The sequence below is a fragment of the Oncorhynchus masou genome, chromosome 23, assembly GCF_036934945.1.
Source record: "Oncorhynchus masou masou isolate Uvic2021 chromosome 23, UVic_Omas_1.1, whole genome shotgun sequence".
NCBI lineage: Eukaryota > Metazoa > Chordata > Actinopteri > Salmoniformes > Salmonidae > Oncorhynchus > Oncorhynchus masou.
In genome coordinates this window covers 2429866-2489849 of record NC_088234.1, presented here as the reverse complement: position 1 = coordinate 2489849, position 59984 = coordinate 2429866, and the positions used below count along the sequence as shown (strand labels likewise).

The 59984-nt window shown below is 42.0% G+C and overlaps 1 protein-coding gene and 2 long non-coding RNA genes across 3 annotated transcripts; 2 read left to right on the top strand and 1 right to left on the bottom strand.

Annotated features, from left to right (window-relative positions):
- Positions 1-1279: 1279 nt before the first annotated feature.
- LOC135510167 (uncharacterized) lies at positions 1280-6088 on the top strand. The gene is made up of 2 exons (XR_010451075.1): positions 1280-1434; positions 2695-6088. It is a non-coding gene; the product is annotated as an uncharacterized LOC135510167 (long non-coding RNA).
- An 8191-nt stretch (positions 6089-14279) lies between these two features.
- Positions 14280-15041, bottom strand: LOC135511223 (complement C1q-like protein 2). Its single transcript, XM_064932851.1, has 2 exons — positions 14841-15041; positions 14280-14756 (listed from the first exon to the last, which is right to left on the bottom strand). Exons 1-2 carry the CDS (start codon positions 15039-15041, stop codon positions 14280-14282), a joined length of 678 nt encoding a protein of 225 aa, XP_064788923.1.
- A 19651-nt stretch (positions 15042-34692) lies between these two features.
- Positions 34693-49516, top strand: LOC135510166 (uncharacterized). Its single transcript, XR_010451074.1, has 3 exons — positions 34693-35124; positions 40043-40513; positions 49313-49516. It is a non-coding gene; the product is annotated as an uncharacterized LOC135510166 (long non-coding RNA).
- Positions 49517-59984: the final 10468 nt, after the last annotated feature.

The following is a 59984-nucleotide window of genomic DNA, read 5'->3' as shown; positions in this document are numbered from 1 at the left end:
CGGGTACTACCTTTCCTCCGGCAATATTGTTATAAAGGTCACACCTTTCACTGGCAACATAGGGCGTACCCCTACTCTGAATATTCCACTGATTAACTCAGAGTGTACTTTCACAAAGTGCAATGGACAAAACCCATTTCAATACCCTGCACTAACACACTGGAACCACAGTATGTATCGTCAGATAAGGGCAACACATCAGACAATATAAACGACTGCGCCGCACCAGTATCTCTAAGGATTTTAACCGGTCGTTGAGACGCTTCGTCATTCGTTAGGGACACAAACCCCTCGAAAATGGTTCATAACTGCGGTCGGGGACTGAGACTTTCAAACTACAGTTACCAGGAGGCACCTGTTTTGTTGCAGACCTCACAACCGTATTTTAATTAGAGCAACACCTGTTGGTGGCTTGGCACGAAGAGGCATCCCTTGTTTGCGTTTTAGCAGGAAACAATCATTAATCATATGTCCCACTTTATGACAATAGAAACATGGACGCTCATTCTTCTGGCGTGCTTGATATACTACTGCTGGCCGACTAGGGCTAAAAGTAGGCAACTCTGTGGCTCTACTCTCAGTATGAGCCGAAAATACACTCTTGTGCGTCAACACAAACTCGTCTGCCAACACAGACGCTTCTGCCAGGGAGGATACTTTCTGTCCGTTTAGGTAAACTACAATGCGTTCGGGTAAGCAATTTTTAAACTCTTCCAACAAGATGAACTCCCGGAGAGAGTTGAAATCAGTTACCTTACTTGCAGCATGCCATTTATCAAACAGATTTCCCTTGTCTCTAGCAAATTCCACATAAGTCTTACTAGAAGACTTTCTATGAGACCTAAATCTCTGTCGGTATGCCTCAGGCACAAGCTCATAGGCACGAAGAACAGTAGCTTTGACCACTTCATAATTCAAACTGTCCTCCAGAGGTAGCGCTGACAAAACCTCTTGGGCTTTACCAGTTAATTTACACTGAAGCAATAGGCACCATGTGTCTTCAGGCCATTTCAATGCTACGGCTATATGCTCAAATACACAAAAATAGGAGTCAACCTCTGACTCTCTGAACAAAGGTAATCTGCCTACTAATGTCAAACGTGTTTGAGGACACAGCAGGTGAGGCTAGCCTCGCTGTTTCTGCCTCCAGTTCCATCTGGCACATTTTAAAGGTCATCTGCCGCTGTTCTTTTTCTGCCTCAATTTTACACATCTCCAACTGGAGAGTCTCTCGCGTAATTTGGGCTCTCTCTTTCGCCTCCAGCTGGAACTGCTAAAAGGACATCCCTCCAGGCATCACCGTTTGACAGTGGGGATGATAGATAGATACATATATCTGACTCTCTGTTCTTGTCCTCAGAGGAAGCTGAAGAGACCATCCAATCCTCTCCACCTCTCCAGGAGGTCAACAGGAAACACAGACTCCTTCCCAAAGTAATCAGTCTTTATGATTCTAATGTTTCTACAATTACTGGTCAGACTGTCTGTCTGGTCAGTTTATTATCTCTCTCTGTCTGGTCAGTTTATTATCTCTGTCTGTCTGGTCAGTTTATTATCTCTCTCTGTCTGGTCAGTTTATTATATCTCTCTGTCTGGTCAGTTTATTATATCTCTCTGTCTGGTCAGTTTATTATATATCTCTCTGTCTGGTCAGTTTATTATATCTCTCTCTGTCTGGTCAGTTTATTATATCTCTCTCTGTCTGGTCAGTTTATTATATATCTCTCTGTCTGGTCAGTTTATTATCTCTCTCTCTCTCTGTCTGGTCAGTTTATTATATCTCTCTCTGTCTGGTCAGTTTATTATATATCTCTGTCTGGTCAGTTTATTATATATATCTCTGTCTGGTCAGTTTATTATCTCTCTCTCTGTCTGGTCAGTTTATTATATCTCTCTCTGTCTGGTCAGTTTATTATCTCTCTCTCTCTCTGTCTGGTCAGTTTATTATATCTCTCTGTCTGGTCAGTTTATTATATCTCTCTCTCTGTCTGGTCAGTTTATTATATCTCTCTGTCTGGTCAGTTTATTATCTCTCTCTCTCTGTCTGGTCAGTTTATTATATCTCTCTCTGTCTGGTCAGTTTATTATATCTCTCTCTGTCTGGTCAGTTTATTATATCTCTCTGTCTGGTCAGTTTATTATATCTCTCTGTCTGGTCAGTTTATTATATATATCTCTGTCTGGTCAGTTTATTATCTCTCTCTCCCTCTGTCTGGTCAGTTTATTATATCTCTCTCTGTCTGGTCAGGTTATTATATCTCTCTCTGTCTGGTCAGTTTATTATATCTCTCTCTGTCTGGTCAGTTTATTATATCTCTCTCTCTGTCTGGTCAGTTTATTATCTCTCTCTCTCTCTCTCTCTCTCTCTCTCTCTCTCTCTGTCTGGTCAGTTTATTATATATCTCTGCCTGGTCAGTTTATTATATCTCTGTCTCTCTCTGTCTGGTCAGTTTATTATATCTCTCTCTGTCTGGTCAGTTTACAGTTTATTATCTCTCTCTCTGTCTGGTCAGTTTATTATATCTCTCTGTCTGGTCAGTTTATTATATCTCTCTGTCTGGTCAGTTTATTATCTCTCTCTCTCTGTCTGGTCAGTTTATTATCTCTCTCTCTCTGGTCAGTTTATTATCTCTCTCTCTCTCTCTCTCTGTCTGGTCAGGTTATTCTGATGTTGTTCCTTTCTATCTTTAATAGAGTCTGAGAGGATTGAAGGGATTAAGTATTTTCCAGGGAGGAAGTCTGCTCCTGGTTCAGGGAGGAAGTCTGCTCCTGGTTCAGGGATGAAGTCTGCTCCTGGTTCAGGGAGGAAGTCTGCTCCTGGTTCAGGGGGAAGTCTGCTCCTGGTTCAGGGAGGAAGTCTGCTCCTGGTTCAGGGAGGAAGTCTGCTCCTGGTTCAGGGGGAAGTCTGCTCCTGGTTCAGGGGGAAGTCTGTTCTGGAGATGGAGACTTTACTGGCTGCTGGACCACAGAATGATGATCTGGATGAGATGGAGAGGGGAGGAAGAGTTACTATAGACAATAACTCTATGCTATAGGGTTACTATAGAGGGACTATAACTCTCTATAGAGACCTGTCCCACCTAACAAAGCTGAGTTTCTGAGTATATAACTGAGTGATATGAATCTTGGTAAGACAAAGTCATCTGATAAACGTGTCAGTCAGTTCTCTATAATCCACTTTCAGTAGTTCTTTACTTTTTGAAGTTTCACTACCCATGTCTGTTATGGGTTTATATCCATTTCCTGGTTATTCTATATATGTTTTCCCCATAAACAATGTCTTTCTCATCCCCCTCAGGAACTGATAGAGTTGAATTGAATGGAATGATGGACTAATGTCTCCTGGTAGGATCTGTTACAGACTCTCTTATGTCCAGTACCTGATCATCAGGTATATCAACCAGACCACAGGACTAATGTCTCCTGTTACAGACTCTCTTATGTCCAGTACCTGATCATCAGGTATATCAACCAGACCACAGGACTAATGTCTCCTGGTAGGATCTGTTACAGACTCTCTTACACACTGTTTCCATGGTATCAAATACATCATACATGTGGTTTCCATGGTTTCCATGTTTGATGCCGTTCCATTGGCTCCGTTCCAGCCGTTATAATGAGCCGTCCTCCCCTCAACAGCCTCCTGTGAACAAGACTGATAAAACCATTTCTTGACATGTTCAACCTGTCAGCTTCTATTGTAGCTTCAACCTGTCAGCTTCTATTGTAGCTTCAACCTGTCAGCTTCTATTGTAGCTTCAACCTGTCACTTCTATTGTAGCTTCAACCTGTCAGCTTCTAGTGGAGCTTCAACCTGTCAGCTTCAACCTGTCAGCTTCTAGTGGAGCTTCAACCTGTCAGCTTCTAGTGGAGCTTCAACCTGTCAGCTTCTATTGTAGCTTCAACCTGTCAGCTTCTATTGTAGCTTCAACCTGTCACTTCTATTGTAGCTTCAACCTGTCAGCTTCTAGTGGAGCTTCAACCTGTCAGCTTCTAGTGGAGCTTCAACCTGTCAGCTTCTAGTGGAGCTTCAACCTGTCAGCTTCTATTTTAGCTTCAACCTGTCAGCTTCTATTGTAGCTTCAACCTGTCAGCTTCAACCTGTCAGCTTCTAGTGGAGCTTCAACCTGTCAGCTTCAACCTGTCAGCTTCTATTGTGGCTTCAACCTGTCAGCTTCTATTGTAGCTTCAACCTGTCAGCTTATATTGTAGCTTCAACCTGTCAGTTTCTATTGTAGATTCAACCTGTCAGCTTCTATAGTAGATTCAACCTGTCAGCTTCTATTGTAGCTTCAACCTGTCAGCTTCTATTGTGGCTTCAACCTGTCAGCTTCTAGTGGAGCTTCAACCTGTCAGCTTCTATTTTAGCTTCAACCTGTCAGCTTCTATTGTGGCTTCAACCTGTCAGCTTATATTGTAGCTTCAACCTGTCAGCTTCTATTTTAGCTTCAACCTGTCATCTTCTATTGTGGCTTCAACCTGTCAGCTTCTATTGTGGCTTCAACCTGTCAGCTTCTATTGTGGCTTCAACCTGTCAGCTTCTATTGTAGATTCAACCTGTCAGCTTCTATTGTAGATTCAACCTGTCAGCTTCTATTGTAGCTTCAACCTGTCAGCTTCTATTGTAGCTTCAACCTGTCAGCTTCTATTGTAGCTTCAACCTGTCAGCTTCTATTGTAGCTTCAACCTGTCAGCTTCTATTGTAGCTTCAACCTGTCAGCTTCAACCTGTCAGCTTCTATTGTAGCTTCAACCTGTCAGCTTCTATTGTAGCTTCAACCTGTCAGCTTCTATTGTAGCTTCAACCTGTCAACCTGCTTCTATTGTAGCTTCATGTCAATGTGCCAGTTTTTTACTTGACTTTGTGAAGTGTTTATTTTGCTCTACTTGTTTAGTTTTCACCTTGATTATATACAAATAGGTCAGACGTTATTGACATCCTTGCTGAAGATTAGCAATAATGACTACATTAAATAAATACATTCTAAATTATAAAAATTTAAAATAATATAATTGCTCAGAGAAATATATGTTTTTGTAATGTATTTCTGTTGTAAAAAGTTAGGGGTCAAAATGATTGACAGCCAAAATCTACAGGAGTGTGATGATGTCATTGCTATGAATATAGAACCAGATACTGACCTTGTGACTAGTTTATTACTCTTTAGGGGGGTCAATCATTTAGAAAATAAATACTACTTGTTAAACTAAATATTTTAATCAGATCAATCGTATTAGTATAAAATAATATAATTTACATGTTGTTGAGCAGATGATAGAGCTCAGTATTTAAATTATTTATCTATAATTCCAGACCCACTGTATATTATATATTGATGTATTTTATACAGTCATTATTGTCTTCATCAAGGGTGTCTATAATTCCAGACCCACTGTATATTATATATTGATGTATTTTATACAGTCATTATTGTCTTTATCAAGGGTGTCTATAATTCCAGACCCACTGTATATTATATATTGATCATGTATATACAGTCATTATTATCTTTATCAAGGGTGTCTATAATTTCAGACCCACTGTATATTATATAGTGATGTATTTTATACAGTCATTATTATCTTTATCAAGGGTGTCTATAATTCCAGACCCACTGTATATTATATATTGATGTATTTTATACAGTCATTATTATCTTCATCAAGGGTGTCTATAATTCCAGACCCACTGTATATTATATAGTGATGTATTTTATACAGTCATTATTATCTTTATCAAGGGTGTCTATAATTTCAGGTCCACTGTATATTATATAGTGATGTATTTTATACAGTCATTATTATCTTTATCAAGGGTGTCTATAATTCCAGACCCACTGTATATTATATATTGATGTATTTTATACAGTCATTATTATCTTTATCAAGGGTGTCTATAATTCCAGACCCACTGTATATTATATATTGATGTATTTTATACAGTCATTATTATCTTTATCAAGGGTGTCTATAATTCCAGACCCACTGTATATTATATATTGATCATGTTTATACAGTTGAATGGTATTTTCCATGTATTGATGATTTATTGTTTTAATAAACTATGACATCATTGTGTCAGAACGTGACTCCAGTGTGATATTTAACATTATTGAATGTTACGAGGTAGTGTCACTGTTTCCTTGGTGACCTGTGTTGTGGAAATATAAAATAAATAATATAAATATATATAAATATAATACGAACCCAGTCTTCACTTCGTCTTTCATACATCAATTGTCTTAAATAATTTATTTATTACTAACTAAGTAATTCAAAGAAATGCATAAACAAACAGACAAAGTAAATATAGTTACAAGAAATTATAGGAGGCTTGGCGGCTTGTTAGACAAAAGGGTCGACTAAGAAGTCACTACAGAGTTAATTATAACAATTGAAATGCTAATCCTTTGCACATGACCGCTCACTCATTCGAGAACAATTTCAATCAATATATATATATATATTTACGCTCAGTGTGTCGTCTTGATCGCTTTTGAAAAGTTAGTTTCTGTTGGAGAGTTTCCGTCCCCTCTCTCTCTCTCTCTCTCTCTCTGTCGTGGTTAGAGTGGATAGTTCAGAGTGACATTCATTCGTGTTGTTGTAGAATGGATGTTTGTCGTTCTTCACGTTCAATGATACCGAATTCCTAGCTGCAGACTAGTAATTAACATCAAAGACTTGTTCTTATTCTGTCGGTATCGATAGTCTAAGAGTTTAAAAGATTCAGCAATGGTCTATTATATAAACAGCGTTATGGTAATGTGGCCACACCGTCTCCCATGATCTTCCCCAGGTTGTAACAAACGGACCAGTTCGTAGCTGGATTCTTCACCCAACTTTATACTTTCTCCGGAACATGAAATTTCTTCATACTAAACGTACCTAACACTCTAAACCCTTCCTAACGGGCCGCCCCCAGGTGGTGAGGGTAGGTAACAACATCTCCACCCCGCTGATCCTCAACACTGGGGCCCCACAAGGGTGCGTTCTGAGCCCTCTCCTGTACTCCCTGTTCACCCACGACTGCGTGGCCATGCACACCTCTAACTCAATCATCAAGTTTGCCGACGACACAACAGTGGTAGGCTTGATTACCAACAACGACGAGACGGCCTACAGGGAGGAGGTGAGAGCCCTCGGAGTGTGGTGTCAGGAAAATAACCTCACAACGTCAGCAAAATAAAGGAGATGATTGTGGACTTCAGGAAACAGCAGAGGGAGCACCCCCCTATCCACACCCCTATCCACATCGATGGGACAGTAGTGGAGAGGGTAGTACGTTTAAGTTCTTCGGCGTACACATCATGGACAAACTGAATTGGTCCACCCACAGACAGCGTGGTGAAGAAGGCGCAGCGCCTCTTCAACCTCAGGAGGCTGAAGAAATTCGGCTTGTCACCGAAAAAACTCACAAACTTTTACAGATGCACAATCGAGAGCATCCTGTCGGGCTGTATCACCACCTGGTACGGCAACTCCTCCGCCCACAACCTTAAGGCTCTCCAGAGGGTAGTGAGGTCTGCACAACGCATCACCGGGGCAAGCTACCTGCCCTCCAGGACACCTAGGCCATAAAGATCATCAAGGACAAGAACCACCCGAGCCACTGCCTGTTCACCCCGCTATCATCCAGAAGGCGAGGTCAGTACAGGTGCATCAAAGCAGGGACAGAAGCTGTTTTTCAGTCTCTCGATCTCAAGGCCATCAGACAGTTAAACAGTCACCACTAACATTGAGTGGCTGCTGCCAACATACTGACTCAATTCCAGCCACTTTAAAAATGGAAATTGATGTAAAAATGTATCACTAGCCACTTTAACTTCTTGAAACTCCCCATCCCGGATCCGGGATCGTGACTAAAGCCTCAGGCTCATTAGCATAACGCAACGTTAACGATTTCTGAAAATCGCAAATAAAATGAAAATAATGCGCCTACTCTCAAGCTTAGCCTTTTCTTAACAACACTGTCATCTCAGATTTTCAAAATATGCTTTTGAACCATAGCAATTCACTAATTTGTGTAAGAGTATGCTAAGCTAGCTTAGCATTTTGAGTAGCATTTAGCACGCAACATTTTCACAAAAACCAGATAACCAAATAAATAAAATCATTTACCTTTGAAGAGCTTCGGATGTTTTCAATGAGGAGACTCTCAGTTACATAGCAAATGTGCAGTTTTTCCTGAAAGCGTCTTTGTGTAGGAGAAATCTCTCCGTTTTGTACATCACATTTGGCTACCGAAACGAACCGAAAATTCAGTCACCTACAACGTCAAACTTTTTCCGAATTAACTCCATAATATCGACCGAAACATGGCAAACGTTGTTTGGAATCAATCCTCAAGGTGTTTTTTCACATATCTCTTCATTGATATATCGTTCGTGGAAGCCTGCATTCTTCTCTGAATTCCATGGAAAAATACTTGCAGCTGACTTTTGCGCACCAATTTCGGCGCAGGACACCGGGCGGACACCTGGTAAATGTGGTCTCTTATGGTCAATCTTCCAATGATATGCCTACAAATACGTCACAATGCTGCAGACACCTTGGGGAAACGACAGAAAGGGCAGACTTACTCCTCTCGCATTCACAGCCATATAAGGAGACAATGGAAAACGGAGCCTCAAAAATCCTGCTCATTTCCTGGATGCCGTCTCATCTTGGTTTTGCCTGTAGCTCACGTTCTAGGGCACGCACAGAGAATATCTTTGCAGTTCTGGACACGTCAGAGTGTTTTCTTTCCAAAGCTACCAATTATATGCATAGTCGAGCATCTTTTTGTGACAAAATATTGCGCTTAAAACGGGCACGTCTTTTTATCCAAAAATTGTTTTAACAGGTTAAACAATGCCACTTAATATAATGTAATGTTTACATACCCTACATTATTCATCTCATATGTATACGTATATACTGTACTCTATATCATCTACTGCATCTTTATGTAATACATGTATCACTAGCCACTTTAAACTATGCCACTTTGTTTACATACCCTACATTACTCATCTCATATGTATATACTATGCTCTATATCATCTACTGCATCTTGCCTATGCCGCTCTGTACCATCACTCATTCATATATCTTTATGTACATATTCTTTATCCCTTTACACTTGTGTGTATAATGTAGTAGTTGTGTAATTGTTAGTTAGATTACTCGGTGGTTATTACTGCATTGTCGGAACTAGAAGCACAAGCATTTTCGCTACACTCGCATTAATGTATGCGAGTGTAGCCGTGTATAGAGAATGTTGTAGTCCTCCATTAGAATGTATATCTTTCCTGTATATTCTATAACCATGTATAGAGAATGTTGTAGTCCTCCATTAGAATGTATATCTTTCCTGTATATTCTATAACCATGTATAGAGAATGTTGTAGTCCTCCATTAGAATGTATATCTTTCCTGTATATTCTATAACCATGTATAGAGAATGTTGTAGTCCTCCATTAGAATGTATATCTTTCCTGTATATTCTATAACCATGTATAGAGAATGTTGTAGTCCTCCATTAGAATGTATATCTTTCCTGTATATTCTATAACCATGTATAGAGAATGTTGTAGTCCTCCATTAGAATGTATATCTTTCCTGTATATTCTATAACCATGTATAGAGAATGTTGTAGTCCTTCTTCAGTTCCTCAGATTGCTGAAAGTGAATGTTGTTAAATCCAACGAGTGACAATGGTGACAATATTCGAATAGTTGTCTAGAACTGTGGGTAGAAGGGAGTAGATGTCTTGGATACGGGCGCCTGGGTGGACCTTGGTCAGGCTGCAGGCAGTCCAATATCTCTCTCTATCAAGCTGCCCAAGATGATGGTGGTGGTGATGGAATCCGATGGGGAAGGAAGAGGGGGACAGAACGGGCCTGCCCTGGGCAGGGGGAAGAGGTGGGCTTCGACTCATACCTGCCTGATTCACCGCACATGTACCAGTAGCAGCGGATGGTGTCGGAATCCTCGAGGAGACCTTGTTTCCTTTAGTCAGCGACCGGCTGAGCCCCTGGACGACCAGGTCGCGAGGTGTACGGTGTTTCCTCCGACACATTGGTGCGGCTGGTTTCCGGGTTGGATGTGCATTGTGTCAAGAAGCGGCTTGGTTGGTTGTGTTTCGAAGGACACGAGGTGTGCTTAAGCCAGTACATGTCCAGGCCCATCTGAAGTTTGCTAGAGAGCATTTGGATGATCCAGAAGAAGATTGGGAGAATGTCATATGGTCAGATGAAACCAAAATAGAACTTTTTTGGTAAAACTCAACTCGTCGTGTTTGGAGGACAACGAATGCTGAGTTGCATCCAAAGAACACCATCCCTACTGTGAAGCATGTGGGTGGAAAAATCATGCTTTGGGGCTGTTTTTCTGCAAAGGAACCAGGACGACTGATCCGTGTAAAGGAAAGAATGAATGGGGCTATGTATCGTGAGATTTTGAGTGAAAACCTCCTTCCATCAGCAAGGGCATTGAAGATGAAACGTGGCTGGGTCTTTCAGCATGACAATGATCCCAAACACACCACCCGGGCAACGAAGGAGTGGCTTCGTAAGAAGCATTTCAAGGTCCTGGAGTGGCCTAGCCAGTCTCCAGATCTCAACCCCATAGAAAATCTTTGGAGTGAGTTGAAAGTCCACATGCCCAGCAACAGCCCCAAAACATCACTGCTCTAGAGGAGATCTGCATGGAGGAATGGGCCAAAATACCAGCAACAGTGTGTGAAAACCTTGTGAAGACTTACCGAAACCATTTGACCTCGGTCATCGCCAACAAAGGGTATATAACAAAGTATTGAGATAAACTTTTGTTATTGACCAAATACTTATTTTCCACCATAATTTGCAAATAAATTCACTAAAAATCCTACAATGTGATTTTCTAGATTATTTTTTTCTCATTTTGTCTGTCATAGTGGAAGTGTACCTATGATGAAAATTACAGGTCTCTCATCTTTTAAGTGGGAGAACTTGCACAATTGGTGGCTGACTAAATACTTTTTTGCCCCACTGTATCTATAATTCCATGTGTATAACTTGTATTATCATCTACATTTCTGATTGTCACGCCCTGACCTTAGTATTCTTAGTTTTCTTTATTATTTTGGTTTGGTCAGGGTGTGACAAGGGTGGTTTATGTGTTTTCGTCTTGTCTAAGGGTTTTGTATGTTCATGGGGGTGTTTTACTAGTCTAGGTGTTGCATGTCTATGGTTGCCTAGATTGGCTCTCAATTAGAGGCAGCTGTTTATCGTTGTCGTAGCACGCCAATGTAAACTCAGACTTTTTCATATAAATATGAACTTTATCAAACAAAACATGCATGTATTGTGTAACATGAAGTCCTATGAGTGTCATCTGATGAAGATCATCAAAGGTTAGTGATTAATTTTATCTCTATTTGTGCTTTTTGTGACTGCTATCTTTGGCTGGAAAAATGGCTGTGCTTATTGTGGTTTGGTGGTGACCTAACATAATCGTTTGTAGTGCTTTCGCTGAAAAGCATATTTGAAATCGGACACTTTGGTGGGATTAACAAAAATATTTCCTTTAAAATGGTATAAGACACATATATGTCTGAGGAATTTTAATTATGAGACTTCTGTTGTTTTGAATTTGTCGCCCTGCACTTTCACTGGCTGTTGTCATATCATCCCGTGATAAGTAATCCCTCTCACCCCCCTTAATGATTTAGATGCACTATTGTAAAGTGGCTGTTCCACTGGATGTCAGAAGGTGAATTCACCAATTTGTAAGTCGCTCTGGATAAGAGCGTCTGCTAAATGACGTAAATGTAAATCCCGTTACCGAGATTGCAGCCATAAGAAGTTAAAGCCATGGGAAAGTCTACAATAGATTAGAATAGTGTATGATAACACAGGCTACACTACATTATCTTACTGTGATATCACACTTTGAAGCTGACAAGTTTGATTATTACCTGAAGTGGTAACATTTTACAATCTGGTTCCATTTGTAAAGGTTTGAACTTAGGGTATTAACAGTTATTTAATCATTTGTAAATGCATTATAAACCATTGGTCAAACGAGTGTGATAGCCAGTCAGTGCTTGCCAAATAGTGAGATAGCCAGTCAGTGTTTGCCAAATAGTGTGATAGCCAGTCAGTGCTTGCCAAATAGTGAGATAGCCAGTCAGTGTTTGCCAAATAGTGAGATAGCCAGTCAGTGTTTGCCAAATAGTGAGATAGCCAGTCAGTGCTTGCCAAATAGTGTGATAGCCAGTCAGTGCTTGCCAAATAGTGTGATAGCCAGTCAGTGCTTGCCAAATAGTGAGATAGCCAGTCAGTGTTTGCCAAATAGTGAGATAGCCAGTCAGTGCTTGCCAAATAGTGAGATAAATAGTGAGATAGCCAGTCAGTGTTTGCCAAATAGTGTGGTAGCCAGTCAGTGTTTGCCAAATAGTGAGATAGCCAGTCAGTGCTTGCCAAATAGTGAGATAGCCAGTCAGTGTTTGCCAAATAGTGAGATAGCCAGTCAGTGCTTGCCAAATAGTGTGATAGCCAGTCAGTGCTTGCCAAATAGTGAGATAGCCAGTCAGTGTTTGCCAAATAGTGAGATAGCCAGTCAGTGCTTGCCAAATAGTGAGATAAATAGTGAGATAGCCAGTCAGTGTTTGCCAAATAGTGTGGTAGCCAGTCAGTGTTTGCCAAATAGTGTGATAGCCAGTCAGTGTTTGCCAAATAGTGAGATAGCCAGTCAGTGTTTGCCAAATAGTGAGATAAATAGTGAGATAGCCAGTCATTGTTTGCCAAATAGTGTGATAGCCAGTCAGTGCTTGCCAAATAGTGAGATAGCCAGTCAGTGTTTGCCAAATAGTGAGATAGCCAGTCAGTGCTTGCCAAATAGTGAGATAAATAGTGAGATAGCCAGTCAGTGTTTGCCAAATAGTGTGGTAGCCAGTCAGTGTTTGCCAAATAGTGAGATAGCCAGTCAGTGCTTGCCAAATAGTGAGATAGCCAGTCAGTGTTTGCCAAATAGTGAGATAGCCAGTCAGTGCTTGCCAAATAGTGTGATAGCCAGTCAGTGCTTGCCAAATAGTGAGATAGCCAGTCAGTGTTTGCCAAATAGTGAGATAGCCAGTCAGTGCTTGCCAAATAGTGAGATAAATAGTGAGATAGCCAGTCAGTGTTTGCCAAATAGTGTGGTAGCCAGTCAGTGTTTGCCAAATAGTGTGATAGCCAGTCAGTGTTTGCCAAATAGTGAGATAGCCAGTCAGTGTTTGCCAAATAGTGAGATAAATAGTGAGATAGCCAGTCATTGTTTGCCAAATAGTGAGATAAATAGTGAGATAGCCAGTCAGTGTTTGCCAAATAGTGTGGTAGCCAGTCAGTGTTTGCCAAATAGTGAGATAGCCAGTCAGTGCTTGCCAAATAGTGTGAAAGCCAGTCAGTGCTTGCCAAATAGTGTGAAAGCCAGTCAGTGCTTGCCAAATAGTGTGAAAGCCAGTCAGTGCTTGCCAAATAGTGTGATAGCCAGTCAGTGCTTGCCAAATAGTGTGATAGCCAGTCAGTGCTTGCCCGATAGTGAGATAGCCAGTCAGTGTTTGCCAAATAGTGTGGTAGCCAGTCAGTGTTTGCCAAATAGTGTGATAGCCAGTCAGTGTTTGCCAAATAGTGAGATAGCCAGTCAGTGTTTGCCAAATAGTGAGATAAATAGTGAGATAGCCAGTCATTGTTTGCCAAATAGTGAGATAAATAGTGAGATAGCCAGTCAGTGTTTGCCAAATAGTGTGGTAGCCAGTCAGTGTTTGCCAAATAGTGAGATAGCCAGTCAGTGCTTGCCAAATAGTGTGAAAGCCAGTCAGTGCTTGCCAAATAGTGTGAAAGCCAGTCAGTGCTTGCCAAATAGTGTGATAGCCAGTCAGTGCTTGCCAAATAGTGTGATAGCCAGTCAGTGCTTGCCCGATAGTGAGATAGCCAGTCAGTGCTTGCCAAATAGTGTGAAAGCCAGTCAGTGCTTGCCAAATAGTGTGATAGCCAGTCAGTGCTTGCCAAATAGTGTGATAGCCAGTCAGTGCTTGCCCGATAGTGAGATAGCCAGTCAGTGCTTGCCAAATAGTGTGATAGCCAGTCAGTGTTTGCCAAATAGTGAGATAGCCAGTCAGTGTTTGCCAAATAGTGAGATAGCCAGTCAGTGCTTGCCAAATAGTGAGATAGCCAGTCAGTGCTTGCCAAATAGTGAGATAGCCAGTCAGTGTTTGCCAAAGAGTGTGATAGCCAGTCAGTGCTTGCCAAATAGTGGGCCACTATTTCCCTCCAGCATTTATAAATGGAAGAGCAGAAAGACAGTGAAGATACTGTGTTTATCGTGATCATCATAGAGCCTAAAGACAGAATCCAGTTCCATGTAGATCACATCCCTTTCCTCCAGCTCTAGAATCACTGCAGTGGAAACATGCTGATGATCTGCTACATTCCTCTGACCTGCCCACATTATGTGGTACTTGCCATTCTTTTTCATGGAGACACCCACCCTTGTTGAGATGCGGTTGTCCATACCAGTGAATCTGATGTAGTAGACACCTCTCACTGGTGCTGTGAAGGCCCCTGTAACTGGGCTGGAGGCATTACCAATGTTAGTGATGACATTGTTGGACACTAGTGTGACAGCAGTAGTGAAGGGTCCCACTGGACGACCTAAAGCAGCAGAGAAGGCTACCTTCGGTCTGTCTGTGTTCTCTCTCTTCAGCTCCTCCACCTCCTGCTCACTAGAACTCAGTCTGGCCTCCAGTTCGAACCACTCTGCATCTTGGTCTTGGTTCTTTGCCTCAACGCGTGCCAGTCTAGTCCGCAACTCTCCATTCTCTCTCTTCAGCTCCTCCACCTTCCCCTCTGTGGCATCCAGTCTCTCCCGCATGGTGGACAGCTCTGCTGCATGTGACACATTCTCTCTCTTCACCTCCTCCACCTCCCCCTCCCTGGCATCCAGTCTCTCCCGCATGGTGGACAGCTCTGCTGCATGTGACACGTTCTCTCTCTTCAGCTCCTCCACCTTCCCCTCCCTGGCATCCAGTCTCTCCCGCATGGTGGACAGCTCTGCTGCATGTGACACGTTCTCTTCAGTTCTTCCACGGTGTTCTTGTGGAACTCCACTCTCGGTTCCACCATCATGTCTCTCAGTTCAGCCCAGTCATCAGGTTGGGTGGTCTCTGTAGTGTCATTCTCTCTGACCTCTCCACTCTCTTGCTGAGCCCATGTCCCAGACAGATGGAACAGCAACACCAGCACCAGCACAGCTACAGCCCCCCTCATTCTGAAACAGCAGGCCTTTTCAGAGTATTTAGTCTATGAAACTCAGTCCCCCACTTTCTATACACATCAGAGGTGGCTGGTGGGAGGAGAGATATAGGAGGACAGGCTCATTATAATGGCTGGACTCAAACACATGGAAACCATTTGTTTGATGTGTTTGGTTCCTGTCCATTTATTCCACTTCAGGCATTTCAATGAGCCTGTCCTATGATATCTCCTCCCACCAGTCACCACTGATAAACATTGGTCTTGGTGGACTAATACATAGAAACTTTAACAGGTGTCCTCAACACATTTAGAGAACATAGCCAAGTCACTGTGTTTGATGTAACAGAGCCCAGGTAAAGATGAATGAAATCTGGGGTTGTTTAAGGCCAGAGTACATCTTCCTCCTCCTCCTTTTCTTCTCCTCCTCCTCCTCCTCCTCCTGCTCCTCCTCCTCTTCCTCCTTCTTCTCCTGCTACTCTCTCATTTTTCTTCTTCTCCTGCTCCTCCTCCTCCTTCTCCTCCTCCTCCTCCTGCTCCTCCTCCTCTTCCTCCTTCTTCTCCTGCTACTCTCTCCTTTTTCTTCTTTACCTGCTCCACCTCCTCCTCCTCCTCCTGCTCCTCCCTTTTCTTCTCCTGCTCCTCCTCCTCTTCCTCCTCCTTCTCCTGCTCCTCCTCCTCCTCCTCTTCCTCCTCCTTCTCCTGCTCCTCCACCCCCTCCTCCTCCTCCTTGTGTGTTTGTCTGGCTCCTGTGCATGCCTGCATGCTTTCGTACATACACGTGTGTGTGTGTGCTCGTCAATGTGTGTGTACTGGCTGGCCCTGCTTGTGTGAGATACTTCTTGCTCCAGTAAGCGGGTGGCAGCTCTTGACTAAAAACGCCTCTTGCCAGTCTAACCAACCAGGAATCCAATCTTCACACACCTCCTCAGCTGTGTCTTTGAGAGCCCACGCCAATCGTTTGAAATCCACAAATGTTCCTTTTTCCATCAGAGTGTAGCAGAAAATCCTTTTTTTCGGCTTATCTGAGTCCCATTACCTCCAAACAGAGACACATAGACACTCCTGGCCGCTCCGCTATCCCAATAGCTTCTCTACTGGCACCTGATTAAATTTTCTCATTTTGATTGTGATGGTAAAGATAGAAATGACAAATTGAACCACATATCTCAGATTTTCTTCGTGGTGAAAGTAGTGACCTCATTTTGACAACATAATGCATAATCTTTTGACCATTTTCTGAGCCTTAGGGTCAGTTTATACCTGGGCTTTAGGGTCAGTTTATACCTGGGCCTTAGGGTCAGTTTATACCTGGGCCTTAGGGTCAGTTTATACCTGGGCCTTAGGGTCAGTTTATACCTGGGCCTTAGGGTCAGTTTATACCTGGGCCTTAGGGTCAGTTTATACCTGGGCCTTAGGGTCAGTTTATACCTGGGCCTTAGGGTCAGTTTATACCTGGGCCTTAGGGTCAGTTTATACCTGGGCCTTAGGGTCAGTTTATACCTGGGCCTTAGGGTCAGTTTATACCTGGGCTTTAGGGTCAGTTTATACCTGGGCCTTAGGGTCAGTTTATACCTGGGCCTTAGGGTCAGTTTATACCTGGGCCTTAGGGTCAGTTTATACCTGGGCCTCAGGGTCAGTTTATACCTGGGCCTTAGGGTCAGTTTATACCTGGGCCTCAGGGTCAGTTTATACCTGGGCCTCAGGGTCAGTTTATACCTGGGCCTCAGGGTCAGTTTATACCTGGGCGACTCGGAAGAGTTAAGTACCGTCACATTTTGCAGACGGAAACACAAACGCTTCCTTAGCTGTGTCTTTTGAGACTGATGGAACACATCAAAACATTTAGCCAAACTATTATTTCTTCACATTTTAAGGCTACCTACAATATGCGCAAATGTTATTTATAATTTTGTTTCATGAAAAGAGAGATCCAAAGATGCAATGACTAACATGAGTTGCTCATATGACATAGGATTGTGCCTTTGGCTGCCGAAACAAAGTTTATTTGAAAACCAAGACAACAGAAGACAAATGCTAGTTTCAAATGGCATATGGAAGTGTTTATAAAAAATAATTCCCTCAACATTTCCATGGTTGGATTTTAGCTATAGGTTACTTTGAAGCAAGGTAAGACATGGCTAATTATAATCAGTAAAACGTCCAAACGTTACAAAACATGTCTTTCTCTCCGCTCTTGTGACCATTTGATCTGAATGAGTAGGCAGACAGGACCAAGTGTTAGTCATTATGGACCAAAGCTCTAAAGTCTAAATTGTCCTGTGACTCTATCAGGACCACATTGGACTGATATGAATTGCTTGTTGGGCCATGTGGTGGAGGCTTTACAATGAGTTGGTTCTGGCTGGAACCGGATCTGACGGCTGTCTGCTGTGTTTAATTTGAGCTTTAAGTCTCTGTTGGGGAAGACTCACTTCTGGTAACATGTTTTGTCCCCGAAGGTGAATTCTATCATAAATTACTGAAGATCAGCCACTCAGGGATTGAGACTATGAGGACCAAATGCTTAATGTTTTAACTCTCTTCAAAGCCATTTACACACACAGTCTAACTCACACAATCAATAATGAGGAGAGACTAGGTCAATCACCAACTAGTATATTAACTTTATTAAAAACGTAACAATACGGGAGCTGGTCACACCACCCACAAAGTGAATGAACCCACTGAGTGGAGTGAGAGCCCACTGAGTGGAGTGAGAGCCCACTGAGTGGAGTGAGAGCCCACTGAGTGGAGTGAGAGCCCACTGAGTGGAGTGAGAGCCCACTGAATGGAGTGAGAGCCCACTGAATGGAGTGAGAGCCCACTGAATGGAGTGAGAACCCACTGAATGGAGTGAGAGCCCACTGAGTGGAGTGAGAGCCCACTGAATGGAGTGAGAACCCACTGAATGGAGTGAGAGCCCACTGAATGGAGTGAGAACCCACTGAGTGGGGTGAGAGCCCACTGAGTGGAGTGAGAGCCCACTGAGTGGAGTGAGAGCCCACTGAGTGGAGTGAGAGCCCACTGAGTGGAGTGAGAACCCACTGAATGGAGTGAGAGCCCACTGAGTGGAGTGAGAGCCCACTGAATGGAGTGAGAACCCACTGAATGGAGTGAGAGCCCACTGAGTGGAGTGAGAGCCCACTGAGTGGAGTGAGAGTCCACTGAGTGGAGTGAGAGCCCACTGAGTGGAGTGAGAGCCCACTGAGTGGAGTGAGAGCCCACTGAGTGGAGTGAGAACCCACTGAATGGAGTGAGAGCCCACTGAGTGGAGTGAGAGCCCACTGAGTGGAGTGAGAGCCCACTGAATGGAGTGAGAGCCCACTGAGTGGAGTGAGAGCCCACTGAATGGAGTGAGAGCCCACTGAATGGAGTGAGAGCCCACTGAGTGGAGTGAGAGCCCACTGAATGGAGTGAGAGCCCACTGAATGGAGTGAGAGCCCACTGAATGGAGTGAGAGTACATACTACAATCAGCAAAATCACTACAGTAATTACTATAGTACATACTACAATCAGCTAAATCACTACAGTAATTACTATAGTACATACTACAACCAGCTAAATCACTACAGTAATTACTATAGTACATACTACAATCAGCTAATTCACTACAGTAATTACTATAGTACATACTACAGTGTTTTTCCTACAGTATTTAACTGTAAATGCTACAGTATACTACAGTCATGTCGGCAAAAACAGTACAGTGAAAACTACAGTAAAGTCTGCAAGGAATACTATAATATTTATACCATATTATAAACTCTGTGGTTCGAGCCCTGAATGCTGATTGGCTGACAGCCGTGGTATATCAGACCGTATGACAAAACATGTCTTTTTACAGCTCTAACTACGTTGGTAACCAGTTCATAATAGCAACAATGAGGCACCTCGGGGGGTTGTGATATATGGTTAATATGCCACGGCTACGGACTGTGTCCAGGCACTCTGCGCTGCGTCGTACCTAAGAACAGCCCTTAACCGTGGTATATTGGCCATATACCACACCCACATGTGCCTTATTGGTTAAGTATACTATAGTATTTGTTCATGTGGGACACACCCAATGCACCCACCTCCTACCAACACACACATTCTCTGATCCCTCCCCATTACTTCAGTCTATTATCATACCCCTGGTAGTTCATCCCAGAACCATGCCTCAGTATCCCTCTCTCTCACACACACACACACACACACACACACACACACACACACACACACACACACACACACACACACACACACACACACCCCACTACATAAGCCAGGTTCTGCCCGGAATACCAAGTAGAGAGACAACAGAGAGGGATAGAAGACCTGTCTTTGTGATGCTGTATGACTGTAGCCAGGCTGAAGACAGTGCCATGCTGACCCCTGGTGGCAGCTACGGAGAACTGCAACACTAACAGGTTCCAGTCAACAGCAAGAGAGGAGTGTTTCACAAAGAATAGATGTTAGGAAGTGCTTCATTTGTAAATCGGGAGGTGCCGGAAGAAAAAGTGAGCGTGGGGGGGGGGTGACCTGGGGGCTCTGAGGCTTGAAAAAACTAACTTTATAGTAAAGCATTGGATGCATATCATAGCATTTGCGTAGTGGCATAGAGCAGTATAGTAGAGGCACATGCAGAACCCAGCTAGTGGATCTGGGCTGATTCCAGATGAGAGTCAGACTCGACCAACGTGATGATTCGAATGTATTGCCAGGGGCCCGGGCCGATTCCGGTGTGAGTTATCTGGCCCAAATATATTGCTAGTGGCTCGGGCCGATTCCGGTGTGAGTTATCTGGCTAAATGTATTGCTAGGGGCTCGGGCCGATTCCCGGTGTGAGTTATCTGGCCAAATGTATTGCTAGGGGCTCGGGCCGATTCCGTTGTGAGTTATCTGGCCAAATGTATTGCTAGGGGCTCGGGCCGATTCCGGTGTGAGTTATCTGGCTAAATGTATTGCTAGGGGCTCGGGCCGATTCCGGTGTGAGTTATCTGGCCCAAATGTATTACTTGGGGCTCGGGCCGATTCCGGTGTGAGTTATCTGGCCCAAATGTATTACTTGGGGCTCGGGCCGATTCCGGTGTGAGTTATCTGGCCCAAATGTATTACTTGGGGCTCGGGCCGATTCCGGTGTGAGTTATCTGGCCCAAATGTATTACTTGTGGCTCGGGCAGATTCCGGTGTGAGTTATCTGGCCCAAATGTATTACTTGGGGCTCGGGCAGATTCCGGTGTGAGTTATCTGGCCCAAATGTATTACTTGGGGCTCGGGCCGATTCCGGTGTGAGTTATCTGGCCCAAATGTATTACTTGGGGCTCGGGCCGATTCCGGTGTGAGTTATCTGGCCCAAATGTATTACTTGGGGCTCGGGCCGATTCCGGTGTGAATTATCTGGCCCAAATGTATTACTTGGGGCTCGGGCCGATTCCGGTGTGAGTTATCTGGCCCAAATGTATTACTTGGGGCTCGGGCCGATTCCGGTGTGAGTTATCTGGCCCAAATGTATTACTTGGGGCTCGGGCCGATTCCGGTGTGAATTATCTGGCCCAAATGTATTACTTGGGGCTCGGGCCGATTCCGGTGTGAGTTATCTGGCCCAAATGTATTACTTGGGGCTCGGGCGATTCCGGTGTGAGTTATCTGGCCCAAATGTATTACTTGGGGCTCGGGCAGATTCCGGTGTGAGTTACCGGGCCAAATGTATTACTTGGGGCTCGGGCCAACTGTGGCTATTTATTTTTACATATTTTATCATTGTTTCTGGGATCAAAAAATAAATTTAACATTGAAATTAAATTATTTAAGAGTCTTCCCTGTTTAAGTGGTATTTTTGTATTTTGATATTTAAAAAACTTTGTGGATGGGGCCTCCCAAGTGGCGGTCTATGACGCTGCCTGTCTAAAAATGTCTTGCATAATCACCAAACATGAGCCCTTTTGGGGGATGCTCTGGATTGACGTGTACGACAGCGTGTTCCAGTTCCTGCCAACTTCACACAGCCGTTGAAGAGGACTGGGACAACATTCCACAGGCCACAATCAACAGCCTGATCAACTCTATGTGAAGGAGATGTGTCACGCTGCATGAGGCAAATGGTCACACCAGATACTGACTGGTTTTCTGACACACCAGATACTGACTGGTTTTCTGATCCACTACCTTTTTAAAGGTATCTGTGACCAACAGATGCATATCTGTATTCCCAATCCTTTGAAATCCATAGATTAGGGCCTCATTTCTTTATTTCAATCCAAGATGGCGCAGCAGCAAGACGTGGTTGTTTTTGGCACGTTTTTGTCCCGTGTAAATATTTATTTTTGTATTTCTACTTGCACATCCTCATCTATCACTCCAGTGGTAATTGCTCAATTGTAATTACTTCACCACTATGGCCTATTTATTGCCTTACCTCCTTACTTCATTTGCACACACTGTATACAGATCTTCTATTGTGTTATTGACTATATGTTTGTTTATTCCATGTGTAACTCTGTGTGGTTGTTTGTGTCACACTGATTTGCTTTGACTTGACCAGGTCTCAGTTGTAAATGAGATCTTGTTCTCAACTGGCCTACCTGGTTAAATAAAGGTGTTCTCAACTGGCCTACCTGGTTAAATAAAGGTGTTCTCAACAAGCCTACCTGGTTAAATAAAGGTGTTCTCAACAAGCCTACCTGGTTAAATAAAGGTGTTCACATTTTTTATTCTTGAGTCAAGACATAGCCTTGGTGCAATGGAGACGTAACAAGAAGGTGGTTCTACCCACGGGTAATGTAAACTAGACATAACAAGAAGGAGGTTCTACCCACGGGTAATGTAAACTAGACCTAACAAGGTGGTTCTACCCACGGGTAATGTAAACTAGACGTAACAAGAAGGAGGTTCAACCCACGGGTAATGTAAACTAGACGTAACAAGAAGGTGGTTCTACCCACGGGTAATGTAAACTAGACCTGACAAGAAGGTGGTTCTACCCACGGGTAATGTAAACTAGACGTAACAAGAAGGTGGTTCTACCCACGGGTAATGTAAACTAGACGTAACAAGAAGGTGGTTCTACCCACGGGTAATGTAAACTAGACGTAACAAGAAGGTGGTTCTACCCACGGGTAATGTAAACTAGACCTAACAAGGTGGTTCTACCCACGGGTAATGTAAACTAGACATAACAAGAAGGAGGTTCTACCCACGGGTAATGTAAACTAGACGTAACAAGAAGGTGGTTCTACCCACGGGTAATGTAAACTAGACCTAACAAGGTGGTGGTTCTACCCACGGGTAATGTAAACTAGACCTAACAAGGTGGTGGTTCTACCCACGGGTAATGTAAACTAGACCTAACAAGGTGGTTCTACCCACGGGCAATGCAAACTAGATGTAACAAGGTGGTTCTACCCACGGGTAATGTAAACTAGATGTAACAAGGTGGTTCTACCCACGGGTAATGTAAACTAGACATAACAAGAAGGTGGTTCTACCCATATACTGGATATACTGAACACTCAACACCATATGTATTGAGGATATACTGAACACTCAACACCATATGTATTGAGGATATACTGAACACTCAACACCATATGTATTGAGGATATACTGAACACTCAACACCATATGTATTGAGGATATACTGAACACTCAACACCATATGTATTGAGGATATACTGAACACTCAACACCATATGTATTGAGGATATACTGAACACTCAACACCATATGTATTTGGACAGTGAAGCTAAAATGTACAATTTGACTCTAAACTAGAATTTGGGATTTGGGATCAAATGTTTCATATTAGGCGATAGTACAGGTCACCTTTCCACAATTTAGAAAGGAAATCACTTTATATATATAGTCTCCCCAATTTGAAGAAGCCATAATGATTTGGACAAAATCACTTAAGGTGTATTAAAGTTATAGTAAATGAAACCTTTTATTTAAATACTAAATTATGAATTATATGAAATATATTATAATTATAAATTATATAGATAATAATTTCACATTTTAGCTTCCCTCTCCAAATACATGTGGTTTTGGCTGTACCTTGGTATTGGTCGTTACAGTGCCTTGCAAAAGTAGTCAGACCCCTTGGAAACGCCTTTGACAGTGATAACAGCTGTGAGTCTTCTTGGGTGAGTCTTTTAGAGTAATTACAGCTGTGAGTCTTCTTGGGTGAGTCTTTTAGAGTCATTACAGCTGTGAGTCTTCTTGGGTAAGTCTTTTAGAGTCATTACAGCTGTGAGTCTTCTTGGGTGAGTCTTTTAGAGTCATTACAGCTGTGAGTCTTCTTGGGTGAGTCTTTTAGAGTCATTACAGCTGTGAGTCTTCTTGGGTAAGTCTTTTAGAGTCATTACAGCTGTGAGTCTTCTTGGGTGAGTCTTTTAGAGTCATTACAGCTGTGAGTCTTCTTGGGTGAGTCTTTTAGAGTCATTACAGCTGTGAGTCTTCTTGGGTGAGTCTTTTAGAGTCATTACAGCTGTGAGTCTTCTTGGGTAAGTCTTTTAGAGTCATTACAGCTGTGAGTCTTTTAGAGTCATTACAGCTGTGAGTCTTTTAGAGTCATTACAGCTGTGAGTCTTCTTGGGTAAGTCTTTTAGAGTCATTACAGCTGTGAGTCTTCTTGGGTAAGTATTTTAGAGTCATTACAGCTGTGAGTCTTCTTGGGTAAGTCTTTTAGAGTCATTACAGCTGTGAGTCTTTTAGAGTCATTACAGCTGTGAGTCTTTGAGAGCTTAACACATCAGGATTGTGAAAAATTAGCCCATTATTCTTTTTATAATTCTTCAAGCTCTGTCAATATGTTGGGGATCATGTCTAGACAACAATTTAAAAGTCTTGCAATAGATTTCCAATCAGATGTAAGTCCTTGAACTTGTCAACTCAGGAACATCCACGGTCTTCTTGGTGAGCAGCTCCAGTGTAGACGTGTCATTGTGTTGTAGGTTGTTGTCCTGCTGAAAGGAGGATTCCTCTCCCAGTGTCTGGTGGGAAACAGGCTTTGCATTTAGGCCAGAAAGTATTTTCCTTTGCAGTGTTTTCAGTACTAACTCCAGTGCCTTGTTGCATTCAAGATGCACGATGGTTTCTCTTCTGTATATTTCTATTCTTCTTTTCACTGTAGTTTCAGTCATTATTGTGGCGTTACTACAATGATGTTTGAGTTTGAGTTTATTTTTATTTTTACAGGGACAGTGCACATTAATCAACGTTGCAGTAAAAGTGCCGGTTTTAGCCAGCCGGCTAATTTTCAACCGCAGTCCCTGGGCAGGTTATTAAAAACAATTACAATATAGACAATAGCAACATAGAACAAGCAAGACATAGCAACATAGGACAAGCAAGACATAGTATACAGACAGAGCAACATAGAACAAAAAGCAGCAAGACAAAATTCATAAAAGCGACAATACAAAATTCATAAAAGCAACAAAGTGTTTCCGCACCTCACAAGCTACAGACAACAGACAACATGGCGGCAACACAAAGCGGCAACACACAGCTAGGGACCATGTTCACAAATCTGATTGACCTTTAGCCATGTCTTCAAGCATTTTGTGAAAGTGTGATATGTGGTGCAGTTATGTGTGTCTGATGGCAGTGTATTCCAGACATGGGAAGCTCTCACAGAGAATGCAGATTTACTAAAGGTGCTTTTCCTTAGGGGAACTATACAGTCACCTCTCATGGCAGACCTTGTGGATCTGCTGCCGTATGTCTGGGTTTTCTGTTTAACAAAAATATTGAGTGGAGGGGGAGCCAGGCCATTAAGGATCTTGAATACAAGACATGCGTCGGTGTATTGCACAAGATTTTCCCAACTCAAGAGCTCATGCTTTCTAAGGATGTGACAATGATGATGGCTATTGGGCTTCCTATCAAGCACTTTGAGAGCCTGTTTGTAGACAGACTGAATAGGTTTTAATGTTGTACAGCAAGCTTGGGCCCAACTAGTCAAGCAGTATGTTAAGTGGGGAGTATCATAGAGTTGAAGTACAGTTTTGCTACCTCTGTAGTCAAACAATTTCGTATAAATCGGAAATGAGCTAGGTTGAATTTAGTTATTTGAATTACCTTTTTCACATGCTTTTTAAAAGAGAGGTTGGAATCAAGTATGATGCCAAGGTACTTAAAATCGGATACCACCTGGAGCTACTCCCTGACACATAGACATCTGGCTCAGTAGCATCTGTTGCCCTCTTTGTGAAGAACATGCAAACAGTTTTTTTCACATTGAGATGCAAACACGAGTCACTGAGCCACTTTGTAACCTGGACCATTACAGTAGTGAGTTCTTGTGCAGCTTGTTGTTTGCTCTTTGCATGCACATACATCACTGTATCATCTGCATACATTTGAACTTCAGACCCAGTACAGACAGAAGGCAGATCATTAATGTACAGGCTGAACAGGAGGGGCCCCAGTATTGACCCTTGGGGCACGCCCACATCATAGCTACGAGTGGGCGACAGCTCATTGCTCACTCTGACACACTGAGTTCTGCCTTCAAGGTATGATTTCATCCATCTCAAGGCATCAGGGGAAAAGTTGAACTTGGACAATTTTGTGATGAGAATCTCATGGTTAACAGTATCAAAAGCCTTCCTTAGGTCCAGAAACACAGCCCCAACAGCACCCCTTTGTCCATCTTGGACTTCACATTTTCAGAAGAAAGCAGTTGGCCGTTTCTGTGGAGTGTTTCGTTCTGAAGCCAAACTGCATGGAGTGTAATGTGAAGGGGCTGTTGTTGAGGTGGGCAATCAGTTGTTCTGCTACACACTTTTCAACAACCTTTGACACCACAGGTAGTATACTAATGGCCCTGTAGTTACTCACGTCAGCAGGGTCGCCTGATTTAAAGATGGCCGTTATTATGGCCGACTTCCATACCCTTGGAAACACACCGAGACCAATAGATGTGTTGGTGACCTTAGTAATGGGGCCAATGAGTGACTCTTTGTAGTTTTTAAGAAAGGTAGAGTCCATCCCAAACACATCTTTGGCTTTAGAGTTCTTTAGTGAGCTAATCACCTTGTTCACCTTTGACTCAGAAACCTCCCTTATGATGAAGACAGGTTGAGTGTCATTCACTAGCACTGAGCCCAAGAAACCGGTGGAGGGGTTCTGTGTCAGCCCCTGACAGAGTCAATAAAGTAGGAATTGAAGTCTATTGCTATTTCGACTGCATCCTGTGTTAGATTGTTATTCACCATGATTTCTAGTATTTTGCAGTGTTACTATGGTCTTTCCCTGTTAACGTTTTTAGATTCTCCCATATCAATTTAGAATTTCCCTTTGCTTCACCAATTATGTTAATAAAAAAGTTTGCCTTGGCCTGTCTGATTTCTTTCATCACCTTATTTCTCAACATGGTAAACCTACGTCTGTCATGCTCTAATTTAGATTTTAGGGCTATTTTTAGAGCATAATCTCGTTCTTTCATCAATTTTCAGATTTCTCCATTTAGCCAAGGAAGAGTGCTCTTTTGGCCAGGTTTGGATTTGATTTTCTTTAGGAAGCCATTTATTGTAGTCTGGATTGTGGATAGAAAAACCTGACTATCAGCTTCCACATCTGTATAGGACAAGAGATCATTCCAGTTTATTCCCTTAATTGCTTTTTCAAAATAGTTTAATTCACTCTTAGGGATTCTGAGTTGATCCGGCTTTCTAACAGTAGAGAGGTTAAACCTGCTCTTAGACTGCTTTCTGGCTATAAGTGTCAGATTATGATCATGATCAGATTATGTTGATCCATCCTCAGTGTTTCTACCATGACAGCCTGTAACTGTAAAATCACCAATGGCCTCATGGTAACACCCCTGAGCAGTTGCATTCATGTCCTGCAGTTCAGAAGGATGACTGTCTTTGATGTGTCTGGGTGGTTTAATACATATTCCACACCATGATTATTAACTTGACAATGATGCTAAAAGAGATATGCAATGTCTGATTGGTTATTGTGACCCATCTACCAATCACTGCCCTTCAATGTCTGATTGGTTATTGTGACCCATCTACCAATCACTGCCCTTCAATGTCTGATTGGTTATTGTGACCCATCTACCAATCACTGCCCTTCTTTATGAGGCTTTCCAAAAGCTCCCTGGTCTTTGAAGCTTGAAATTCAATACCTGACTGAGGGACCTTCCAGATGTTCTACGTATAGCCTACAGAGGTATGGGTAGTTATTCAACAATAATGTTAACCCCTATTGAGTCATATAACATATTATGTGATTTGTTAAGCCACATTTAACTTGTGAACTAATTTAGACATGCCTTTATAAAAAATGTACATTTACTTCCACTTTGACATTAGAGTACACCATTTTGAGTTGCTTGTTGACAGAAAAATATAAATTAAATCAATTTCAAACCAACTTTGTAACACAATAAAATGTGGCTAAATCCAAGGGGTGTGAATAATTTTGCAAGGTACTTTATGTAGTTGATGTATTATATTTGAGAGGAGAAGAAGGTGCTTGACCAACTTGAGATTAGGTTTAACCAAATATCATAAAACCCTCTGAAAGGAATAGGTGCAACCCTTTCTCACGATTACATATTGAATGATTTATTTTCTATTTCTGCTTAAAAACATGACATTTCTTATGTTTTCTTTCTTGTCTTACAGTGGCAAGAAATGGGACGATGACTGGATCAAGGCCGAGGACCGCGTTTCTCCAGTTTAACCTACTTTATTCACTAATGTCCTCTCCCTTCACATGTATCCCTGTCAATCATAAATGGTTGGTCAAATTCACCCTGATTTACCACTGAAACATTCATGGAGCGTCACCATGCCAACCATTTGATCTCAATCAGGTTCATGAGAATATGCATTTGTAACAGATGTATATGTGCTCTCCATGCGTTGTGTTTTCTCAAAATAAATCACTTCGGCCAGTGGTCCCAGTTGAGCATAATTTATTTCTGCTGTTGTTAAATGGGAAACAGCACGTTAGTTGTGCAGGGCTTAAAGGTATTGATGGCTGTCGATGGCAACATCTGTAGCATGAAGACAACTGTGTTAGCAGCGGGCTTATGTGACCATTACATCGGTGTATGCTAGCTAACACACTTATTTACAGCAATCATATGCCAAAGCACATCCCAGAAAGCCCCTCAATCCCTAACAGGTACCATATACCCACACATGTATGAATCAGTAACGTACAGCAAACTTGTACACATTGTAAAATATAAAATATAAAACAGTATTCAGAACTTGACCTACCCCTTGCATCACATTTTCATACTGGGAGACCTGATGTTCGCGATCTCCCCCTATCTGCAAGCGGGGCCAATCACAACACACCTTATTGTCATCAGAGTTGAACTAACGAATAAGAATGCTTGAACATTAACTACACATTTCCTTAGAGGCAAGGGAAACATAACCAACCCTGTTACACATTCAGATGTTCTTCATATAAAGTGAGCGACAAAAGTATTGCAACAGTGACACATTTTGTTGTTGTTTTGTATCTGTACTCCAGAACTTTGTATTTGAAATAATACAATGACTATGAGGTTAAAGGTCAGACTATCAGCTTTAAATGACCCAATGACTATGAGGTTAAAGGTCAGACTATCAGCTTTAAATGATCCAATGACTATGAGGTTAAAGGTCAGACTATCAGCTTTAAATGACCCAATGACTATGAGGTTAAAGGTCAGACTATCAGCTTTAAATGATCCAATGACTATGAGGTTAAATGTCAGACTATTAGCTTTAAATGACCCAATGACTATGAGGTTAAAGGTCAGACTATCAGCTTCAAATGAGCCAATGACTATGAGGTTAAAGGTCAGAATATCAGCTTTAAATGATACGATGACTATGAGGTTAAAGGTCAGACGATCAGCTTTAATTTGAGGGTATTTTCATCCATATCTGGTGAACTGGTTATAAATTACAGTACGTTTTGTACAGAGCCCCACATTTTAGGGGACCAACAGTATTGTGATAAAGTCTCTTATGTGTATTAAAGTAGTCAGAAGTTGAGTATTGTTTTCTATTCTATTTCTCATTTTTTACCTTCAGTCTATTTCTATAAAGGTACTGGATCATTTCTCTCCAAATGCCACCCTGTTCCCTTGAAAGTGCACTACTTTTGACCAGATGCCGAGGCACATAGTACCATGTTGATATATTAGATATGAGCAGTGGATTGGGCTGATCAACTTTAGTACTTAGTGAATGTCTCAGGTATGAGAGAAGAATCATCAGTGATGAGAATGTTGCATTTTGGCCGACTGACCTTGAACTTCACAATTCATATCCAAGTTTATTATAGGACTATAGGCTAGACTATATATTATAATAGATAGGACTATTGGCTTGACTATATATTATAATACATAGGACTACAGGCTAGGCTATATATTATAATACATAGGACTATAGGCTATATATTATAATACATAGGACTATAGGCTAGGCTATATATTATAATACATAGGACTATAGGCTAGGCTATATATTATAATACATAGTCCTATAGACTATATATTATAATACATAGGACTATAGGCTAGACTATATATTATAATACATAGGACTATAGGCTAGACTATATATTATAATACATAGGACTATAGACTAGACTATTTATTATAATACATAGGACTATAGACTAGACTATATATTATAATACATAGGACTATAGGCTATATATTATAATACATAGGACTATAGACTATATATTATAATACATAGGACTATAGGCTATATATTATAATACATAGGACTATAGGCTAGACTATATATTATAATACATAGGACTATAGACTAGACTATATATTATAATACATAGGACTATAGGCTAGGCTATATATTATAATACATAGTCCTATAGACTATATATTATAATACATAGGACTATAGGCTAGGCTATATATTATAATACATAGGACTATAGGCTAGGCTATATATTATAATACATAGTCCTATAGACTATATATTATAATACATAGGACTATAGGCTGGACTATACATTATAATACATATGACTATAGACTAGACTATATATTATAATACATAGGACTATAGGCTATATATTATAATACATAGGACTATAGACTATATATTATAATAAATAGGACTATAGGCTAGACTATATATTATAATACATAGGACTATAGGCTAGGCTATATATTAGAATACATAGGACTATAGGCTAGTCTATATATTATAATACATAGGACTATAGGCTATATATTATAATACATAGAACTATAGGATATATATTATAATACATAGGACTATAGACTATATATTAGAATACATAGGACTATAGGCTATATATTATAATACATAGGACTATAGACTATATATTGTAATACATAGGACTATAGGCTAGACTATATATTATAATACATAGGACTATAGGCTATATATTATAATACATAGGACTATAGGCTAGACTATATATTATAATACATAGGACTATAGACTATAATACATAGGACTATAGGCTATATATTAGAATACATAGGACTATAGGCTAGTCTATATATTATAATACATAGGACTATAGGCTATATATTATAATACATAGAACTATAGGATATATATTATAATACATAGGACTATAGACTATATATTAGAATACATAGGACTATAGGCTATATATTATAATACATAGGACTATAGACTATATATTGTAATACATAGGACTATAGGCTAGACTATATATTATAATACATAGGACTATAGGCTATATATTATAATAGATAGGACTATAGGCTAGGCTATATATTATAATACATAGAACTATAGACTAGGCTATATATTATAATACATAGGACTATAGGCCAGACTATATATTATAATACATAGGACTATAGATTAGACTATATATTATAATACATAGGACTATAGGCCAGACTATATATTATAATACATAGGACTATAGATTAGACTATATATTATAATACATAGGACTATAGGCTAGTCTATATATTATAATACATAGGACTATAGACTATATATTAGAATACATAGGACCATAGACTATATATTATAATACATAGGACTATAGACTAGGCTATATATTATAATACATAGGACTATAGGCTAGGCTATATATTATAATACATAGGACTATAGACTAGGCTATATATTATAATACATAGGACTATAGACTAGGCTATATATTATAATACATAGGACTATAGGCTATATATTATAATAGATAGGACTATAGGCTAGGCTATATATTATAATACATATGACTATAGACTATATATTATAATACATAGGACTATAGGCTAGACTATATATTATAATACATAGGACTATAGACTATAATACATAGGACTATAGATTAGACTATATATTATAATACATATGACTATAGGCTAGTCTATATATTATAATACATAGGACTATAGACTATATATTAGAATACATAGGACTATAGACTATATATTATAATACATAGGACTATAGACTAGACTATATATTATAATACATAGGACTATAGGCTAGGCTATATATTATAATACATAGGACTATAGACTATATATTAGAATACATAGGACTATAGACTATATATTATAATACATAGGACTATAGGCTAGGCTATATATTATAATACATAGGACTATAGACTAGGCTATATATTATAATACATAGGACTATAGACTATATATTATAATACATAGGACTATAGACTAGGCTATATATTATAATACATAGGACTATAGGCTAGACTGTATATTATAATACATAGGACTATAGGCTAGACGATATATTATAATATATAGGACTATAGGCTATATATTATAATACATAGGACTATAGGCTAGACTATACAGTATATTATAATACATAGGACTATAGGCTAGACTATATATTATAATACATAGGACTACGTGTATATCAACATAGCTTACATACTGTATGTATGGATTATCCTTGATGTAGACCTACCCCTGATATAGACCTACCATTGATATAGGCCTACCCCTGATATAGACCTACCCCTGATATAGGCCTACCCCTGATATAGACCTACCCCTGATATAGACCTACCCCTGATATAGACCTACCCCTGATATAGGCCTACCCCTGATATAGGCCTACCCCTGATATAGACCTACCCCGGATATAGACCTACCCCGGATATAGACCTACCCCGGATATAGACCTAACCCTGATATGGGCCTACCCCTGATATAGACCTACCCCTGATATAGGCCTACCCCTGATATAGGCCTACCCCTGATATAGACCTACCCCTGATATAGACCTACCCCTGGTATAGACCTACCATTGATATAGGCCTACCCCTGATATAGACCTACCCCTGATATAGGCCTACCCCTGATATAGACCTACCCCTGATATAGGCCTACCCCTGATATAGGCCTACCCCTGATATAGACCTACCCCTGATATAGGCCTACCCCTGATATAGACCTACCCCTGATATAGACCTACCCCTGGTATAGACCTACCCCTGATATAGGCATACCCCTGATATAGGCCTACCCCTGGTATAGGCATACCCCTGATATAGGTCTACCCCTGGTATAGACCTACCCCTGATATAGGCCTACCCCTGGTATAGGCATACCCCTGATATAGGTCTACCCCTGATATAGACCTACCCCTGATATAGGCATACCCCCGAGTCATACTGACCTGCATCATGTTTAGTGCATAGAGGCAGACCGTCTATCTGCTTGGTCTCTAGGCTAGTTGTCCACGGTAAATATTTAATGAAGGTGAAAGCCAAATAATTTCACAACTTCTTTTTTGAACAGGCAGTGAGAATTAATGTTCATCATTGTTGCTCATCAGGAATATGATGTGCCGAGGACCACGGCAATAGAGGTGTGGTTATAAGGCCTTGTGGGTAATGGGTATCGGGGTTGAAAGGCCGCATATAGACTGTTGAATGGCTACTTCTGAACTTCTAGAAGCGTCAATATCGATGTAACAATGTTAATATAAGCATTTCTATACATTGTTGGATTCTGTATTTTACATTATAGCCATTAGCATATATATGATTAAATATTATCTGATGTTGGTTGTGTGAGGTGTCTGCATTTGTGCACTGGAGCATCATTATGAGATTAAACAACTGCTTGCTACTTGCCTGTTTGTGTGTGACAAGAACTGAGTAACATGGTGTGACCTGCATGTTGCAAAACTGTAGATAACAGCCCAGCAGATGCTTTGTCCTTGTGTTTGTATGTAACAATATTGAGCACATGGTGTGACTTGCTGTATCTTACAAAGTTGTGATAGGGAGGGATGGTCGTCACGAGGTTTAACTGAGATGGAAAGATACTGAACAACACAATAGCAGGAACTGAGCAACTATTCTAACTAGGCTGTGATACCAGAACAGTAAGGATCTATACATCCACGGAGGGGAGGACTCCAAGAGGCGGGGACCCGCCTGAGTGCCTGCGATAGGCTGGGCAAGTTTAAACCACGCCCAGTCTCTACTGTGATAGGCCAACAGATGGGTTCGCCTATGTCCATCACAGTATAAGAACACTGTTTACATACATAGAGTTCTCTGTTCTGCCCTGCGTGGTATTACAGTGAGCCCGTATATACGAAAGTTGCATTTGCCATTTATTACTTAGCTAATAAAAAATACATAGTAGAAAATCGGTGACTGATTGTTATATTTATCCTGATACCAGATTTGAATTGACGCAACTCTAACAACATACACTTGTTTTCTGCCATGAACCTTTATACACCCCTAGGAAACCTTTGTAAGAGGTCAACTCGGGTCACAGAGTCCCCCAAAAATATGTTTTTGTTGTTTTTGTGGCTCAGTTTTATGTCTTGGCACAAATAATCCTATGCATGAATTAAATATAATTCTGCAATCCCCGTGGTGGCCATGGGGTGCTCAGTAGCACCACAAACAGTTGGCTTTTCCCCAAACGTTGATGATTTTTAAATCAAGAATAGATTAACATATCTGAACGTTATTTGACATGAAGGTTTAGTAAGGGGTCCTTATTAAATCAAAAGAACACATGTCAAATTTAAATAGTTACCACGAAAAACACCTTTCAAAAAGTGCACTACTTCAGACATTGAATTGGCATGTGCTGATGCAGTACAGCGTTATGGATGTCCTAATGAATGTACATATCATTCTACACATCAATTAGAATGATATTGGCGAAGATATTGATTAACAAAAAACGGTTAGGGTTAGTAAAATAAACTACAAAATGGCGTCACATTTGTAGTTCACAACTTTTCCGGTTTCTGTAACAAGATTTTATCTGTTACATCAATTATTTAATAGAATCCGACAATGTTTACGACATTCAAATGAAAGTAATATTGCGCAAGAATAATTTATGAATAGTTTAAAAATGAAATCAGAAAATTCAGAAACGTAGTCTATTACGTCACGGGCAATGCGACGCACAAAACCAAAACAAACCGACTGAACAACCAAACCGACGACGTGGCCAAACGTAAATATACATGCATGTTCACAATTCTCCCATTATGTCAGACCTGCCTGCATAACTTTAATTTATTTCATCTAATTTTAGTAATAATACGGTGTTGCTAATAGTATCGATAAGACTATGTCACTTGCAACCGGCTTGTTCAGGATGGGACAACCCCCATTTCAATAGAAACATTTCCACGTTTGTATCTTAACACACAAGGCTATGCATTATTCTTCCCAGAAGATGTCATGGGTCAGAATAATAAAATACAATAATCACTTCAATCATTCTGTGTCCATACTTTTGATGATTAATTGCAAGTGCCTGTAGATTCTAGGCAACATTTTTCAACTAACCGGTTTCATCTGCAGCTGATGGGTGAGTGAATCCATAACATCACCACAAACGTCTTTTCAAGCCAGGTAAGTTAAACTCGTTTGAGATACAAGCTAATGATGTTCTTTCACAACGTATTTTATAGTTAAATTGTCTGCGTTATATGGTTTTAAATAGGTTATGCTAGCTAACATTAGCTATGTCGACTAAGTTATCGAGCTCGGTTCGCCAGCTGCTGTCATGGTAACGAGGTTAAAAAACGTTCACATGTAAACATGCAGTGGACCCCTGATATAGGCCTACCCCTGATATAGGCCTACCCCTGATATAATCGACCCCTGATATTGGCCTACCCCTGATATAGACCCACCCCTGATATAGGCCTTCCCCTGATACAGGCCTACCCCTGATATAGGCCTACCCCTGATATAGGCCAACCCCTGATATAGGCCTACCCCTGATATGGGTCCACCCCTGATATAGACCTACCCCTGATATGGGTCTACCCCTGATATAGACCTACCCCTGATATAGGCCTACCCCTGATATAGACCCACCCATGATATGGGCCTAACCCTGATATAGACCTACCCCTGATATAGACCTACCCCTGATATAGACCTACCCCTGATATAGGCCTACCTCTGATATAGGCCTACCCCTGATATAGACCCACCCCTGATATGGGCCTAACCCTGATATAGACCTACCCCTGATATAGACCTAACCCTGATATAGACCTACCCCTGATATAGGCCTAACCCTGATATGGGTCTACCCCTGATATAGACCTACCCCTGATATAGGCCTAACCCTGATATAGGCCTACCCCTGATATAGGCATACCCCTGAGTCATACTGACATGGATCATGTTTAGCTCATAGAGGCAGACCGTCTATCTGCTTGGTCTCAAGGCTAGTTGTCCACGGTAAATATTTAATGAAGGTGAAAGCCAAATAATTTCACAGCTTCTTTTTTTGAACAGGCAGTGAGAATTAATGTTCATCATTGTTGCTCATCAGGAATATGATGTGCCGAGGACCACGGCAGTAGAGGTGTGGTTATAAGGCCTTGTGGGTAATGGGTATCGGGGTTGAAAGGCCACATATAGACTGTTGAATGGCTACTTCTGAACTTCTAGAAGCGTCAATATCGATGTAACAATGTTAATATAAGCATTTCTATACATTGTTGGATTCTGTATTTTACATTATAGCCATTAGCATATATATGATTAAATATTATCTGATGTTGGTTGTGTGAGGTGTCTGCATTTGTGCACTGGAGCATCATTATGAGATTAAACAACTGCTTGCTACTTGCCTGTTTGTGTGTGACAAGAACTGAGTAACATGGTGTGACCTGCATGTTGCAAAACTGTAGATAACAGCCCAGCAGATGCTTTGTCCTTGTGTTTGTATGTAACAATACTGAGCACATGGTGTGACTTGCTGTATCTTACAAAGTTGTGATAGGGAGGGGTGGTCATCATGAGGTTTAACTGAGATGGAAAAATACTGAACAACACAATAGCAGGAACTGAGCAACTGTTGTAACTAGGCTGTGAAACCAGAACAGTAAGGATCTATACATCAACGGAGGGAGGACTCCAAGAGGCGGGGACCCGCCTGAGTGCCTGCGATAGGCTGGGCAAGTTTAAACCACGCCCAGTCTCTACTGTGATAGGCCAACAGATGGGTTCGCCTATGTCCATCACAGTATAAGAACACTGTTTACATACATAGAGTTCTCTGTTCTGCCCTGCGTGGTATTACAGTGAGCCCGTATATACGAAAGTTGCATTTGCCATTTATTACTTAGCTAATAAAAAATACATAGTAGAAAATCGGTGACTGATTGTTATATTTATCCTGATACCAGATTTGAATTGACGCAACTCTAACAACATACACTTGTTTTCTGCCATGAACCTTTATACACCCCTAGGAAACCTTTGTAAGAGGTCAACTCGGGTCATAGAGTCCCCCAAAAAATATATATATTTTTTTTGTGTGGCTCAGTCTTATGGCTTGGCACAAATTATCCTATGCATGAATTAAACATAATTCTGCAATCCCCCTGGTGGCCATGGGGTGCTCAGTAGCACCACCAACAGTTGGCTTTTCCCCCAAACGTTGATGATTTTTAAATCAAGAATAGATTAACATATCTGAACGTTATTTGACATGAAGGTTTAGTAAGGGGTCCTTATTAAATCAAAAGAACACATGTCAAATTTAAATAGTTACGACGAAAAACACCTTTCAAAAGTGCACTACTTCAGACATTGAATTGGCATGTGCTGATGCAGTATAGCGTTATGAATGTCCTAATGAATGTACATATCATTCTACACATCGATTAGAATGATAATAGAAAAGATATTGATGAAAAAAACGGTTAGGGTTAGTAAAAAAACTACAAAATGGTGTCACATTTGTAGTTCACAACTTCCGGTTTCTGTAACAAGATTTTATCTGTTACATCAATTATTTAATAGAATCCGACAATGTTTACGACATTAAAATGAAAGTAATATTGCGCAAGAATAATTTGTGAATATTTTAAAAATGAAATCAGAAAATTCAGAAATGTAGTCTATTACGTCACGGACATTGCGACGCAGAAAACCAAAACAAGCCGACTGAACAACCAAACCGACGACGACGTGTCCGAACAATGCAGATATATATACGTGCATGTTCACAATTCTCTCACTATGTCAGGACTGCCTGCATAATTTTCATTTATTTCATCTAATTTTAGTAATAATACGGTGTTGCTAATAGTATCGATAAGACTATGTCACTTGCAACCGGCTTGTTCAGGATGGGACAACCCCCATTTCAATAGAAACATTTCCACGTTTGTATCTTAACACACAAGGCTATGCATTATTCTTCCCAGATGTCATGGGTCAGAATAATAAAATACAATAATCACTTCAATCATTCTGTGTCCATACTTTTGATGATTCATTGCGAGTGCCTGTATATTCTAGGCAACATTTTTCAACTAACCGGTTTCATCTGCAGCTGATGGGAGTCAGTTATTGTACAAGTAAAGTAGCCATCTGGAAAACTACTTGAGAGTCTAGAAGTAACTGGTATTAAGTACTAGTTCAGCATTTGTACATCTCATTAATACATAAGGAATCGTTGACTTAAAATAGGGTGACCAGACGTCCCAGTTTTCCGTGAGCTGTCACCGGCTGGAGATGTCCCCGTTTTTAATTGTGCGTTAAAAACAGACTGCAAAGTGAAATAATATTTTACGTGGCAAGAAAGACTGGGCATCAGAGTCAACCGGTTGACGTCTCAATCTTGTTGTGCTTGTTTTGTCCAGCAGAGGGGGCCGCTCGCGAGAGCAGCTTCATTCACTCTTCTTCTACTAACTACTTGCTCGCGCCAGTTTTAGAGGAAACTGCTGTGGAAAACTCGGCCGGAAGTGTCAAGTGAATCCATAACATCACCACAAACGACTTTTCAAGCCAGGTAAATTACACTAGTTTGAGATACTAGCTAATGATGTTATGTCACAACTTATTTTATAGTTAAATGTTCTGCGGTATATGGTTTTAAATAGGTTATGCTAGCTAATATTAGCTATGTCGACTAAGTTATCTTGCTCGGTTCGCCAGCTGCTGTCATGGTAACGAGGTTAAAAAACGTTCACATGTAAACATTCAATGGACCGGCTATTTTGAAAATATGATTATATTAAATTAATGCACAATTAATTATGATACTATTTATTTGTAGATTACAATTGTAATGGTTTGGCATTATAAGTTGTGTGAACATATATTTAGACATTTTCATGGATAACATTAGCGTAATGTTTTCTGCTAAAGTGGAGAGGAGGAATACTGGATAGGAAGAAGAGTGAGATAGAGGAGGAAAAGTTAAGATATGATTACAGAGCCTGCCAATTTATTATTCCAAACAATGTTTATAAGATAAAATACAAAATGAGACAAGCAATGGGAATCTGTTAACCAAAGTATTATATCTAATAGTGTTCTATTTATTAATAAAGATTGGAGAAGGACAAATTAAGGGAGTAAAAAGAGTGAAGCAAGGAGAGTGTGGAAGAGTGAGGTGGAAAGGTGAAGAGAAGGAAAGGAAGAAAGATCAGGAAGTTGAGAGTAAGAAGAGTGACACAAGGAGAGTGAAGAAGAGCAGACAGAGGAGGAACAATGGCTCTTTCATCCAAAAATGTAACCTGCAAAACAAAGTTGTCATTCTCTGCCGACAACACAAATAGCAACCTTGGAGGACTGAATAGGCTGGGGAGGGTCAATGTCCATACCAACCCTGGAGGACTGAATAGGCTGGGGAGGGTCAATGTCCATACCAACCCTGGAGGACTGAATAGGCTGGGGAGGGTCAATGTCCATACCAACCTTGGAGGACTGAATAGAGTGGGGAGGGTCAATGTCCATACCAACCTTGGAGGACTGAATAGGCTGGGGAGGGTCAATGTCCATACCAACCTTGGAGGACTGAATAGAGTGGGGAGGGTCAATGTCCATACCAACCCTGGAGGACTGAATAGCCTGGGAGGGTCAATGTCCATACCAACCCTGGAGGACTGAATAGGCTGGGGAGGGTCAATGTCCATACCAACCTTGGAGGACTGAATAGGCTGGGGGAGGGTCAATGTCCATACCAACCTTGGAGGACTGAATAGGCTGGGGAGGGTCAATGTCCATACCAAAGTTAAAAATGCTCTGCAGCGGGAGGTGATTGGCTTTGGTTGTCCTGCCCACATCATTCATAACACGGCCAGAACAGCTTTGGGTATGGTTCCCCTTGAAGTTGAGTACCCGCTCACAAAGATATTTTCATATTTTCAGAGTAGAAAAGACTGAAGAGCTGCAATGTCTAAAGAGCTTTCTCAAAACCTCCCAATCATTCTTCACTACGGCTGTGAACTACTTGCAGGTATTGGGGAAAGCACACAGATAATCTAAAATATATATATTGTCTCCTTTTAAACAGGCAACCTCAGCGTGAAGAGATCCAGAAGGCAGCAGCCACACTGCAGGAAAAATGCCCCCATGTGACCATCAATGAGGATGCATTGTTTGACGAGGTTACTGGCCTGCAAGAGTTCCTAAAGGGGGGATCGCTTGAATAATGGAAAACATCGGAGACACCGCTTAGTCAGAGATGGAGTTACCCACTTCAAAGAGAACCACATCCCACACTCTAACCTGGCTAGATTAGCGTCTGTTGTCATGTGCTTACCTGGAAGTAATACACCAGTCGAGAGAGTGTTCTCCCAAATGAATGCTCTATGGACAGCAGCAAGAAATAGTTTCCCTGTTCCTACCATCAAGGCCATGCTTATTGTGAAGACAAACGCCAACCTCCCCTGCCAGGAGTTCATGGAGAAGCTGGCCAAAGACAGAGCAATCCTGAAGAAGATACATTGTTCTGAGAAATATACAGATTAGGTTGGAATAAGTGGTAACTACATAATCTCATCACCGTCTTATTTCTTCATTATGTTAAATATTTCACATAGACTATTGTCTGTTTTTTAAAGGTCACATGTTCTCTTCTGCTCTTATTCTACCCAGACTAGCAGGACCACTGATTGGCTGTTCAGATCAGTTCTACCCAGACTAGCAGGACCACTGAATGGCTGTTCAGATCAGTTCTACCCAGACTAGCAGGACCACTGATTGGCTGTTCAGATCAGTTCTACCCAGACTAGCAGGACCACTGATTGGCTGTTCAGATCAGTTCTACCCAGACTAGCAGGACCACTGATTGGCTGTTCAGATCAGTTCTACCCAGACTAGCAGGACCACTGAATGGCTGTTCAGATCAGTTCTACCCAGACTAGCAGGACCACTGATTGGCTGTTCAGATCAGTTCTACCCAGACTAGCAGGACCACTGAATGGCTGTTCAGATCAGTTCTACCCAGACTAGCAGGACCACTGATTGGCTGTTCAGATCAGTTCTACCCAGACTAGCAGGACCACTGATTGGCTGTTCAGATCAGTTCTACCCAGACTAGCAGGACCACTGAATGGCTGTTCAGATCAGTTCTGTCTTGTCTATAGTGTTTCTGTAATATAGTTGTTTTCTCTGTCACAGTGGGCCTGTTAGACTAAATACATGAAACCGGAATTATCCCCTTTATTTCATAGATAATAACATTGGATATTTTAATGATATATTGATATTATATATAATAGATAATAACATTGGATATTTTAATGATATATTGATATTATATATAATAGATAATAACATTGGATATTTTAATGATATATTGATATTATATATAATAGATAATGACATTGGATATTTTAATGATATATTGATATTATATATAATAGATAATGACATTGGATATTTTAATGATATATTGATATTATATATAATAGATAATAACATTGGATATTGTAATGATATATTGATATTATATATAATAGATAATAACAGTGGATATTTTAATCATATATTGATATTATATATAATAGATAATAACAGTGGATATTTTAATCATATATTGATATTATATATAATAGATGATAACATAGATATTTTAATGATATATTGATATTATATTTAATAGATTAATAACATTGGATATTTTAATCATATATTGATATTATATATAATAGATAATAACATTGGATATTGTAATGATATTTTGACCTCCGACCTGTAAATGTCCCGGTTTTAATTTCAGAAATCTGGTCACCTTAACTTAAAATCCCATGACTAATGTACTGATGTAGCTCCATGGGAGGAGTGAAACCCGCAGGCTCACCGTGGAATGAGTTGGACACATGCTCGTGTATGTTTACATTTACTTTGTTTACAAACATTGGAGTAGAACAAAAACATCTATTTTGGGATCTGATGGGGTACGGCAGTTGAACTATATTCATGAGGCATTTATAAATGATATTCTTCAAGCATCCATAAGTGGATGTATCAACTGCAGATTGGCCATTTAAAGGGGTCATGTGACCTGGTCATGTGACCGGGCAAAAGCAGTAACAGACGAGCACCCTTCTCAAATCTGTACCCCATGATCACATTGTCAACAAGGAAGAAACATAAACCTTTATTTTCCATAAAATGTTCAAACTATTTTTCCTTAGGAAGGCAGACAAAGCACATCTACAAAACAAATGGAATCCCTTTCCACCCAATGCAAACTGCACCCACCCAAACGAACACCGTCAGTCTGGGACAGATTCCTCGTCATCAGAGCTGTAGTGGATGCTGTCATCTAGGTCCTCTTCCACGAGGTCATCTATGAAGTTATCTTCTAGGGGGGAGGTGTCTTGGCCCATAGCTTTGCTGTATATCAGTTTGACAGAGTCCTGGTGTCCTGCTGACTCTCCTCTGAAGCATGGAGAAGAGACCTCTGCTCCCAGCTTCCGACTGATTCAACTACCAGCCTGACACCAACAATCGTAATGTGTCGTATAAATACAATGACGTATTCCTTAAATACAATATCAATTACAGGGTGCCAACATCAATACATATTAATGAACGTTCCCCTACTACTAATACAATGACGTATTCCTTAAATACAATATCAATTACAGGGTGCCAACATCAATACATATTAATGAACGTTCCCCTACTACTAATACAATGACGTATTCCTTAAATACAATATCAATTACAGGGTGCCAACATCAATACATATTAATGAATGTTCCCCTACTACTAATACAATGAAGTATTCCTTAAATACAATATCAATTACAGGGTGCCAACATCAATACATACTAATGAACGTTCCCCTACTTTGCCTGCTTAGGTCAGGTGCCACATGTGAAGCCAGGTCTTGCACATTCTCCGATCCCCTCTTTAGGCTTTCCCAGTGCTGCTGGACTTCCTTTAGGACAATTACCTCTTCCTCCTTCAGCTGTCTCAGGAGCATCACCCGGTCAAAGGCTATCTTCTTTGTGAGTAGGTCAGCTGTAAATTCACAAGAATGCAATGTGGATTTGTAACTTTAATGGCAGTGTGGTCTGTGTTTGAGCAACTGAACAAACACAGATAACAAAACAGAAACATAGTTATTGTGACACACAAACATACTACTTACTTTGTCCATGCAGCTCCCAGGGCCACTCAGCTCCCAGGGCCACTCTGCTCCCAAGGCCACTCAGCTCCCAGGGCCACGCAGCTCCCAGGGCCACTCAGCTCCCAGGGCCACTCTGCTCCCAGGGCCACTCTGCTCCCAGGGCCACTCTGCTCCCAGGGCCACTCTGCTCCCAGGGCCACTCAGCTCCCAGGGCCACTCAGCTCCCAGGGCCACTCTGCTCCCAGGGCCACTCTGCTCCCAGGGCCACTCAGCTCCCAGGGCCACTCAGCTCCCAGGGCCACTCAGCTCCCAGGGCCACTCTGCTCCCAGGGCCACTCTGCTCCCAGGGCCACTCTGCTCCCAGGGCCACTCAGCTCCCAGGGCCACTCAGCTCCCAAGGCCACGCAGCTCCCAAGGTCATTGGAGTACACCCTCTAAGGCTCATTGGAGTTCGCCCTCTAAGGGTTAGCGCTCAGGGTCATTGGAGTACGCCCTCTAAGGGTCATTGGAGTACACCCTCTAAGGGTCATTGGAGTACACCCTCTAAGGGTCATTGGAGTACGCCCTCTAAGGGTTAGCGCTCAGGGTCATTGGAGTACGCCCTCTAAGGGTCGTTGGAGTACGCCCTCTTAGGGTCATTGGAGTACACCCTCTAAGGGTTAGAGCTCAGGGTCATTGGAGTACGCCCTCTAAGGGTTAGAGCTCAGGGTCATTGGAGTACGCCCTCTAAGGGTTAGAGCTCAGGGTCATTGGAGTGCACCCTCTAAGGGTTAGAGCTCAGGGTCATTGGAGTACACCCTCTAATGGTCATTGGAGTACGCCCTCTAAGGGTCATTGGAGTACGCCCTCTAAGGGTCATTGGAGTACGCCCTCTAAGGGTTAGAGCTCAGGGTCATTGGAGTACACCCTCTAAGGGTTAGAGCTCAGGGTCATTGGAGTACGCCCTCTAAGGGTTAGCGCTCAGGGTCATTGGAGTACGCCCTCTAAGGGTCATTGGAGTACGCCCTCTAAGGGTCATTGGAGTACGCCCTCTAAGGGTCATTGGAGTACGCCCTCTAAGGGTTAGAGCTCAGGGTCATTGGAGTACACCCTCTAAGGGTTAGAGCTCAGGGTCATTGGAGTACGCCCTCTAAGGGTTAGCGCTCAGGGTCATTGGAGTACGCCCTCTAAGGGTTAGAGCTCAGGGTCATTGGAGTACGCCCTCTAAGGGTTAGCTCTCAGGGTCATTGGAGTACGCCCTCTAAGGGTTAGCTCTCAGGGTCATTGGAGTATGCCCTCTAAGGGTTAGCTCTCAGGGTCATTGGAGTACGCAAGCCTCTCCACTAGGTCAAGGTGACAGTCCAGGAGAGTTACATTTAGGATGATTTATTTGATGTATTCTTTACCTGTATTAGCCCATTGCTGAACTTCCATTGTCCAGTTGTACAGAGTCTCATCTCCTTCTTAAACTTTTCGAGAGTCTGGGTCTCCTCCTTGATTTTCGCTGTTGTCTGAGATGGTTAACATGTTCCCCCACGGCCTGGATGGTTAACATGTCTGTCCCCCCCACGGCCTGGATGGTTAACATGTCTGTCCCCCATGGCCTGGATGGTTAACATGCCTGTTCCCCCCCATGGCCTGGATGGTTAACATGCCTGTTCCCCCCACGGCCTGGATGGTTAACATGTCTGTTCCCCCCACAGCCTGGATGGTTAACATGTCTGTTTCCCCCACAGCCTGGATGGTTAACATGTCTGTTCACAGCCTGGATGGTTAACATGTCTGTTCCCCCCATGGCCTGGATGGTTAACATGTCTGTTCACAGCCTGGATGGTTAACATGTCTGTTCCACCCCACAGCCTGGATGGTTAACATGTCTGTTCCCCCCACAGCCTGGATGGTTAACATGTCTGTTCCCCGCCTGGATGGTTAACATGTCTGTTCCCCCCACGGCCTGGATGGTTAACATGTCTGTTCCCCCCCACAGCCTGGATGGTTAACATGTCTGTTCCCCCCATGGCCTGGATGGTTAACATGTCTGTTCCCCCCACAGCCTGGATGGTTAACATGTCTGTTTCCCCCACAGCCTGGATGGTTAACATGTCTGTTCCCCCCACAGCCTGGATGGTTAACATGTCTGTTTCCCCCACAGCCTGGATGGTTAACATGTCTGTTCCCCCCCGGCCTGGATGGTTAACATGTCTGTTCCCCCCACGGCCTGGATGGTTAACATGTCTGTTCCCCCCACAGCCTGGATGGTTAACATGTCTGTTTCCCCCCACAGCCTGGATGGTTAACATGTCTGTTCCCCCCACGGCCTGGATGGTTAACATGTCTGTTCCCCCCACAGCCTGGATGGTTAACATGTCTGTTCCCCCCACAGCCTGGATGGTTAACATGTCTGTTCCCCCACAGCCTGGATGGTTAACATGTCTGTTCACGGCCTGGATGGTTAACATGTCTGTTCCCCCACGGCCTGGATGGTTAACATGTCTGTTCCCCCACAGCCTGGATGGTTAACATGTCTGTTCACAGCCTGGATGGTTAACATGTCTGTTCACAGCCTGGATGGTTAACATGTCTGTTCCCCCCACGGCCTGGATGGTTAACATGTCTGTTCCCCCACGGCCTGGATGGTTAACATTTCTGTTCCCCCACAGCCTGGATGGTTAACATGTCTGTTCACGGCCTGGATGGTTAACATGTCTGTTCCCCCCACGGCCTGGATGGTTAACATGTCTGTTCCCCCCACAGCCTGGATGGTTAACATGTCTGTTTCCCCCACAGCCTGGATGGTTAACATGTCTGTTCCCCCACAGCCTGGATGGTTAACATGTCTGTCCCCCCACAGCCTGGATGGTTAACATGTCTGTCCCCCCACAGCCTGGATGGTTAACATGTCTGTCCCCCACAGCCTGGATGGTTAACATGTCTGTTCCCCCACGGCCTGGATGGTTAACATGTCTGTTCCCCCCACGGCCTGGATGGTTAACATGTCTGTTCCCCCCACAGCCTGGATGGTTAACATGTCTGTTCCCCCCACAGCCTGGATGGTTAACATGTCTGGTCCCCCCACAGCCTGGATGGTTAACATGTCTGTTTCCCCCACAGCCTGGATGGTTAACATGTCTGGTCCCCCCACAGCCTGGATGGTTAACATGTCTGTCCCCCCACAGCCTGGATGGTTAACAGGTCTGTTCCCCCCACAGCCTGGTTGGTTAACATGTCTGTTCCCCCCACAGCCTGGATGGTTAACATGTCTGTTCCCCCCACAGCCTGGATGGTTAACATGTCTGTTCCCCCCACAGCCTGGATGGTTAACATGTCTGTTCCCCCCACAGCCTGGATGGTTAACATGTCTGTTCCCCCACAGCCTGGATTGTTAACATGTCTGTGCCCCCCACGGCCTGGGTGGTTAACGTGTCTGATACCCCCACGGCCTGGATGGTTAACATGTCTGTTCACGGCCTGGATGGTTAACATGTCTGTTCCCCCCACAGCCTGGATGGTTAACATGTCTGTTCCCCCCACGGCCTGGATGGTTAACATGTCTGTACCCCCACGGCCTGGATGGTTAACATGTCTGTTCACGGCCTGGATGGTTAACATGTCTGTTCCCCCCACAGCCTGGATGGTTAACATGTCAGTTCCCCCACAGCCTGGATGGTTAACATGTCTGTTCCCCCACAGCCTGGATGGTTAACATGTCTGTTCCCCCACAGCCTGGATGGTTAACATGTCTGTTCCCCCACAGCCTGGATGGTTAACATGTCTGGTCCCCCCCCCACGGCCTGGATGGTTAACATGTCTGTTCCCCCCACAGCCTGGATGGTTAACATGTCTGTACCCCCCACGGCCTGGATGGTTAACATGTCTGTACCCCCCACGGCCTGGATGGTTAACATGTCTGTTCACAGCCTGGATGGTTAACATGTCTGTTTCCCCCCACAGCCTGGATGGTTAACATGTCTGTTCCCCCCCACGGCCTGGATGGTTAACATGTCTGTTCCCCCCACGGCCTGGATGGTTAACATGTCTTTTTCCCCCCACGGCCTGGATGGTTAACATGTCTGGTCCCCCCCACGGCCTGGATGGTTAACATGTCTGTTCCCCCCAGATAAGTATTAACATAGCTGAATAGAACTCCTTATTCCAGATAAGTAGTAACATAGCTGAATAGAACTCCTTATTCCAGATAAGTAGTAACATAGCTGAATAGAACTCCTTATTCCAGATAAGTAGTAACATAGCTGAATAGAACTCCTTATTCCAGATAAGTAGTAACATAGCTGAATAGAACTCCTTATTCCAGATAAGTAGTAACATAGCTGAATAGAACTCCTTATTCCAGATAAGTAGTAACATAGCTGAATATAACTCCTTATTCCAGATAAGTATTAACATAGCTGAATAGAACTCTTAATTTGAGGAACGTAAATATCTCTCCAGCATCATGTTGAGGGTATAATTTGAGGAACGTAAATATCTCTCCAGCATCATGTTGAGGGTATAATTTGAGGAACGTAAATATCTCTCCAGCATCATGTTGAGGGTATAATTTGAGGAACGTAAATATCTCTCCAGCATCATGTTGAGGGGTGGGTATAATTTGAGGAACGTAAATATCTCTCCAGCATCATGTTGAGGGGTGGGTATAATTTGAGGAACGTTCCAGCAGGAATCCGTTCCAAAAACGTCATAAATAACAAGGTTGTCAACAAACAACACATACAGAGTCATATAACAGTAGAATGAGATACGGGGTAGGGAGTGAGCTATGTAATTACGTTTTTCACTCACCACGTTTATTCGGACAAATGTCTCTCTTCATGCTGGTTGCCTCCACCATTTCTCGTTCGTTGGTTTAGTAATTATTTCCGGTGTTCCTGCATTTGCCGGTGAACTCTGTTGCGCCTCAATTAGGGAATCGCTGTGGTTGAAATGTAACTAATGACCGCAAGCCCCAGTATTTTATTAGGTAGGTGGCTTGTACACAATTGTTATACAGTACTGTATATACTGTAATGAAACAGGCAGAGTCTTGAACCCTCAACCTTCTAGCCCGAGGACCGGCGCGCAAAAGCTTGGGTCCTATCCTGCGCTTATAAACACAGGGTCCTTACACTACTCCCTCCTTTCAAAGAGTGCTTCCTCGCGCTAGCTTACGTCTGTTTATTGGACATATATATTAGTGTCTAATAAAAAATAGCAACTTATGTAAAGCATCCCATCTGTGTTAGTGTGTGTGTATGGTGTTGTTTCTCTTGATTCCACTAGGTGTCAGCACAGCTTCAATAATGTCACACCAGGATCACAACATGTTTTCATGTGTAACAAATCAAATTGTATTTGTCACATGCGCCGAATACTACATGTTTAAACATTAGAGTGAAATGCTGAAATGAAGCCCTAAACCAACAATTTAGTTGTAAGAAAAATGTGTTAAGTAAAAAACAAGAAATATAAGTAACAAATAATTAAAGATCAGCAGTAAAATAAAAAATAGCGAGGCGATATACAGGGGGAACCAGTACAGAGTCAATGTGGAGGCTATATACAGGGGGAACCAGTACAGAGTCATTGTGGAGGCTATATACAGGGGGAACCAGTACAGAGTCATTGTGGAGGCTATATACAGGGGGAACCAGTACAGAGTCAATGTGGAGGCTATATACAGGGGGAACCAGTACAGAGTCATTGTGGAGGCTATATACAGGGGGAACCAGTACAGAGTCAATGTGGAGGCTATATACAGGGTATTACGGTACAGAATCAATGTGTGGAGGCTATATACAGGGGGTACCGGTACAGAGTCAATGTGGAGGCTATATACAGGGTATTACGGTACAGGGTCAACGTGGAGGCTATATACAGTGGGTTACGGTACAGAGTCAATGTGGAGGCTATATACAGGGGGTACCGGTACAGAGTCAATGTGGAGGCTATATACAGGGTACTACGGTACAGAGTCAACGTGGAGGCTATATACAGGGTATTACGGTACAGAGTCAATGTGTGGGGGCACCGGTTTGTCGAGGTAATTGAGGTGTTCCTTTCAAGTCCAGTGGTGTAAATGACTTAACAGAAATGTATTTAAAACTCCACTACATTCTGTTCATATCTGTTTGTATCTGTACTTTTACTCTCTGTTTCTTTATAACTTTTAATTTTACTTCACTACATTTCTAAAGAAAATAATATATGTTTTACTCCATACAGTTTCCCTGGCACCCAAAAGTACTTGTTTCATTTCGAATGCAAAGCCGGACAGGAAAATGGTCCATATCACACACTTATCAAGAGAACATCCCTGGTCATCCCTACTTCCTCTGATCTGGAGGACTCACTAAACAGAGAACATCCCTGGTCATCCCTACTGCCTCTGATCTGGAGGACTCACTAAACAGAGAACATCCCTGGTCATCCCTATGCCTCTGATCTGGAGGACTCACTAAACAGAGAACATCCCTGATCATCCCTACTGCCTCTGATCTGGAGGACTCACTAAACAGAGCACATCCCTGGTCATCCCTACTGCCTCTGATCTGGAGGAATCACTAAACAGAGAAAATACCTGGTCATCCCTACTTCCTCTGATCTGGAGCACTCACTAAACAGAGAACATCCCTGGTCATCCCTACTGCCTCTGATCTGGAGGACTCACTAAACAGAGAACATCCCTGATCATCCCTACTGTCTCTGATCTGGAGGACTCACTAACCAGAGAACATCCCTGGTCATCCCTACTGCCTCTGATCTGGAGGACTCACTAAACAGAGAACATCCCTGGTCATCCCTACTGCCTCTGATCTGGAGGACTCACTAAACAGAGAACATCCCTGGTCATCCCTACTGCCACAGATCTGGAGGACTCACTAAACAGAGAACATCCCTGGTCATCCCTACTGCCTCTGATCTGGAGGACTCACTAAACAGAGAACATCCCTGGTCATCCCTACTGCCACAGATCTGGAGGACTCACTAAACAGAGAACATCCCTGATCATCCCTACTGTCTCTGATCTGGAGGACTCACTAACCAGAGAACATCCCTGGTCATCCCTACTGCCACTGATCTGGAGGACTCACTAAACAGAACATCCCTGGTAATCCCTACTGCCTCTGATCTGGAGGACTCACTAAACAGAGAACATCTCTGGTCATCCCTACTGCCTCTGATCTAGCGGACTCACTAAACACATGCTTTGTTTGTAAATTATGTCTGAGTGTTCCCATGGCTATTTCTTAAATAAAAAAACTAACGAACCCCACCTCAACATTGTATAACTTTATAATCCAATTTCTCGTTCGGTCTAACGTACTTCCGGTTCCCACCTCAACATTGTTCTGTCAAGGCAGCAAAAGCAAGTTGGCATGAAAGGAATTTAACTCACAACCTCTCCTTTGGGAATTCACCACCATTACAAATAGTTGTAGTAGTAGTTAACTATCTTAACATGTGGCTTTCTTCAGGGGGACCAAGACTAGGAACACCTTTGAATGGTCTACAAAGAATGGCCCCAGGTAAAAGTTGGCTTTTGCAGAGTATGGTTGTGTTGTTACTCCACAGCATAGTATGTTATCACAACTCTATTGAAATGACATTTGAAACAAGGTGAAACTTCATTCTTGCTATTTGATGGGAACTAGCCCCTTTTCCCCTATATACCTCTGGTTTGCTCAGGCCCACAAAGACAACAAGACGTTTCTCCATTAACTGTTTCTCTGGGATTTGATCTCTCTGGTTTGGGGAGCAACCACCATAACCACTCCACTAGACAGACAGAGACAGAGATCTTAAGGTCTACACCTGTTGTATTAAGATGTTAAGGTAATACCTGTAGTATTAAGCACGTGATGAATACTATTTTATTTGACAGCATGGCGTCAGAATTGTAGGTAGAGTAATCTGATCCTAGATCTGTGGTTAGGGACAACTTCTATTTAAAGTTTCATCCATGTCTGCAGCCAGGGAATGTAATAGATGTATCACAGTGTTTAGTATTACACCATTACAACACATGGAGCACTGCCATCTAGTGGACAGATCAGGATACAACACATGGAGCACTGCCATCTAGTGGACAGATCAGGATACAACACATGGAGCACTGCCATCTAGTGGACAGATCAGGATACAACACATGGAGCACTGCCATCTAGTGGACAGATCAGGATGCAACACATGGAGCACTGCCATCTGGTGGACAGATCAGGATACAACACATGGAGCACTGCCATCTAGTGGACAGATCAGGATACAACACATGGAGCACTGCCATCTAGTGGACAAATCAGGATACAACACATGGAGCACTGCCATCTAGTGGACAGATCAGGATACAACACATGGAGCACTGCCATCTGGTGGACAGATCAGGATACAACACATGGAGCACTGCCATCTAGTGGACAGATCAGGATACAACACATGGAGCACTGCCATCTAGTGGACAAATCAGGATACAACACATGGAGCACTGCCATCTAGTGGACAGATCAGGATACAACACATGGAGCACTGCCATCTAGTGGACAGATCAGGATACAACACATGGTCTGTACCATCACTCATTCATATATCCTTATGTACATATTCTTTATCCCCTTACACTGTGTATAAGACAGTAGTTTAGGAATTGTTAGTTAGATTACTTGTTGGTTATTACTGCATTGTCGGAACTAGAAGCACAAGCATTTCGCTACACTCGCATTAACATCTGCTAACCATGTGTATGTGACAAATACAATTTGATTTGATTTGACACATGGAGCACTGCCATCTAGTGGACAAATCAGGATACAACACATGGAACACTGCCATCTGGTGGACACATGGAGCACTGCCATCTAGTGGACAGATCAGGATACAACACATGGAACACTGCCATCTAGTGGACAGATCAGGATACAACACATGGAGCACTGCCATCTAGTGGACAGATCAGGATACAACACATGGAGCACTGCCATCTAGTGGACAGATCATGGATGCTTTATTTTGCAAGTTGGCACCATAAACTGGTGATGCTCAAGATAAACACACAATAACATTCTAGTAAAATGCAATTTACAATTTTACATAAACAATTAGAATATAAAACACATTGAAGCCTTTCCAACAATCATCATGGACATAACACTACAACTTTCCTTCTGTTAGTAGTAATGAAGTCTTCACATCATTCATCATGGACAAAACACTACAACCTTCCTTCTGTTTGTAGTAATGAAGTCTTCACATCATTCATCATGGACACAACACTACAACTTTCCTTCTGTTTGTAGTAATGAAGCCTTTACAACTGATACTGTCAGCTGGTTCCAGTCAGTGGTGTCTGTATGTTCTCATGATAAACTAACTCTTGTTGTTGATAGTTCAAGTCAGTGGTGTCTGTATGTTCCCATGATAAACTAACTCTTGTTGTTGATAGTTCCAGTCAGTGGTGTCTGTATGTTCTCATGATAAACTAACTCTAACTCTGTTGTGGAAACTTCACACCTCTCTGTTGCTGATGTTGTTAATGGCGGTCAAGGCTGCAGTGTCTAAAGATAAGTCCGTTGGTGTGAAAAGGGAAGGAGGGAGAGATAATTTGAACAGGGTCACTAGGTAAAGAGAGAGGAGAGAGAGATGAGTGAGGGACAGAGGAGCTGATCCAGTCTACTACAGTGAAGACCTCCAACACCATGACGTTCTGATGAACAGGGTCACTAGGTAAAGAGAGAGGAGAGAAAGATGGGTGAGGGACAGAGGAGCTGATCCAGTCTACTGCAGTGAAGTCCTCCAACACCATGACGTTCTGATGAACAGGGTCACTAGGTAAAGAGAGAGGAGAGAGAGATGAGTGAGGGACAGAGGAGCTGATCCAGTCTACTACAGTGAATACCTCCAACACCACAGGAACAGTTATAGACCCCAACAGGTCTCAGTGTTTAATGTGTAGTTAGATACATTTATACACCCCAACAGGTCTCAGTGTTTAACCTCTTGAAACTCCCCATCCCGGATCCGGGATTGTGACTAAGCCTCAGGCTCATTAGCATAACGCAACGTTAACGATTTCTGAAAATCGCAAATAAAATTAAAATAATGCGTTTGCTCTCAAGCTTAGCCTTTTCTTAACAACACTGTCATCTCAGATTTTCAAAATATGCTTTTGAACCATAGAAATTGACTAATTTGTGTAAGAGTATGCAAAGCTAGCATAGCATTTTGTGTAGCATGTAGCACGCAACATTTTCACAAAAGCCAGATAACCAAATAAATAAAATCATTTACCTTTGAAGAGCTTCTGATGTTTTCAATGAGGAGACTCCCAGCCACATACCAAATGCGCAGTGTTTCCTGAAAGCGTCTGTGTGTAGGAGAAATCGTTCCGTTTTCTACATTGCGCCTGGCTACCGAAACGAACCGAAAATGCAGTCACCTACAACGTGAAACTTTTCCGGATTAACTACATAATATCGACCGAAACATGGCAAACGTTGTTTGGAATCAATCCTCAAGGTGTTTTTTCACATATCTCTTCATTGACATGCAGTTCATGGAAGCTTGCTTCTCTCTCTGTGCCCCATGGAAAAATACTGGCAGGTGACTTTTGCGCACCAATTTCGGCGCAGGACACCGGGCGGACACGTGGTAAATGTGGTCTCTTATGGTCAATCTTCCAACGATCTGCCTACAAATACGTCACAATGCTGCAGACACCTTGGGGAAACGACAGAAAGGGCAGACTCATTCCTCTTGCGTTCACAGCCATATAAGGAGATCATGAAAGACAGAGCCTCAAAAATCCTTGTCATTTCCTGGATGCCAAGTCATCTTGGTTTTGCCTGAAGCTCACGTTAAAGGGCACGCACAGAGAAGATATTTGTATTTCTGGACACGTCAGAGTGTTTTCTTTCGAACAGTAGCAATTATATGCATAGTCGAGCATCTTTTTGTGACAAAATATCTTGTTTAAAACGGGAACGTTTTTCTTCCAAAAATGAAATAGCGCCACCATAAGTGTAAGAGGTTAATGTGTAGTTAGATACATTTATACTCCCATAACATGTCTCAGTGTTTAATGTGTAGTTAGATGCATTTATACACCCCAATCTGTCTGTGTGTTTTTGTGTGTTCGTCTGATTCCAGTGTGGCTCAGTTGGTAGAGAATTGCCCTTGCAATGTAGGGTTGTGTGTTTGATTCCCACGGGGGACCAGTACAGGAAAAAGTACAATAATGTATCAACTCACAACTGTTGATCTTGACAAGAGCTAAATGACCTTAAAATACATGTAAAATGTGTGACAGAGGAACAGAGGTGTTTAACAATGGGTGATGTTGTTCACAAACAGCTATAACCTCAAACAGACACAGACCTACTGATCTGATAAGTCTCTCTCTATATATATACATCTATAGACATACAGCTATAACCTCAAACAGACAGAGACCTTCTGCTCTGATTCGTCTATATGTGGGGAAGAGACAGCCTCTATTTTTACTAATGATATCATTTGAAAAGACATTTCGCTTGGTGACTTTGGTTATTTTGAGCTTCATGTTATACTGTTTAAATGTCAGCCACCAGACCAGAGCATCATGTTATACTGTTTAAATGTCAGCCATCAGACCAGAGCATCATGTTAAACTGTTTCAATGTCAGCCACCAGACCAGAGCATCATGTTAAACTGTTTCAATGTCAGCCACCAGACCAGAGCATCATGTTATAATGTTTAAATGACAGCCACCAGACCAGAGCATCATCTTATACTGTTTAAATGTCAGCCACCAGACCAGAGCATCATGTTATAGTGTTTAAATATCACCCACCAGACCAGAGCATCATAACCCTGTTTTGGCCACGTTCTTTACTGGTTTCTCTGAACTATTGTATGTTGTCCTTGAGAAGGGCTTTCTCCTGGGCCCACCCATAACCACAGCCATACTCTGGACAAGGTTATTACCAAGGGGCGTTCTACTGGACCCACCCATAACCACAGCCATACTCTGGACCTGGTTATTACCAAGGGGATTTCTACTGGGCCCACCCATAACCACAGCCATACTCTGGACCTGGTTATTACCAAGGGGCTTTCTACTGGACCCACCCGTAACCACAGCCATACTCTGGACCTGGTTATTACCAAGGGGCTTTCTACTGGACCCACCCGTAACCACAGCCATACTCTGGACCTGGTTATTACCAAGGAATTTTCTACTGGGCCCACCCATAACCACAGACATACTTTGGACCTGGTTATTACCAAGGGGTTTTCTACTGGACCCACCCATAACCACAGCCATACTCTGGACCTGGTTATTACCAAGGGGCTTTCTATTGACATATCCTCTATTGTTGATGTTGCTTTGATCACCACTGGGGATTTATACTACCTTGTTTCCCACAGCTCAGGGTAATACTGAATGAAAATCCTACCCCCCGCAAACCTATGTGAACTCTACACATCTAAATGCAGCATATTTCAGAGATAAGATTCAACATTAGACTGGGTATCAGTCAAGACCTGACTGGAAGTCTGATGATATGTGTACCAGCCTACCACACAAAGGTACCATGGATTTTTTTTCCCTGGTCGACACAGACATGTTCGGGAAAGTGACATCACAACTTAACCTTCTACCTGCCTTCTCCATCCTATCCCCACCACCTTCTACCTGCCTTCTCCATCCTATCCCCACCACCTTCTCCCTGCCTTCTCCATCCTATCCCCACCACCTTCTACCTGCCTTCTCCATCCTATCCCCACCACCTTCTCCCTGCCTTCTCCATCCTATCCCCACCACCTTCTCCCTGCCTTCTCCATCCTATCCCCACCACCTTCTACCTGCCTTCTCCATCCTATCCCCACCACCTTCAGATATGCAATTAAAACCTGTTTTGAAGAAGAAGTGCAAGCTATTGTTTATCCCTCCCTGTTCACAGACACTTTCCCCGCTGCACTAAAATCTGTTATGGTGAAACCCCTTCTGAAGAAATGAATCTACATTCCTCAGCTCTTAGACATTATTAACTCTTAAGCAGAGTTCTGGATTAGTTGGTGTTCCAAGAGCTACATTATTTTTAAATTGACAACTGTTTAAAAAAATCCTATCTAGTTTTGGTGCCCACCACAGCACAGAAACAGCCTTAGTTCAAGTGTTAAATGGTCTTAGAGCCAACACAGATGCCAAACAGCTCTCTGTCCTTGTACTCTTAAAACAATGTATATAGCCTATCAATGTGTGTAATAAAATCGATAATTGTGTACTAAAGACGTGAATGTGTTTTTGCAGAGCATACAACCATGCCGACAACCATCCGTGGAGAATGCATTGTTCCCAAGAAAGTAGTTCGTTTTGCTAGATTCTTAACATGTGTTTCTGTACTCAGCTTTTGTGTGTTGTAGTCACTTTAAATGCTTAATTGATCTACTGTTTCTATCATAGGCCACTGTAATCAATGGGGGTTCAGGGCGGTACCATTCTGCTCATATGTGGCAAGATCGTCAGGTTCACCCTGACATTTCCATTCCTCTTCTGACAACAGAACTTGACAAACCAGGAACACATCGACAACAGCCACCCTCGAAGCAGCGTTACACATTTATTTATTCTTTATTGAACCTGGCAAGTCAGTTAAGAACAAATTCTTATTTTCAATGACGGCCAGGGAACAGTGGGTTAACTGCCTGTTCAGGGGCAGAAGGACGGATTTATACCTTGTCACCTCGGGGATATGAACTTGCAACCTTTCGGTTACTAGTCCAACTCTCTAACCATATTTTCCTAACGGATACCCTGAGGGTTTCGTTTGAATTTTTCTTGGAATAGAAACACCATAATATGAATCAAATTAATTAAGCTAAATTTGGGGCAGCTCAGTGCATCAACTAATATATTAATGTATTACTAACCCTGCATTGTAATTGGATATGAATTTAGAATCCTCTAAATGTAATTCGATCTAGCTGTCCATCACTACTTCAAATAAAAACACAGAATATCTAGGTGGCTTTTATATAATTATAATGCAGTGTTAATAATAATAATAACAATAATAATAATCTTTGGATAACAGATCACTATGACAATATTATGACAATATTACAAACTTTAATAAAATCGCTTTAGTGCGGTTCATCTGATGGAGGAGCACATGGGCCTATTTATATAATGAATATGAGATCAGAGGGTAGAAATTATTTAAATATTTTTACATTTTGAACAGCCACCACTAACATTGAGTGGATTCTGCCAACACACTGACTCAACTCCAACTCACTTTAATAATGGAAATTGATGGAAATGGATGTTAAAAAAAATGTATCACTACCTACTTTAAACAATGCCACCTAATATAATGTTGACATACCCTACATTACTCATCTCATATGTATACTGCACTCGATACCATCTACTGCATCTTGCCTATGCCTTTCTGTACCATCACTCATTCATATATCTTTATGTACATGTTCTTCATCCCTTTACACTTGTGTGTATAAGGTAGTAGTTTTGGAATTGTTAGGTTAGATTACTCGTTGGTTATTACTGCATTGTCGGAACTAGAAGCACAAGCATTTCGCTACACTCGCATTCACATCTGCTAACCATGTGTATGTGACAAATACAATTTGATTTGATTTGATTTAAGTGTCAGCCATTGTTACTTTTAGTTAGTGCTAGTGTCACCGCCAGAGGGCATCTTTGAGAAGCAGTAGATTTTTTAAAATATTGGCTGTACTAGAGATCTTTTTTTGTAAGAACATAGTATATGGGAATGATTTTAAGAAATGTAGCTTAATTCATTTGATTAATATTATGGTGTTTCTATTCCAAGAAAATAAAAACAAAACCATCAGGGTTATGGCGCTGTACAACGTGACGGTCGTGAGTAGGCTACAGAGCAAAATAATCCTAACATTTCCACACCCTAATTGTACCAAAACAGAGATTCAGTGAAAAATAAAAATCTCATTTATTTATCAAGACCATAGTTGAAATAGTTGGCCACATGCCTTAAATGCCACAATGTCACTAATAATTGAACACAGACCATTTTTTAAACTCTGGGAAGGGTAATAGGAGGTGATCTGCATATTAAACTGCCATTCTTATTGCTGGATTCCACACATCACTGTGTGTGTTTCGTACTCTCTCAGCTCACATGCAGCTCTCTTTCTCTCTCTCTCTCTCTCTCTCTCTTGACCTCTTGACCTCTGAATGCTCAGCTATGAAAAGCCAACTGACATTTACTCCTAAGGTTGCACCCTCTAAAACCACTGTTTATATTATTTGACCCTGCTGGTCATCTATAAATGTTTGAACAGCTTGAAAAATGAATCTGGCCTTTATGGCCATGTACTCTTATAATCTCCAACCAGTTCGGATTTAAGTTTACCTTTTGTATGACGGAAGCCTTTAGTGTGAGGTCTAATGCTTTAATAGTCTGATGGCCTTGAGATAGAAGCTGTTTTTCAGTCTCTTGGTCCCCGCATTGATGCACCTGTACTGACCTCGCCTTCTGGATGATAGCGGGGTGAACAGGCAGTGGCTCGGGTGGTTGCTGTCCTTGATGAACTTTATGGCCTTCCTGTGACATCGGGTGGTGTAGGTGTCCTGGAGGGCAGGTAGTTTGCCTCCGTTGATGCGTTGTGCAGATCTCACTATACCTCTGGATAGCCTTATGGTTGTGGGCGGAGCAGTTGCCGTACCAGGCGGTGATACAGCCCGACTGGATGCTCTCGATTGTGCATCTGTAGAAGTTTCTGAGTGCTTTTGGTGACAAGCCGAATTTCTTCAGCCTCCTGAGGTTGAAGAGGCGCTGCTGCGCCTTCTTCACAACGCTGTCTGTGTGGGTGGAACAATTCAGTTTGTCTGTGATGTGTACGCCGACGAACTTAAAACATACTAAATAATTAAATAACATGCTATAGAATTCTGAGGCAGCAAGGTGTGCTGTAGTTTGACACAACTTTTACAGGAAGAACCACTGTAGCACGCTTGGTAGCTGTCCTAGCAAGCTTGGTAGCTGTCCTAACAAGCTTGGTAGCTGTCCTAACAAGCTTGGTAGCTTTCCTAACAAGCTTGGTAGCTGTCCTAGCAAGCTTGGTAGCTGTCCTTGCAAGCTTGGTAGCTGTCCTAACAAGCTTGCTAGCTGTCCTAACAGGCTTGGTAGCCTTAACGCAGCATTCAGTCCTTATAAAGTAAAATATATCATTGTAATGTATTTTCGTCTTGGCTCACTCAGTTCCAGGTTGGACTTCATACTAAACATGACTCACTCAGTTCCAGGTTGGACTTCATACTAAACATGACTCACTCAGTTCCAGGTTGGACTTCATACTAAACATGACTCACTCAGTTCCAGGTTGGACTTCATACTAAACATGACTCACTCAGTTCCAGGTTGGACTTCAGACTAAACATGACTCACTCAGTTCCAGGTTGGACTTCATACTAAACATGACTCACTCAGTTCCAGGTTGGACTTCAGACTAAACATGACTCACTGAGTTCCAGGTTGGACTTCATACTAAACATGACTCACTCAGTTCCAGGTTGGACTTCAGACTGAACATGACTCACTGAGTTCCAGGTTGGACTTCAGACTAAACATGACTCACTGAGTTCCAGGTTGGACTCCATACTAAACATGACTCACTCAGTTCCAGGTTGGACTTCAGACTAAACATGACTCACTGAGTTCCAGGTTGGACTCCATACTAAACATGACTCACTCAGTTCCAGGTTGGACTTCAGACTAAACATGACTCACTGAGTTCCAGGTTGGACTACAGACTAAACATGACTCACTCAGTTCCAGGTTGGACTTCAGACTAAACATGACTCACTGAGTTCCAGGTTGGACTTCAGAATAAACATGACTCACTGAGTTCCAG

Bases quoted from the DNA above. Each gene is read 5' to 3' on its own strand.
- LOC135511223 (XM_064932851.1), bottom strand. From the start codon at position 15,041: ATGCGGGAGAGACTGGATGCCAGGGAGGGGAAGGTGGAGGAGCTGAAG. The intron at 14,757-14,840 runs GTGGAGGAGCTG...CAAGATGCAGAG, and splicing joins TGGATGCCACAGAGGGGAAG to TGGTTCGAACTGGAGGCCAG.